Here is a 72,089-nt window from a genome sequence, read left to right as displayed (position 1 = left end):
AATATTCCCAAACTCAGAGTCACCATCCACCAGAGTCACCATCTACTACACCAGGGCTATGATCCAGATAACTAGAGACAACCCTTATGCCCCTGAGCCTGCTGAAATTATTCAAACTACCTAACCCAAAGCCTGCTTACCCTGCCTTACCCATTTCTTCCTGAAGAAACCACAGCAAAGGGTTTGCCCACATTTTCCCCCTGCTCCCTCTGCCTCCCATCCAATCCCGGAGCTTCCTCGTGTGGCCCTGTGTGGCATGCTGTGCCTCCTGTTTCTAGGGATCTGTGAATATTAAACTCCTTTCTTTAGGATAGTCATTCACATGCCTGGGTGTTTTCCAATGCCTGATTAAAATAAATCCCTGGTACATTTTAGAAGAAGAGATGAGAGCGATTATTAAAGAACAACACAAGGCATTGTTGTGATGCTGTAATTGTTCAGTATCTTGACTCTAGTGGTGAATACACGATGCATTTGTATAGAACTTTACATATATGCACTCATAAATGAGTACAAGTAAAACTGAGGAAATGTGAACAGGATTAGAGATTGTATTCATTTCAGTATCCCGGTTGTGATATTACACTATTGTATTAGTCTGTTTTCTCTTGCTTATAACAGAATACTTGAAATTGGGTAATTTATAAGAAAATGGTTTATTTTTTACAGTTTGGAGGCTGGTTAGGGTCTTCTTCTTGGTAGTGATTCTCTGCAGAGTCCTGTGTCAACTAGGATATCACAGGGCAAGAATGACGTGAGCAAGAGAGCTAACCTTCTCACCTGGTCTCCTTATAAAGCCATCAGAACCACACCCATTACAACTCATTACTTCATGAATGGGTTAATCCATTCATGACAGCACAGTCTTTGAGGTCTAATCACCTCTTAAAAACTCCATCTTCCACCACCACATTGGGGGTTACATCCCTCCATGAGCTTGGGGACATTCAAACCTCAGCAACTATAGTTTACAAAATGCTACTATTGAGAGAAACTGAGAAAAGGTGCAAGGAAACTCTCTATATTATTACTGGCAATAACATGTGAATTTACAATTATATCAACACACAGTTCAGTTAAAAGTATTTTTAAGGCCAAGTTAGAGAGTGTTATAAAATTATATAAGTAGTTTAAAATTTTGGTCTAAATACTGCTTCCTGATTTTAAAATTAGCCTAAAAATAAATAATCATTTGTAGATGGAAGTTGGGTTTAAAAATATTTTGTTTACAAAGTTGTCTAGAAGGTTCATTGTTTGTAATTTACTTAAAAATTATATAAGTTGTCTGTGAATGAACAGCTTGTTGGAGAAATTTGGGGATAACACTTTGGATAGTTGGGCAAAATATAGAAAATGCAAGAAGCAAACATAAACTTCTACAAGTGTAGAAAGAACATAGCCCACCTTTCTATTGAGAGAAAAGAAAGAATCCAAAAATGAGTCAGTCTGGAGGTTACTTCAGAAGTTTCCTATAGTGCAGAGGTGATATAGGCTTGTATTTCCAAAAATAAAATAAAATATGATAAAAGAGCAACAGTACTCCCAAGGAGAAACTTTAGTATCCTTCTCAAAGGGGACATAATATCAGAGGGCTGCTGAGCTACCGAGCTAGGACTCTATCCCAGCTGACTCCTGTCAAATAAAAACAAATCTGGTCTTTGGTAAAAAGAAACTTTATTTGAAAAGGCTATTGAATAGGGGTAGCGGGACTATTGCAATAGAAAGAACACTTCAATCATAGTGTCTCCAAGAGTCCTCAAGATCAGGTTGAAATGGACTTTTAAAAAAATTTTTATTTGTAGGCAGATTAAGCAAGACTAGAAATATCTGGAGTGGGAGAGATGGAGAAGCAAGTGGCAGGATGTGGTAATCCACCATAAAATGTTCTTCCCTAAGGTCAGAGGTCAACCAATTCTGGGGAGATGCCCTAAAAAGGGTTGTTCTGCATTTCAACGCTCAAGTCTGTACCGAAGTTCTAGGGGCTGTGGAAATGACAGAATCCTGCCTAAAGGCTGGTCAGGTTAAGTTAGTGGGCATTTGGTCCAAATTGGTCAGTGGGGACAAAGAGTTCAAATTTATGAGACCAAAAAAAAAAAAAAAAAAAGGTTTGAAGATGCTGTGGGCTGATTGAATTGTGTCCCCCAAAATCCATTTATTAGAAGCTTAATTCTCACTGTAACTGTTGAGGGTGGGAAATCCTATTATGGTAATTGAAAGGTGGGGCCTTAAAGAGGTGATTAGATTGTAGGACTACACCACAGTGAATGGATTAATAATGGTGGTCAGGGGTGCAGTTCTGAGGGCTTTAAAAGGAAAGCACTTGAGAGTCTCTCTCTCTCTGCTTTGCTCTTCTGCCATGTGAGACCCCTGTGTCACTGTTGCCACCAACAAGAAAGACTCTCACCAGATGTGTTCCCTGGACTTCGGACTTCCCAGCCTCATCAACTGTAATCAATTAATTTTGTGCTCGCTTCAGCAGCACATATACTAACTGTAATCAATTAATTTCATTTTCTTACAAATTACCCAGTTCTGGGTATTTTGTTATAAGCAACAGAAATGGACTAATACAGAAGAGTCTGTGTCTTATTCTATTTTTGCTTTATAGTTTAACATTATACCAGACACTGGGTAATTTAAAATTAACAGAAACTTAGTTCTCACAGTTCTGGGGGCTGGGAAGTCCAGGATTGTGGTATTGGCATCTGGGGAGGCTTCCTGCTGTGTCATCCCATGCTGGAAGGCTGATGGCAAGAGAGGGCAAGATGGAGAGGCAAACAAGGGCAGAATTTGTCTGTTTAGGAAGAACCCACTCCTGAGATAACTAACTCACTTCTTAGATAACAGCATTAACCCATTCATGACATTCACGAGGTTAGAGGCCTCATGTCCTGATCACCTCTTGAAGATCCCATCTCTCAAAACTGTTGCATTATATTAGAGATTAAATTTCCAAGAGAATCCTGACTAAAGGTTGAGCAAGTCAAGTCAGTGGGCATCTGGTCCAGATTATTGGTCGAGGACAAACGGTTCAGCTGATAATTTCTGAGACCAAAAAAAAAAAAAAATGACTTTGAGCTTGTCCTAGGTAAAGAAGGGGCCTCCTGAGTCTCATCTATTTCATAGGGAGAAAGTTGGTTCTTTGCTGTTTTCTGAGACACTGGAGAGGGCGTTTCTCAGCTGTCACTGTTTTCTAGGAGCACAGGGCCAGGTAAGGTTGAATGTCATTGTTCCAAAGCCTTGTTCTTAGCTTCTGCAGGTTGGGCTTCTTCTCTGTGCTGCCTCCTTGTTCTGTTTGTCTGCCCTGAGGAAAGGCTCTGTTCTACTGATAAGAGTGGCAGATGGAAAAGGGATTAGAAAACATAATAAAATCACAAAATAAGAGAACAAAAAGAGGGATAGATTCCAACCAGTGTGACTGAGAGCAAGGGAGCTTAGGACAGACATCAAAGCTTGTTTAGCATTGGAAGCAGAGGGAGAATTAAATGGGCAAGAGCCAAAGCACATGAGGATTTCTTTAGTGGGCACTGAGGTTAAATGCATACTGCTGCTGACAGTGGTTTCTTCCCATGTTGAGCTGGTGTGTTTCCCTGGACATTATGCTTCTATGGTGAGGCAATTTCTGTCTATCAGTCATGGGGTCCCACCCCTCCACCCATACAAACACACCCTGCCCTGCAGGTCAGAGACCCCCACCACAGAGAACAATTACTGGAGGCTAAACTGGCTCGTGTCACAGTTAACCCAGGATTTCCCCATGTCGTTGGTAAAACGCAGCAAAGCAAACCTCAGATTCTCAGGGCTGTACTTTCACAGCATGATATTCCAGGTGGAGAACCATTTCCTAATAAAAGTGATGAAAACTCAGTCACTTTGACATTTAAAGCTACACTGTACCAAGCTCTAGAATTGTGATAAAGGAAATTCTTGTCTTGGCAGGAAAGAAGGATTAAATCAACAAACTATAAGGGTACAGGAGAAAAGCAGTAATTCTCTTTGATGCTTTCTTAGGCTATTCCCTCACTAACAAGGGTGTGCACTATTTGCAAAAGTTCTGGTTGTTTAATTTTTTTTTAACATAAGTGACACATTTTGTACAGAAAAAAGAGACTAACTTTCTAAGCTAAGCAAGTTTTTATATCAGGGTGATTCAACATTTCAGGGGCTGTGGATCATCTAATCAAAGATGAACACACAAACATACAGAAACGTGAGTACAATGTGAGCAGTCACTCAATCAGCTGGAAATATTGTACACAAAACCAGGATAAAATCCCTCTTTCTATCACATTTTAAATCTCGACTTTAATTGCTCATCTAGAAGTTTCTCTTAAATGGTTAGGATTTTTAACATTTTTGAAAAAGTTACTTTATTATGGTATAACCAGAGTTTTTCTTTCAGTTACTTGGATCTTTTCACAAAATTACCATCGCCTTATGAAACCTGCCAGATTTCTAATCTGCCTTTGAGAAGCGCTATAGTCTGGTGACCAACATATTGATATGGAATGTGGCTTTGGACGGATCTCCCTTTTTCCAAGCCTCATTTCCTTGTGTAGAAATTCTCATCCTCACACATCCAAGGCTATTAGGAGGCCCAATGAGGTCATAAGCACAAATGCAAGGTTTGAGTGTGCAGGATCATACAAATGTTAGTCATTATACACAGTACTTAATAAAATGCTTAACACATTGTAAGAACTCAAAAGAGGCTTATTGAGTCAATGTGGGAAAATAACTCTCTTCTTTGGGTCTCAATTTCCTCACCTGTAAAATAAAGGGATTGTGTTTGATATCTTGGGATTTTTGTCTCATTTAAAATAATAACAATGTATAACATTTTAATGCTTATAAACAGGCCTAAATTCATTATTTTGTTGGCTGCCACAATAAAGGTCACTTTGGTTACATTAATTCACATCTCCATGTCTGCAGTGACACATGAACATGAACGACTTCCAAATCTCTTTGTTAGTGAAATTGAACCAAATCAATAATAATAGCTAATATTTGTATAAACGCTTTTAATTTAAATGGTGTTTTCCCATATGATATTTATTATACTCACAAAATGACCTGAGCAGTGGACGGGACAGGTATTATTGTCATAGTCATGATAAAGCTAAAAAAATTCAAGCGGAGTGGGATTCAATGACTTTCCAAAATCCTCACATCTTGTCGGTAGATACCAGTGACTTGGACCCAGATATCTGCTGGAATCCAAGTTCATTTTCTTCCTTCTACCTCTCTTTGACACCAGCTCTACCCAACTGCAGGCTGAAGCCAACAAGTTCTGGGTTTAGCTCCTTGTTCTGGAGTTTCCACCACATGTTCAGATGAAAATAGTGCACCCACTCAGCTGCTTTTTCCATGAAGAAGCTATTTTATCGAAATGATCCTATCCTCTTTTCTTCACCTTAATTTCTAAAAAAAAGAAAACCAAAAAACCCTCAGAATTGAATTCGCCTAATGTTTGTGAAATCTGTAAAAGACACTGTCCTTCTCCTAACAAGGCAGATAAAGCAGTCAGGTATTTGTAACTCACAGAATCCTGAAAACACATAGTCGTGTATATATGTGTGTGTGTGCTTGTGTTTGTGCATGTGTACATGTATGTGTAATTGTATACTTTTTCTCCTTGAATCTACCAGAAAAGAATTAGATTTCACTATCTAGGAGTCCATATTTACACAAACACTCACACTTGTTATGGCTAGGAACAGATTCCTAAAAATTCAAGCAACTTAGTGGGCTTGGCTCTAAACAGAGCCCCTGACTAAACTGAGGGAAACTTCTCACTAATGATAAGGCTATCGTCTACTTAGTTTCTCTCTCCAAGGAGTGTAGGGGTTGTGATATTGGGGACCAGGGTCTTATTGGCATCAACTGCAGTACCCACAAATGAACTTCTGCCTCACTTTTAATCCCACTCTTCAGTTAGTTTTCTGAGAGCAGAAAAGTCTAAGGTCCTCTCTTTCATCTTCTGAATTAGCTTCACATCTATAGTGTAGCTCGATATACTTTAAAAGGTATGTGGAAGTTTCTCTCTTTGCTGTTGGTACGATTATGAAGCTACATGCTACAAATTCCAGCTGCCATTCCCATTTAAGAATTGTCAAGTAGAGACCTTTTTTCACAGAGACAGAGGCATTTGCAGCTTTGAGATAACACACAGTTACTGCGTTTGGCTCTGCATAGTGCTGGATGTCTAACTACTCAGACAAAGGGCGTTCCACTCGCCACCATGTCGCAGACTTCAAAGCTGCCTCCACAAGCGCGAGTTCAAGCGCAACCAAACTTGTACTTTCCAGAACTTTCTAGTTTCTGGCACTGCATACTGCATAGCCTTCAGTGGTGGTTCAAATGCTTACAGTCTTCTAGAACAGGCCAGGCTCTGAGGAGTTGTACCGCATGCCGTACACACTGACCTGTTTTTCACAGGATCTCTTTTTGCTCCCAGGAAAGTTTCTTTAAGGGGCTGTGTATTGTTGTGTGTGGACTTGGCATTACCTCCAGGTTAGTGTTGGTTTGTTCTCAGCCCTGACTGCCCTAGTAAGCTTAGCACATGCTACTAATGCCCTGCGCTGTCTGAGAGGTCCAGTTGCTGACCACAAGTCATTGCAAAGGTTGAAATTCAACAACCTCGGTGATATGGGAAGGTCTTTAAGGACTTGTCCTCTAAGTGAAGGGCCATTCTCTGTCTCTGTCACCTGATTAACTGGTTTATGCAACCATGAGAATAGACCCTCATCCGAGACTGAGTGTGATGATATAGTCCAAGGTGAGACTGAACACTGTAACTTAATTTAAAGATTCCATACAAATGCTCCAAAGACTCTGAGACATTTTGCTTGGCCCTCTGCCTTTCCACAGTACAAGGCAGTGTCCTCTAGCCTGTATGTGTAAGAAAAAGGTTTGGTCGCACCCTGGTCTAGGTTCTGTTCCCTGGAGAGTAGGAAGCGCTCACTTCTACCATGCAGCAGTCCTGGCTGTGCAGATCTAGCTTGTTATTGTCTTCCACTCTCAGAAATTCAATCTCTCTCTGCAGTATGTTTAGTCTGGGATCTGAACTGACAGCTTTGTATGGATGAGGAACGAGAGGCAACATTGTGACCACACAGACTCCCACTGTCTTATGGCCCCAGACCCCCACCCCACTTGCTCCAGTGCCTCCTGAAGGCTCAGAAGCTGGAAGCTCAACAATAAACAAATCCCTGGGATGTTCCCCACTTTGGCTCCTTCTGAGACTTCTGAAGAAAATGTTCCCCATCTCATTATGACTTAACTTAAAGCATAACCTGCTTAAAAAGAAGTGGATCTTAACATCCCAGAGCGTAGTTTTAGAGATGGAAAATACCTCCAGCAGGCACAGAGGACCCCTGAGTTTCTTTGGGTAGATAAGGTACAGTTAGTTCATCTCACAAATAAGGCAATTTAGGACAAAAAAATGTAAAGTGATTTGGAGAGATGAAATAATGTTCCTTGGTTGTCACTTTTCCATATGGTGTAGGAGCTTGTCAACTTCTTACTAACAAAGATTTTGATAGGAAGATGGGAAGCGTGTTACTGATAAGAGGAGGGGCTATTAAGAGGGGTTGTGGTGGCCTATGTGGAGGGACAGTTGGAATTGTGTCACTGACTGTGACGCACCCCCCGTTACTTGCTCTCTCCTCTGACACAGCACAATTTGGGTGACGTGCCATATAATCAAATGGTATCTGTTCAGTAAATGCCAACTCAGGGTTAGCAAACCCAGGTCCAAGATTTAAAAAGATTTTTAACCAGTCTTCTCACCAGATATGGATTTGTTTGAGAATCCTACACGTCTGTTTTCCCTCTTCACCTAGAGCACTCTTTCTCCTTTCAGCCCATATTTTATTTTCATCTCTCCTTGAGACTCACCCAAGGTCTTGACATGTCAGATACGCTTCAGTAGAGTCCCCAGAGGCAGCAGGATATTATAAACAAATGCTGGACCTTGGACTGCAGTTTCCATTCTGTTTATGATGATCACTTTTGAGACCCAGGACACACGAAACTTTCAGAATCTAAGTTTATGCATAAGCACGTACCTGACACATGGTAGGTATGTTATTAGTGTACATTCCGTCTTCTATTGAGGGGAAAACCTTGCCTCACACCTTCCTATCAAGGCATGAATTGCAGAATCCCACACATTTCAGAGCTCACTGTAAGCTACGGAATTGCCCTTGCTGTCGACGACAGTAGCGATCACCCACTATTTTCACTCTGACTGCAGCTCTACTCCACAAGCAAAAGGGATAACCATATATGAACTGAGTGTTTTGCCGTGATTCAAAGGATAACTTACGTTTTTAGGAAACTTCTCCAGTAGGAAAGATTTCACATACACAATTTCAGGAAATATTTTAAAGGATCTTACTTTCATCAGTAAGAAAGAAGTGATAATTCTTCAGGAGAAAAAAATCAAAAAGACATTTAAACTCACAGGTAAAGCTAAAAAGAATGGAGAGAAAGGGAGCTAGCCTTTGCTTCTTTTTATTTCCAAATTCAGTATTTTCCATATATCGTCTCAATTACTTCAATTAATGCTCACAACAATCTTATGAGTTAAAACATAGTCTTTTAGAGACTGGACAATCATTTGTTGCAATTGGGACGAAGCCACCCAGCTAGGAAATGGAGGAATTTGGACATTAGCTCAGGTTAGTGAGAATCCACATTTTATCCACAGGAGGGATTTATCCATATATGGGATGTTGACAAGGGTAGGCAGAAATAGGGCCTGCAAGGTAAGTGCAACTGTGGCAGTGTTTTCAGTCCTCTTTGCCCAGTCTGCTGTTCCTCAGGGACCTCACTTTCTCATGGGATGTCCAGTCGTATTAGGGGATTTGACCATCACAAGTCAAACCCCGACAAGCATCTACAATGCACAGGGTGCTCTCAAACACTGAAAATCCTCCAAGACTCAGAGGACAAGACTGCACTAGTAAAATTTCAGACATACTGATATTCAAAGAGATTTGAAGACTTGAAACATATAATATATAGACAATCACGTGATTCGCCTAACTTTAAGGTCAACTTTAACTCAAGAGAGAAATGGGCAAGGAAAGAGGGAAAGAATTCACTTGTGTAGGGATGAAGAAAAAGATTCTCAGGAAGTCTCACTCTCTTTCATGAGAAGCCCTTTGCCAAACCCTTCCTGCCTCCCCTGTCCCAGGCCCTCCATACACACTGCCCTGAGAACCCCTCTGCTGAGTTTCTGTTCTCAAAATCCTTGGAAGGGAGAATGTGAGAAAGAAGACTCCGCATGTTCCACTTCTGTTCCCCCTCGACACTCTCCATGGGACCCCTCTGTAGTGTGTGGAGCCAGGTAGAACCAAGAGCGGGCGCACACAGCCACGGTGGTGCTGTGCCACACCACCTTAGGTGAGAATGAATGCCAGCAGTGTTGGGACGCCAGTTTCCAAGTGAAAGTATGGCTGTCTCCGTGTATTTTAAAAGTGGAAGAAGAAAAACACCAGTTATACATTTTCTCAATCTATGGCAATTATCGAGAGGGAGAAAGCACAACCAATGACAGGGAATTGATACCGCACAAAGAGTGACGTCACCGTCTCCTTTTGATATCTGAATTTTAGACACTCGTGGGTGGAATGATTATTTTTATTTTGTGATTAATGCACAGTTCACTGATTTTTTTAATGAAAAAATATAAAAAGTGAAAACCCGTAGAGTTTACAGATGAAGATCAATGCAATGATTTTTATTCTGAAATTGCTGTGGAGATGGCGTGTGTGCATGTGTGGGCACACGTGTGGGTGTGTGTGTGTTTGTTGTGGCTACTTCACTGCAGACTATTCTGGTAAACATAATTTTTTGTATTTTAGTTTTTATTATCTTTCCTACAGAGAACTCACCAAACTTACACAGAGGCTTGTCAATAGATGGTATTTCATAGTAAGCTGAAGAACAGGAAAATGGTGAAATTGAGGGATTTAAGAAAGGAAAGAACCATAGACTTTTAGATGTAGCATAAGAATTAGACCAAACCCTGTGTTTTGCAGATGAGGAAACTTTTGCAGAAGGGAACTGGTTTATCCAATAGTGGGAGAAGAGTACTGAGCCTAGCCCTTGTGAAATTCAGTCCCATTGGAGAATGGTTATCAGTGGAAGTCCTTGGAAAAAGTCATCAATCTCCTGTATTATTGCAATTAGTAAGGCTAGATAACCACTTATTTGTGTTTTCATGACAATATTTAGTGATAGAGGAATGACTGAGGAGTTTCCCATCCTCTCATGGGTCTACTGACCTGCAGTATTAGACCATGCTGATAGCTATTCAAAGCATCTCTTCCCTGGGTGTTCTCTAGTGCAGGAGGAAAGCATTATTAATGAACATTCAGAATGTCACTATACCTAGTTCCGGATGAGGTTTTCAAGCTTGCTAGTGTTCCAGAAGTCTTGGGAAAGAGCCAGGTGTGAGGCAGTCTTTCAAGCTGATCTTAAAAGTCATAGTCAATAAAACCTTCCACGTTCCCACATGGATTCCTGCTGGATTCACCTTGAGAAAATCTGGGAGATGTTGACTGAATTTGTTTCTTTTCTCTACCAAAATCCAGTTTGCAACTCCTAAAATAAAGATCAGAACAGATGGAAATGCCTTTCTCCATCTGGGTTTCTTCTTTTCTCTTCCTTTTCAGAGATTGACTGAATAGAAAAAATAATAATATTTTTGAGGATTTACTATATATCAGCCTGCATAGCTTGGTTTTTCCAACAGGTTTATGAGGCAGATCTCATTATCCACATTTCAGATGATGAAACTTACACTTAGATTAAGTTTCTCCTTTTTTTTTTTTTTTTCCATTTTTTTTTAAGGTCCCTCATCTAGAAAATGGCAGATATGGGATTCAAAGCAGGTCCTTTGGGCTCCATCAACCCCCTGCACCAGTAGTTCTTTAAGTGTGGTCCCAGGATACATCAGTGTCTCCTTGAAACTTATTAAAAATGTAAATTCTTGGCCCACATCCTAGATACAAGGCATCAGATATCTGGGGCTGAGTTCAGCAGTCTGTGCCTTAGCACGCCTTCCAGATCATTGTGATGCACACGAAAGCCTGTAATTCACTTTGTGCCCCTTTAGTTAGACTACTTAATTGTGAAAGGAGAGAATTCACAATTTTCTCATTCTTCCCAATGGACCATTTATAGTGTGGGTTGTCCCCTTATGCAGCTCTATTTGTCACATTAGTTTGCTACATCCTAATGCCACACATACATATATAAATAAAAAATATATATGTATATGTTAAATGTGTTACTTTATTAGAAAAGCATGAGGAAATGTTCAACATTAGTTACAAATCCAGTCAATATGAATAGTTATAAAAATCGATTTACATGAGTAAATAGTTGCAAAAGGCCATAGGTTACTTTTCCTTAAATATAATTCACACATAATTGCACATATTGGTGGGGTAAAGTGTGATGTGTCAATGCATGTGTACATTGTATAACAGTCAAATCAGGGTAATTACCATATCCATCACTTTACACACATCATTTCTTTGTGGTGATAACATTCAAAATTCTCTCTTCAAGCTGTCTTGAAATACACACTACATTGTTACTATAGCTATAGTCACCCTACTATTTAATAAAACATCAGAACTTATTCTTCTTTCTAATTGACTCACCTGCCTTGGTCTCCCCCTCCTCCTTCCTCCCCTGCCCAGCCTCTGGTAACCACTATTCTATTGGATGTTTCAACATACACAAAGAAATAAAAGTGATAAATTGCATTGAGAGAATAAAGGACAAAAACCATTTGATCATTTCAACAGATCTGAAAAATCATTTGATAAAATTCAACATCCCTTCATGATAGAAATTCTTAACAAATTGGGTCTAGAAGGAACACACCTCAATACAATAAAAGCCATATGTGTCAAACCCATAGCTAACATCATACTAAACAGGGGAATGCTGAAAGCTTTTCTTCTAAGAGCTGGAAGAAGACATGGATGCTGACGTTCACCACTTTTATTCAACTTGATGCTAGAAGTTCTAGCCAGATCAATCAGGCAAGAGAAAGAAGTAAAAGGCACACAAATTGGACAGGAGAAAGTCAAATTCTCCCTGTTTGCAGATGACATTATCATATATACAGAAAACTCTAAAGAATCCACACACACAAAAAAACCTGTTAGAAATAATAAATGAATTAAATAAAGTTTCAGGATACAAAAGCCACATAGAAAAGTAATACCATTTCTATACACCGTTAGCAAACTATCTGAAAAAGAAATTAAGAAAGCCATGCATTTACAATAGTCAGAAAAAATAAAATACCTAGCAATAAACTTAACCAAAGAAGTGAAAGATCTCTGCAATGAAAACTATAAAACATTGATGAAAGACATTGAAGAAGACACAAAGAAATGGAAAGACAGCCCATGGTAATGAGTTAGAATAAGTAATACAGTGAAAATGTTCATACTACCAAAAGTGATCTACACAGTCAACACAATCCCTATCAAAATTCCAGTAACATTCTTCACAGAAATAGAAGAAACAATTTTAAAATTCATATGGAAATGCAAAAGACTTTTGATAGCCAAAACAATCTTGGGCAAGAAAAGAAAAAGAAAAGTTGAAGGCATCAATATCTGACTTCAAATTACACTTCAAAGCTATAGCAACCAAAACAGCATGGTCCTGGCATAAAAACAGACACATAGGTCAATACACAGAATAAAGAACCTAGAAATAAATCAATGCATTTATAGCCAACTGACTTTTAACAAAGGCATCTAGAAAATGACATTCTCATCAATAAATGGGAAAACTGGATGTCCACATGCAGAAGAATGAAACTAGACCTCTATCTCTCACCATATAAAATAACTCTAAATGGATTAAAGACTTAAATGTAAGATCTGAAACTATGAAACTACTAGAAGAAAACACAGGGAAACATTCATGAAATTGAACTGGGCTAGGATTTTTTGAATAATACCTCAAAAGCACAGGCAACAAAAGCGAAAATAGAAAAATAGGATTGCATAAACTAGAAAACTTCTATGAAGAGCAAAGAAACAAGCATTATAGTGAAGAGACAGCCTACAGAATGGGATAAAGTATTTGCAAACTGTGCATCCAACAAAGGCTAATATCCAGAATATGTGAGAGCCAAGAATCCCCCCCTTTTTAAAAATTGTATAGCAGATGGTCTATTTTGGAGACTGTTCTATGTGCAGGAGAAAAGAATGTGTATTCTTCTGTGATTCATGTCTTACTCTGTGTTATTTTATAAAGGAAACACCAGGAGGACAGAGGCCAGTGTTCGTAAGAACCTTGGAAACCAGGTATTTATGCTGTTCCATTATGGAAGGTGTGGTTTTTAAATGTTGATGCAGCAAAAGGCCTGAATGTAATTCACCCTCTGGCCCTCAATAAGATATGACCTCCTATAAATCACTTGGTTTCTCAAAGCCACCATTTCCTCATCATTGGAAGGGGGAGTCACCAAGGCCATCAATGAGGTTATGTACAAAAGGCCTTTGCAAATGACAGGAGATTATTTTGACTTCTGCTTTTATTTCTTATGCTTCCTCATACTTGTTCTCCCAAGATCGGCATTGCATTTTGGGAAACATGAAACATGGAGCCCTAATACTGACCCCTCTATTAAAAAACAATTTCCCCCAATTTTTTAGTTGTCATTAATTTTTTATGTATATGACATTAATCAAGTCAAACAATGTTGGATTTAGCCATCATGGAAACATACTATATTCGCTAATATTTTCACATATGTACAGCTTTTCTAGCTAATTAGCATTCTCATTTGTGCATTTTTAAATTTTCTAATTTTATCTCACCTATCACGTTCACATTTTCTGTCCCCTTCTCAGACAATTTCATTTAAAATACACTCTCCCTCTTCAGTTGTTGCCTTTTGCAGATGTTTATGTTGTCATCTCTCCAACTGAGTCTTAATTTATTTGCTACCTGACTTTAGGAATGTCTTTACTGCCTCTGTGCTTTTCATCATTGTGCTGCTCAACTCCATGGTTGGTCTCCTGTGCCAGTAGTATTTCTAGTGCTGTTTAGCTAGGGTCCTGAGGCTGTGGAGAATGTTATGTGGAGGCAGGGAAGTCCAAACCCAAGTGCAAAAGTGCAATGTTTCAGGCACCACAAGCCAGTGCAGAGGGTAGCCACGGAGCAGTCGGACGTGACATCCCACAGTCCCTCACTCACTCTAATCCTATTTGGCTCACACTGCTCTAAGTAACAGGCACTAGAATTCTGATATAGATCAAGGCTTTCATAATCATCTAAACATCAAAAAGGTGGGAAGCCTGCTCCTGCAGTAGCCTAATAATAGGCTTCATCTACAGGCTCATTACATGAAGGATGCAGGATTGTTCTGGAGGGGATTCAAAGAACAGGTAGGGAACTGCAGATAAGATAAGAAGAAAGACTCAGGTACCGCTGATTTCTCTGCAAACTCCAAACAAGAAAAGCTTGACACTAGATGGCAGCAGTGCCCCATGCTTTTCTTCCAAATTAAAATGGTCTTGAGATCTTGGGGGTTTGGGGTGGGGGGGAGATCGCAATATTAACGATCACAAAATCAGCTTATTTTGTTTGACAGCTGCTTCCTACCCTTTTCATTCCTATGACAAAGAAACAGTTTGTCGTGAATCATTGTAACTCTCCAATGTCAGGTTCTGGCTAAAGAAAATGGCCATATAAACAACAGCAAAAAATGATTATTGGGACCATTATTTCTCAATGATTTGAATCAAATAGATTCTTTGCATTCTGGAGAAAGGAGGTGACATAAAAGGTTTTAAAGCAGAATACAATGATGGGGAAGTTTGGTTGGGATCCCAGAGCCTGGAGCCTGTTACAATGAAATATGAAAGTTTTCAATTTCTGAGGTGACACTTAACATTCCTGATTGTGATTCCTCAATGATCCTAACAAAGTAAAAAATCATCTGTGAGTCCTAGCCCAGGATGGTTAGATTTTGGAAACATTTTTTAATGTCAGGAATCCTTCTTGGTGACAAGAGTCATTAGGAATAGCAAGGGCAAAGACAAGTCACCATTTCTCAAGGAGAAGTCGGCTCTTTAGCTCTGGAAAGAGATCAATTTTTCCTGATGAGGAGCTCAAAATGAACTATTGGAGCACTTAATGGGTCTGAACAAGCATTTTTGTTCACTTGCTGAGTTACAGATACCATCTGGGGTCTGGTTTAAAAATCACAAAGGGGGTGATCCTCTCCTCTACATGCCTAATTCAGCCTAAAGAAAATAGAACTCAGTTTCCACTGGGAATTCCCCTTTGATTGACCCTTTTTGTCTTGTTCTCCCCATCAGGGATAACCAAGGCAAAGTAGGACTCTGCACTGAGGAAAATTCAGATTTTATCTAGTTCTGCAACTCTCAGAGAAGCAAATTTCTCTCTTCATAATTAGAAGCTTATATTTCTACGAGAGAGAAAAGAGTTTTTTGGTGGTGGTTCCAGTTGCTCTTACTGGGCCGCGAGAAGGCTAAGGAAATCATGCTTTGGTGCTATCATAATCTTGAACTTTCTGGATTCACCATCGCATTCTTATGCAGCCTAGAGACCACAGGATGCAAAGGGAATCTAAGAAAATTAAAGGAAGGGTATAAAACATTATGAAACTGTCAACCTAATTAATCTCCAAGACTAACAGCCACAATGCACTGTAATAAAGCAGTGACCATCAACGATGGGCTCTCCATTCCACCACAATCACTCAGTGATGTGGGTGGTACAGCATTTAGTAGAGTTGTTATACTATAAGCTTTCCACGTGTGGAGAATAATCCTCTCTTACTAAGGTGTGGGGTTTCTATGTCCCTCCAGTCCTCTAAAAGAATAACCCTTTTTTGTTAAGAATGGTTAATCCTTTAAAGGTCCTTTTGTGAAAACTAGCACTTACCTGTGGTTTTTCTATTAACTTACTACCTTACAAATGTCTTGCCTTACTTGTTCCCTAGAGATTTTAGGAATACCTCCTCTATTTGGGGACCTGGGTGAAATTCAGTTCATGGTACCTGCTACTGCTGTTCTAGAGCTCTGCTCTTTCTTCCTTTCTCTACACAATCAAGGAGCACTTGTCTCCTCTCTTAAGCTTCTTGCTCAACTCATTGAATTTTATGTATAGTTTCACCAGAAGGTGTGCCAACAGGCCACTTCTCATAACCAGACTGTAATATCAACTCTGGAGACTCTTCCTCATTTTGAATTTCATCTGAACTTGAAGTTTGTGCATGGATAAACCCTAACACAACCTGAAGTCAGGTGACAGAAAAATCTTTATAGCTCCTTGCCAATAGTCATCTTGTTAAAGATAATTTCTGAAAATTTACACACACACACACACACACACACACGCACACGCACACACACACACACACACACACATTTTTCTCTCTTGGAGTTAGAGCTTGTGCCCTTTCTCTTTCCACTTGAATTTCTTTTCTGATTCATGCAGTGGGTTTCTCTATGGTCACCAACGAAAGGGAGATCAATACATGGAGGCCAGCCTCTGCCCCCGCAGAAGTCCTCTAGTTTGTTGGAGTTACCCAACTGCATTGTTTCTCCCCTGTGTGCGCCCTGGGCTTCCCCCACGCTAGCGCCCAACAAGTCTCCTTCCTCCAGCCTGTGCGCTGATGCGCTGGAAGCCGAATGGAGCGCAGTACCGTGAGGGCAGCCCGAGGGCCCCGGGCTGGACTCTGTCTGGGATTGCGCCGTGCCCAGCCTCCTTCCCCTCTCTGTGGGTAGGGATGGTTGAGTCCAGCCGCCACGGCAGCGGCTCCTTGTGCCGCTAGCAGCCTGTCTTCTGCGTTCTCCGCCTTTTTCTCTCTAGGCTGGATCTCTCCTCCCCCCGCGCCCCCCTCCTCGCATCTCCCACTCGCTGGCTCTCGCTCCATCTGCCTCCTCTCCAGGTCTCTCCTGGATGCGCGCGCTCCTCTCCCCGCCTCGCCCCTCCCGCAGCCTCGCCGCCTTGGTGCCTTCCTCCCCGGCTCGGCCGGCGCTCGTCCCCGGCCCCGGCCCCGCCAGCCCGGGTCTCCGCGCTCGCAGCAGCTCAGCCCTGCAGTGGCTCGGGACCTGATGCTATGAGAGGGAAGCGAGTCGGGCGCCCAGACCTGCAGGAGGCGTCGGATGCGCGGCCGGTCTCGGGACCGGGATCTGTCTCCGGCTCGCCTTGCCCTCTGGTGATTATTTGGCTCTGTTCATAGCCCTGCCGTTCCTCGGAGGAGACGGGCACATCTGAGACGAGCCATCGGTGTCGTGTGCGTGTGGAATATCTGCAGACATGACTGCGTGGAGGAAATTCAAGTCCCTGCTCCTGCTTCTGGTGCTGCTGGTTCTGTGCGCGGGGCTTCTCACTGCAGCTAAGGGTAAGAGAGGCTCGCTCGTTACCGGGGGAGATGGTGGAACCCTCGGAGGCCCCGTGTGCGAACGCAAGTGTCTGTTTTGGGGACGGCAAGGCAGCGAGCCGCTGGCGTCTGCCGGGTGGTTCTGCATCACGGACGCTGGCGGAAGGCAGTGCCCGGGAGCGGCGCTTCCACCGCGCTCTTCCCAGCCCTCATCGGCCCGGCCCCACCCCCGCCTTTCCTTCCCCTCACTCGGGCTAAAACGAGCTGTCTCTCTTTTCTCGGTGGTGTGGGTTGTTAGGGAGAAAGGAGCCAAACACGAGTTGGGCTCCAACTGCGCGGTGGCGGGGCGGTGTTGGCTCCTTCGAGTTGTGGGCACGACGCATCGGGGTGGCTGGGGTAGTTCCCGGGACTTTCTCCCCGGACCCGGCGCACCTGGGAAAGTGGCCCTGGAGAAGCCGGCCTTGCAAGTTCAGGCTAAGAAGGTTTAGGTACCAGCAGGCAAAGCTCCCTGCCGGCCGGCCTCCCGCACGCACCCTTACACCCCATTCCTCTGTTCCTTTCCTCCCCCTCCAACGTACTCAGTGAGCGATTAGTAGCCATCTCTATAGGGTCGCCCCCGCTTTCCTCCCCCCTCCCCCGGACTTTGCTCCTTGCAAGTTGTAAGTAGCTGGCGAAGTGCATGAAGCAAGCGGGGAGTTCTGGACGCGCTTTCGCGTCAGGTGTATTCACTGCGGGCGCAGGGTTAGTCCCCTCTCTACTCCTGGTGGAGGAAGGAGTCCCTCTAGGTGTTCCTGGGGCTTGGGCTCTGTGAACTTGGTTGTCTCCTTGAAATGAGTTAGGGAATGTTTCTTCCTACCTAGCCTACAGGCTGCAACCTAGGGACTAGCAATAGCTAGTGCACTTGTCTATCTCCTGGGGGGGGGGGGGGTAGGAAGAGAGGATGAATATTGATTGATTTTCACATTCAAAGTACCTGCCCCCATTTTTTTCATTTTTAGCTTCCTTGGATGCTTCTCCTATCAATCAACACCCATCGTCAGGATCCTGGGAATATACATATTTATCTATATAGAGATAGATAGATATTTTTCTTTTTAAAGGATGGAGTCAAATCTTGTAAATCTTTTTTATTGGTCATTTGCTATTTTTCTCAAATAAAATTCCCCGTTCCTCTCTAGATTCTTCCATCTTCTTTTCCACCCATTTTCTATTCCTCTAGTGATCCAGATTCAAGGGTGATTAACAGGGCGAAAGGAGGACTAGATCGGGTCCATTAGGAAACTCCAGATCGGCTTGGAGAGAGGCAGAGAGAATCGCAGGCTGGGCTTCCCCTCCTGGTCGCTCTTCTCCGCTGGGTGCCTAGGCTGGATGGGAGCTGACTGCTCGGCACCAGGCTCCCCACATAAGCATGCAACCTCACAAAGAGTGTCTGCGGGAATGCACCTCAAGATCCCGGGGAGCGCAGACGCTGGGTCTTATCCCCTAGAGTCACGGTCGCTCGGGATTGGGGAGCTTCCCGCAAACAACGACCTTCCGCCCACCTGAAAAAGAGCAGGTTTCGGACGCCCTTCCTTGGCCGCCACCGCTGTAACCGCCTGCTGCGGAGGCACCGCCGGCTGAGCAGGGCCAGGCTGGCAGGGGCCTCCAGACGCACTGGTCTAGCTGGGAATTAAGAGGCAAAACAGAAACAGTTGAGGGCAAAGAAGGTTGTGCCCTGGGAGGTTTACAGTGTATCGCAGGGGGACAGGGTAGGGCCCAAGGTACAGGACCCGGCTTTGCCCAGAGAAGCCCTTGAGTGGAAAGGAAACACCTGCTACGCAACTCCGCAAAACTTCCCGCTCTTCCCTGCACTCAAAGCCCGTCTGAGCCCCGGGCGTACTCCTTCCTAGGCGGGCAGCTCAGCCTCCGAGCGCACTCTCGGTTCCCCCGAATTCCGCGCGCTCCGAGCTCCCTTCCCCCTCAATTAGCAGAGGTTGCTGCGTGGAGACAGCTGCGGCCCTGGCTCCGCTGCTTAATAATCCGCACACGTGTATGCATAGCGGATTCCGCCCCCACACGGTTGGGCTGCTGAGCGAGGCTGAGCCGAGGAGGGAGGGTGTGGAGAGGCAGGTCGTGGGCGGGGGCCGCTCTGGCTGATCCTGGGGCGAACAAGGCTGAGGCACGAAGTCCTCGGTGCCCCCGGGCCTGGAGAGTCAGCCCCAGAGAGGAGAGCACTTACTGCGCGCTGGGGGCCCCAAATCCGGGCTTTACAAGCCAAGACCTGGAACCCAGGGTCCCAGGCCCCTCGCGTGCACGGTGGTGGAGTGGTGGAGGGGCGTAGGGGGACGCGCGCGGGCGCGCGCGCGTGGAGGGAGACCAGGACTCTCAGACGCCGCGCTCACTGCGCTATTGTCTGGCCCACGCGGCGGTGGGTGCGCGCCGCTTCTTTATTAACCCTAGGGGGGCCGGGGGCTTCTCCTCGCCCGTGGGGTCAAGCGTGAGCGCGTGTGGCCGCGGGGGAGGCAGTTGCAAGCTGGAAGGACGCTGGTGACGCCAGTACCGGAGTCGCTGTTTGTGCACTCCTGTAACTGGGGCGGGGTCGCGTATCCCTTGCTGAGCAAAGCTCAGGTGGCCAAGGTCGGGCCTCTGCCGGGGGGCGTTGACGCTTGGCTCTGGGGCTCGGCAGCCGGCTCCCGGGGCGCCCCGGCGGCGCCTGCGCGCAGTAAGGCTTTCCCGGCGAGGAGCGCTCAGGCGGAGGGCTCCCGGCCACGCCGCGGGCAGCTGCGCCGAGTGCGCCGAGGTGGCGGCTCCCGCTCTGGCAAAAGCACGCGCAGAGGTTTTGATGCGTGGGGCGTAATTCGTAACCTGTTTGCGGAGTCGTGAGAGGCTGGAGGCTGCTGCAGTGGAGGTCATTAGAACCTCTTATCCTTACTTAGCATCAACTTTAGTTGGTTGTGCTGTGCATTCTTGTATGAAACGTTGGGGGTATTCAGGAATTCGCTGTTTATTTCTTTTTGATTATTAATAGTATTGTAAAGGTGGACTCCCAAGTGTGCGTATCTTTTTAAGAGCACCACCACATTTTCACGGACAACTGGAGAAGGAAGAAGGCTTTAAAGCATTTTCATCTCGTGAATGGGTGAACAATTCATTCAGTGAGCGCTGGCTCGGAGCTGCATGCGCCCTTAATCCGAGGTTGATCTGTTGGCTGTTTGAGCAAAGTTTGCTTCTCAGTTGTTTCTTGCATATGTGCAGCGAGGAGACTGCAGGTATTTTGCGGGGATTACTTATCCAGAAAGCATCCTAAAAGAGAGCACATATAATACCAGCCCAGGTCGGTCTCACCTTAGGAAGCCTGGACGAGAAAGGTGGAGTGTTCGTCAAAATAAGTAATTCTAACATTGCTGACCCACCCAGCAAAGAGATTTAAGCATGCATTGTCAGATTTCCACAGAAACCTTATAACTCAACAGAGAGAGAGAGAGAGAGAGAGAGAGAGAGAGAGAGAGAGATGCCCTCCCAAACATGCGTGCTTCTACATGTTACATTTTTAAAAATTCAGATTACCAGGAAGGATGCTGAAATTAATCCCTTAATTTGCCGGTCAAATTCCATTATGCAGGGCCACAGCACATATTCTCTGTCCTGATGAAGCCAGGAAATTCTTGTGAATAAAAGAATTTCCCAGAAAACCTCGAATCCATCATGCACTAAAAAGGTGGACCATTTAAAACAAAGTTAATATCTCTGTATTCGTGATTCGCTTAGCAAATCCTGTCTTTTTTATTGCATCGTCAAGGGTGTTATTTACTTGATTATTTATTTAATTCAGAACTGTTCAGCCAAAAGCCTTCCAGTGTTTCTGGGCACCCATTTAGTTAGTAGTTTGGGATTTTAAGTCCTTGAAAAGGGGAGTCTTTCTTCTGAAGTGACAGGTTTTGTGAACTCGATAGTAGGACAGTGATGTCTCAAACAAGTCCAGAGAAGCAAACACCAGGTAGTAAAGTGGTAATAGAATTCCCCCATCTGTGCTCACAGAGGCCTAGTGAGGAAAGGGAATGGCTATTTTTATACTGGCTTTCAGCTGGCCACTGGTGCTTGATAAGAAGACTGCCACAACTACAATGCTTCAAAGTTCCTGCAAGCAAAACAGTTCCTTCTGGGGGCAATGCTTTCTTAGTCTCCAGTTTATTGTCTCAAAGAAACACCAACGCAGTTTTGAAAATGTCAAGAAATGGTTCTGCTTCCTTTAAGAATTAGATAAACAAAGACTCTGTGGCCAGTTAGTGCTCATTGCAGAAGATAAGTAAATCCAGTGTAGACATTTCTAAGCTGTCAAAATGCAAATGATGTATTAAATACTCTTTGCTCTACAGAATTCTAAATGTGGCTTTACTGGTTTTTCTACTGAGCTCACAGTGAAAATTAGTCACTACAGCTTGCATACATGCAATTCAAGCTACACTTTACTTTTGACCTTTTGTATTTCTTTTGGTTTTATTCATTTTCCTAGAAGATAATTAAGAAGTTGCATGCATAGTGCTTGCACATAGTAGATGCCAAAGATATATCTTATTTATTTTAATTTTATTTGGTTAACAATAAATCAGAAGAAGATATCTGAGTAAAGGTATAGATATTCTACAGTCTATAGCGTTTGTACCTTTGGGTTGCATGCGCATGTTAAAAGTCTGTTGGCACCTATGCTCGTATGGTAGAAACTTGGACTGCCAGAACAGAAGTGGTAGTGATAGCGTCAAATCAGTTCGACTTTGTGGTCCAGCTACTATAGTGACCAGACGCAAATATTTTTTGAAACAGAAGGACTGGCTTGGATGTGCGACTTGAGGCAAAGAAGTAGATGTTTGTCTATGTGGAAATGGAATTAGTCCTAAAGTGAATCAGCCCTCTGACGCTGCCTTCAACTTCACAGCTGCAACACCCAGCTCACTGATGTCCATTCAGAACAACCTATAAGTGTAACGATCAAATAATTGTGTTTAAGTTTTTATGCCTAAATGCATGGAAATAAGTCTTTTCTACAGTGACTTTAAGATGACCTTACATGACCTCTGCTTAATCGTTATGTCTGTATTTAGAGTGGGATTTAGTCCCTAGTTCTGAGGTTAATAAGTAACAATTAAAATTCCCTTTCCACACACACACACACACACACACACACACACACACACACACACACACACACACACACACACTCACACACACACACCACAAAGAGAAAGAAAAAAGAAGGAAATTATATAATTGAGCTAGTTAGAATTGACTGATTGTAGGCGCTTCATGGAAAAGGTGCACACGTTGTTTTTTTTCCCCAGAAGACCAACCTCTTTGGATGCAGACAGAGTGTGAAACACTTCACTTTTTTAGCTCAGCTGCAATTTTCTTTAAACCATTTGTATCAACCAGTCATTTCTGGGAGAAGAAAATGCCATCAGTGCTTTACAGAAGTTGTCTCATCTTTCTTTATCCTCCAACATCTTTGTTCTAGCTGGATGACAGATGCCATCATCCACTAGGCATCTCGTGTCATTTAACAAAAGCTACTCTGAATGTGCCATGAACATTCCACTGAAGAATAACATGTCAATAAATTAACTTGAGTTAGAATCAGTGTTACTTTGACCTACAGTGGCAACATGTATCTCTATCGGAAACTTCTTTGGTGAAGGAAAAGAAAAAAAAATGCAGGTGTAGGTACCTGTTAAAAATAATTACTCTATGTTTTAATGTCACTAATACATTTTGCAATTTTTATTGTTTGAAGTATTCCTGATTTATCCAGTACTAGCTTTAGCTTGGGAAATGTTTTAAAAGGGAAACAAATATTTCAACATTGTCATTTCATCCACATACATGTAGAATAAAAGGGATGCTTCCATCTTAATGCTCAACATCTTAATGTAATTTTGCCCTGTCATTTGTAATATACTCATGAAGATAATGCTACATGATTTAAAAACTACTGTTATTGACCTGAGATAAAGGAAAATAAAAACATGGAGGAATCACATTTTTGGTGCCACTTCCCAGTTTTTTCACCAGTGAGTCACTTTTAGAGTACTATTACAACTTGAGATTTAAATTATATAGAATATTGGTTCGATTCTAAGTGACTTTTACTTTTTACTTTTTGGCTTTACGTATTTTGAAGACCTTCATCTTCAATAAATTTCAAGAAACACTGATATGACACGTGGATATTATAGAGAGGAGTATAAGTTTTTGTCTGAATTATCTAGATAATTATAACCCACATGAGCCCTGATGGAATTGGACTAGCTTTTGAAGGCATCAAGCCTTGTTCCAAGCGTTACAACAATACTTGCCTTCTGTGCTTAATATGTGTACACCCTTATCATTGTAGGTGTCAAGGTTATGTGATGATCATGGTGTAGTTTTTGAACATTCATGCATACTTTGTGTGCATAAAAATCACTTATTTCAATCTTGTTTCAATGCAGATCCCACGGCCTCTCCTGCAAGAGAGTCTCAATAAGTGGGTTTTGGATGGTGGCAGAAATCTGCATTTTTATTTAGCACCCCCTGCCTCTCCCACCTCCAGATAATTCTCATACAGAGAATACAGATAATCTCACACTTAGAGGAACACTAGACAGCATATTAGGTAGTGTGATAAAATATGATTTCTAACTTTGAGATAGTTAAAATGCAGTAAATACATGTATATAATATATATCACTATATAGAATATTGATGTTGTATATATTATATTTTTTATCTTGTATATATAGATAGATTCTATCTATCATATAGCTCTACCTCACTTTAATAAAAGACATCAAAATCTAATAACCTATTCCTTAATCCTACACAGACTAATTAGCCCACATTGATTTCATAATGAATATACCATATTTTGAAATTGTGCAATTGATTCAGATTTCTTTTTTATCATCAGTGCCTCCATTATCAGTGTTCATCATTCTATGCTGTTTAATCTTTTAAAAAATGGTTTTACAACAAAGCTGAAGTTCAGGCTCCTTGTCCATAATGTTTATATTATGGGAAAACATCAAGGGATAATTATAGTCTTTCATATAAAAAATGCTGTTCTGTTTAATTTTATTTTTTTCTTTTACTATTTAGTGCACTATGATATGATTGGTGTTATGTAAGAAAGAGCTAAATGTTAGATTAAAATTTGAATTATTTGAGGAATGATCTCTAAGGAATTAAAAGCATTTGAAATTAATTGTGAATTCCAAGCAGTAATTTTCCAGATGCCTGGAGAATCCCTATGCTTTTATAAAGAGAAACTTGTTTCTCCTCTTATTTTAATAGAAAATGTCTTCATTGATATTTTACAAGTGAGTAATTTTCTCCATGAAGTTGGTATTTGTGTAAAGTATGTGGAATACTCTCACTGTTTACCTTCCTGCAAAATACACATCCTTTACAATCAGTTACATAACTGTGGTCAGTAAAACCTTGCCTGGTGCCTCTCAGTGATTTTTCACTTCCGTTTTCTGTCAGTAAACTGATTGTCAATACAGCAAACCTTTAACTCTTGTACAAATAGATAATATTCAAGGTTAGAGAAAGCTAAAAATAGCTCCTTCTTATGAAAATGATGGGTTCTTCTGAAGTTAGATATTCATTTCTTTTTGGAATGGGCCATAAGAGTGTGTTCGAAGGCCAACAACTCTTTTGTCACCATGTTTCAAGCTATCTTTTTAAAAAAATTATTTCTTGGTTAAGAAAGTGGTGTACTTCGATGAATAATACAGCTGTAGATAGTTAAGACATGCAGGGTATGACTGGCATACAAAAAAGAAGAGGAACCTCGACAATCTAAGAAGGGTCACATTTTTACAAAAAAAGAAATGAACCAAATTGAAAAGATACTTTCTGTAAACTAGAAATGTAAATTTCTTCATCATCTATCTTGCATTTCTTGTTCTGTCTCATTCTTTTTTTCCTTTCTTTATAAAACATAATTACTGTGGAAATATCCAGTGTGAGGGTATCTTTTTGTCTCATGGTGTCAGGTATATGCATGAGGTTGCAGGTCACATGCTTAGCATGCATGCTCCATTTTATATGGAAACAATGTGAATTTTAAAAATATAATTTCCAATATTTTTTGTTTAAAGTGTAGATAATATCAAGGGAAAGTCAAGTGAGAAAAGTCATCTTGTTATTGTTAGGTGAAATTATTTTTATTGATTGATGTGTTTAAGTATCTACGTAAAACTACTACTGATTGGGGGGATACACATATTTTTAATCTTATCTTCCTTAACGACAGAGACCTGGGGGACAAAGAAGAGATATGGGCAGTCTAGACTCTTAAAGCATGTTTATAGCAGTCATTTTGCTCACTTGAGAATTATGAGATGCACTAACTAGAATCACTAAATTAGTATAACTGGAGTACCTGAGAACTTACTACTCATCTATGCCACATTTTTAACAAAGAAAAAGTTGAATCTCTGATTGCCTTCAAGGAGCTTTTATTCTTACTTCAGAAACAAAACAAAACAAAACAAAAATCACTTGATATAAATTAGTACTTATTCAAATATTAGTCTATGTGATAGAGACATCAAATGTCATGCATATATTCGAAGTTCTATTGGAAGTGGAAAGTTGGTAGAGCCTGGAAGAACAGAGGAGAAAGAAAACAGGAAACAGGAAAACAGGAACAAAGTCAGTGAACTGGGGATGAAGATGGGGAGGAGAATTGGCCTGAGGGCAGCCAAAAGCCTTTTTTTTTTTTTCCGTAGCATAGTGAGGGCCAGTTTAAATGTCAAACTTGTAAATTAGCCTATAAATATTGATGCTCAGTGAATAACAGGGTCATCCTTCTCCTCAGAAATTTATCTACAGTGCCTTAAAACTAAAAAGCCAGATGTGAAGGAGAATTACTGTTGTGGGACTATTTCCTGAAATATGCAGATATGTAACTTATTTTAGGCCTTCCTCATACAGCCACTGGGTCAAACAAACCCTTGTTTGAATGTCAACTATTTCTTGGAAACTAAATTTTTTTCCATTTAAAAATTTTTTCCGAAGTTCTGGGATTTTTGCTCTTACTGTCCTGCAGTTTTTTGTAATGACCTCCAGGATGTACTTCTAACAGAACACTAAGTGTAGGAAGAAAACACACTTTGTGGTTTACTGGCAATAAGTATTGGCTCCTTACGTACTATATATGCTTCTTCTGCAGAATCCATTGTGCTTCCCCCAAACCAACTTTCAAAGTGCTACATAATCTGACTTCGATCTGTCTTTCCAGCTCTATTCTTGTGTTTCCTGCTAGTGACCTCCACTTCAACCAAATCCATTAAGGCACATCCTAAATGTGCTGTAAGATTTCTCTCCATTTAGGAGTTTTTCCATTCCACCTCATTGACTGTGACCTTCACTTTGTTTCCTTTTATCCCAAACCCACCCATCTCTGAGTCCACTTTTATTTATCTCTCTCATGAATTGGCCACTTGATCTTCCCTTCATCTAAATTTCTTTGTCACTCGTGTTTAACAATCATTAGTCTTATGACCCATAAATTTAGGATCTTTAAAAAGAATTCTTGCTCTTGTTTGATGGTTCTATTTTTGTTTGTTTGTATCATTTTTACTCCATAGATCGTTAAGTCCAGTTAAGTCCAGTAGAACTGAAAGACCCACTTGCAACTATCACACTATCATCCTGCTTTCTTACACATTCACTATTTCTTTAATTAATAAACAAATGTTTTCAGTCTGTGTAATATACTTGATTCTGTCCATTATTTTTAGCGTGTCAAATTAATGTGTTGTAAACATTTTGTGAAAACACTCATAGAAGAGAGATGACTATGGAAGGTATCAGTAAAGATTTCAAGTCACTTTGTGTGACCTATTTTCTCACATACTGAGACTAGAACGTGTCACAATAAGTAGCTTTGAAACCATATATCCAAGTTACTATTTTGCCATGCTTTTTTGATTCACTTATGTTTCTTTTTCATGACTTTTTCTCTTTGTATATCTGAGGTGTTTGCATTTTTTTTCTTCTAGTGACAATAATTTAATGATATTTCAGCTTGTTCTGTAGATATGTCAACCTTCAATAGTCATTTTGATCTTCATGACTATTTTATCTCTCGGCTTTTTAATTTAAAAGAATTACATAAGAGGATTATGGAACAAAGAATAACTAATCAGTCTCTTTCTTTTACAACTGCAATTACAAAATTCCTTTCCAGTATTCTTTAGTTGCAACAAGAGAAATGGAAGGGACATGTTGTCAGAGTATTGAAAAGATGAGGTATCTTCTGACCTGAAAGTTTAAGAAGATAGCTGAGCTGAACTTTGGGATATGATTTATATCTCCTAGCAAATGTGTTCTTCTTTAAGTTTATGATGGATGGACAATAAGAGGCCTTTTAAAAAGAGTTGGTATAAAAATACTATAAACTGTTACATGGCAAGGTGAAACAACTACCACTTTTTCTTACCTTTTGTATTTTAAGAACAGAACCTATAAGAAGAAAAAAAGAGTACACAAGTCAGAGGTTTATTATTGCCTATTGCAGTCTTAAAGTCAGAATAAGAGATTTAAGCCACTTTTTTTATGCCCTTTAATGACAATGATCATTCTTTGACCCAAATTAGGAGGGATAGAGAAAAAAGCCAAAGGCATTTGTAGCAAGATAATTTTGGTTATTGTTCTCTGTTCCCTATGTTTATCCTCTCTGCAGGACCAGATGCCACCAGGAAAAATAAATAGAAAACAGAGTTATATAGAAGGACAGATTGAAGAGGCAATCTTCAATTGAAGTCTTAAGTATTATAATACTGCAGTATTATAGTAGTATACTGTACTAGTTATTGCTAGATAACATTATTGCCACAAACTTAGCAGCTTAAAATAGCATGCATTTATTATCTTACAGTTGCTGTGGGTCAGGGGTCTGTGTGTGGCTTAGCTGGATCTCTGCTTAGGGTCTCACAAAGCTGCAATCACATGTTGGCTAGGATTTCAGTCTCATCTGAGGCTCAACTGCGGAAGGATCATCTTCTAAGATTACTAGGTAGTGGGCAGAGTTCAGTTCCATTCGGTTGTAGGACTGAAGGCCTAAGCTTTTTGCTGGCTCTTGGCCATGGTTAATTCTCAGTTTCTAGTGGCCATCCACAGTTCATTGCCCTGTGGAGCTCTCAAAATGGCTGAAAGCAAGGAAAGGAAAGGAAGAGGGAGAGAGAGAGAGAAAGAGAGAGAGAGAGAGAGAGACCCACTCGGCATATCAGTTGCTACAGTCATATGCAATCACATAATCCTGGACACATAACTATGTTCCACCTAAAAAGCAAGCCCCCCAAAGTACAGACTAACAGTAAGGTCAAGTGCTAGTAAACTCAAGTTCATCATTTGATCTTGTGCATCAAATTCGGCTGAATAACATTAATGATCTTTCCCACACTCCAGGGGAGAGCAATCACACCAGGGCATAAACATAACAGGTGGGGAGGCCACCTTAAGAGTGTTCACCACACTATTTTAGAAAAATAATATCAAAAGAACATCTCATGATCTACAAGCAAAGAGCCTAGGACCTGACTAAAAATGTCAATAAATATAAGTAGGCATTTTTTGTAAAGAACAGACATGAATAATAAATGAAAAAATAATAGATTCTAAAATTTATTATTAATCGAAAAAAATATAAGCTAAACAATGTTAATTTTTCCCAATGCATTTGTGAAACAGCAAGTCTTGGCAAATACCTAGGAGAGAACACTCCCATAACTATTGTTGCATACAGATCTAGAACAGTTGGAGTGGTGGTGGTAGATGAGATGATTTGGCCATATCAATCAAAACCAAGTCATCGGATGTTTTGTCCCAGAAATGTGATACATCCTGTAGCAACATGTGTTTATTTGTTTTAACCCTCTCACTAGTAGTGAAAAATTGGGCAAAGCTTAAATGTCCATCTAAAATGGCAAAATGAGTTGTTGTATAACACACTGTGTTGCCTACATGAAAGTGTTTCCATGGCAAAGTGTTGAATTGAAAATTCAAAATAGTATGTATATTTCGATCCCATTTTCAAGTAGGGTAAAAGCAGGCTACTTCTATACGCATGTAAAAATATCTGAAAATATGCACACATTACAGTATTGATGTTTAAATATTGTGTTATTTTTTTTTCAATAATTGTCAAACTTCTCAATGAAATAGTATTTTTTTAAATTAAAAAAGATTATCTGGGAAAAAAAAGGATGAGTAGCTCTTACTAGACCATATTAATGGGCAGAGACCAGTTATAAGCTTTTTATCTTAAAATGACCTTTAAGGTTATATGTCTAAGTCTCTCATTTTATTTGTATCCAGAGAAGTTAAGTATCTTGCACGAATTCATAGGGGAAACTAAAGTAGAGCTCCGGGTAAGGAATGCTCCTTTCATTTCACAGCACTGCTCTCAAGAGAGCCCACATGCCTCCTGACTCCACCTCCCACCCACCAGACCAGTCCTGCCATCCACCTCCTGCCCTCCTCTCCTCTCCCCTCACACCACTGCTTTGCCTCCATTGCTTTGTCTCTGGCATGAGTACAGCTGAACCACCGACTCTCTCCTGATGTAATGCATAGACGGGCCTTGTGCTTACTCTCTGTGAAGAGCAGTATGGCTAGGAACATTCTGGGCTTAACTGTGAAACCTAAGATCATCTTTGCAGCAGGAGAAGCATGGTACTCAGCCTTGAAGCTTGGAAGACAGTCCAGAGCCACTGCTGGCACCATGGGAACCCTCTATAGGGTGGAAATGTGTTAAAGGATTTTGACACTTTGTTAAACACTTAACTAAAGTAATTTCTTTTAGGCCATGGAAAAACATGTTGCCATGATCCCATTATGTTAACAAGTTGATGTATTTTATATCAATATAATTTGAATTATATATTTGTCCCTCTAGAATATTTAATTCTGAAGAACTCAATATATTAAGTTTTACCATGCTGAAGTATTTTATTTGTTAGGATGGCTTGAATTAGCACAATTAGACAATTGAATTTTTAAGTTTCTTAATGATTAAAATAAATTGAACAATGAAATGACTTCAGAGAAATGAAAACGAGCTCATTATTCAGGTTGGCCGTTAATGTCTGATGACAGAAATAGTTTGTCTCCGTTTCATGTGCTCAAGGGTTCCATTTTGGAGAGGATAGCTAGGCAAAAAGTGTGACAGCACCTGCTACGTGGCTAAACAGCCTCACTTCCTGCATCTGACATGCACAGCGTGTGCCCTTGGAAAATACTAAACTCTCTGACACACCGTTTTCTTATCTTTGCAAGAGTGATGTCAACTTTACTCAATATTGTAAGAATTAGATGAATAAGCACATGTAAAAAATATAGAACAGTGCCTGGCACTTACTAAACTTAAGTAAATGTTAACAACTATTTTTATTACAGCAACTGAAAAATTAGACTCTCAGTTCTATGAGATGTGGCCTCAGAAACAATATGGTAAACCCTATTTTTCTAGGGAAGAATTATTTGTATGTGGGGATTAATAATTATAATTGTATATAATGAATACTGAAGTGTTTATAAGAACAATCCAAATATCAGCTTCTAGAATTTTTTGAAGTGTACAAAATGCCTTAGATGTCTTCATTTACAGACAAAAAAAATACAGATTATCCGTAAGGTCTAGTGATAGTAAGGTCAAGTTTATCTTTTGAACTTGTGTATCGAATTCTACTTGAATAAAATTAAAGGCTCACTAAGGCCACTTTTAAAAAGATGTGTTTTAAATATCATTTAAGATCAGGAAAGTCTGGAATTCTGAAGTGACTGTGAGGGGAATAGTGAAAGAAATAGTAGAAAACTTTAAAAATTTACTCTGAAGAGTAAATTTGTCTAAAGATCCTGAAGTGTTGGTTGTGAGTGTTCCCAACAGAAACAGGATGCTTTGTGGCAAATTCATATATTTTTCTAATGGCTTAGTTTGCCCAAGAAAAGTATCTGAGACAACTTTAAAAAAGAATGTTTTAAATGGTGTGACTTTCCAATTATGCTATTTTGAAAAGCACAGTGATATTAGTTACTTGGTAGGCAATATAGTAAATCTATTACCTTTCTGAAGGTGAAAAATAATCAGTGAAATTGGAGACCGCAGGGTTATGAAAAACTTTAAAATGACTTAAACATTCCCTCTTCCCAGCCTGCCCCCCACCCCGAACTAAACATGGAGAAATCAATAGTGTTAAGACAGCCCATATGATCTGGCCTTTTCCTTCTGGCTTACTCTTTCCAGTTAAACGTGTCTTGCCTCAATTTGGACTGACCCTTGGGTTGAAAAAGCTGCCTCTATCTGGCCTGTGTGCTCTGCGTTTAAATACTTGAGTTGAAATGTCAGAAGGTAGGGTCCCTATGTATGAGATCAGAGTTATAATGACAAAAATAAATACCAAATTGCGACATCAGAATTAGATGTCCCTTCCGGGGCTATGTGGTAGGGAAATTTAGAATAGGTGACTTCGAACTCCTGTGGCTATGATCAACATACACACTTCTCCAAGTCAGGTATGCCAGGTTTGATTGCCAAAGCGAATGTCTGTCTCTCTCACACCTATTGTGGCCAAGTGCACATCAACACTGAAACCCTCTGAACATTGTAACTGTGCAGGGCTTGCAGAAATGAATGACTTCTGAGGTCTTGAGTATTGGACACTCCATGAACATGCCAATGAATGAGTTGATTAGGTATTTAATGGATGGCTCCCCTCCTTTAATTTTACTGAGTCTATTCCTAGCAGACCAACCCTATATTTACTCAATTAAGATCCTGCTTTAGGCCCTGCTGCTTTCACTGTCAATACATTCTGTGTAGCAAATGCCAACTTGGCAGCCACCTAATTTGTGGTTCTGTAACTTAGTTTTCCAATGGGGTCTCCTTAAGGGATGCTCATTCAACATAACTTCAACAAGTGTGTAGCTCAAACTCAGGTCTGCACGTCGAGTAAGGCAATACCTTTGAATGGAGAGTGATTTTAGTGAGAGCAACCCAGAGCCGGCTTACATAGAACCCTTTTTTCCTTGTTTCAGGGAATGAATTTTAAATTCTAATTTTATCTTTGCAGAATGGTTCTTACTCTCATTCAGTTCTTCTTGAAGGAGCTATGGAATTAATTACATATAATTGTAAATAAAAATTTATATTAATATATATAAAATAGTTAAATAGAAATATAGAAGTAATAATCAGTGTTATATAAAAAGTTTTAGGCCTAGTAATTGATGAACACATGCTCCACCTTGAGAAGAACACCAACATAGCTGTTGATACTAAAAGTTGGTTAAAAATGAGAACTTTGCCAACAGTTACTATGGTCAATTCACAGACATATGGAGGCATTTGACAGGTTGCAGTATAAGGAGAAAAAGACAACAGCATATGCCCACTTTCCACCACTTCAGAAAGCACTAGATGCTCTAGTGGATTTTCTTTATGTTTATACCTGATGAGCAACGTATCTCCGTGTAGCTTTAAGAATAGTTGCCCTAAAGTGGCACTTATATAAGTGAATATTTAATAAAGAAAGAGACCCGTAGAAGGAAGTGATGTATCATATACCTAACATATCGAATTTACTTCTAAAGTGAAACCCATTTCCGACAAGGACACGCCGGACATGGGGGTGGCATTCATTAAAACAAATAAAAACATCATCTCATGGATGGGGTAGTTGCTGATGAGTTTCAACACATGATGCATTTATTTTTAAGCTATTTTTGAATTGTTGTACTCTTTCGGACATCAAAAAATTAGTCTGAAACGTTTTGTATATATTGGAACTTTATGCTAACAACAAAACAATATGTACTATTACGGAAGCGTCATGAAATCATTATTATATATTTTTATTAAAATTCTATTTAATGACAAACTTTTGTTACATCTTGTTAAGATTCCTTCACTAATTTACTGTAATATGTAAATAGAAGAAATAAATATTTTAAAACAAAAGAAACTAAGACAAGGGATAGGTGCAACTTTTGAGGCAGCTACCCCATATATTTGTAAATAAATTTTATGAAAAAAAAATTATGATTTGTGACAGCTCCATCATAATAATCAACCAATTATTGACCCTTATATCTGGGAAGTTATTACCTTTAACTGAACAGAAGCTTTATTCAAACCAGAAAGACATATGTGTTTATTGTACAACTTTTCCTTTTTCAAGTGGGTTTCTTCATATTAAATAAAATTATTTTGTCAGATATGGCCAATCTGAGCAACACAGGAAACAATATTTAATTCTTGCCAGATTGGCTCATCTCAGACTACTCTGAGCTTCATAAGGAGTATCTGCTCTGTTTTTTTTTTTTTTTTTTTTCATTCCTGTTGCATATACTGTACACACAGTTTGTGTCATAGACATTACAACCCAGTGACTTGTTTACAGGGTATATCAGATGAAGCCACAGAGAGCTGCCGGTGGGTAAATGCACTTTGGCCTACCTTTCAAATTACCTTTACCTCACTTCAGAGTAAGACCTGCATTGTTCAGATGCAGTAATAGTTCCTGGAGCCTACAGGATGGGGTTTCTAGTCCAAGCTTTGTTATACTTTAGTTTAGGGGAACCTCCTGGGCTTCAGTTTCTCCATCTGAAAAAGAACTGGTTTGGCCATTTCTCTTTCAGCCCTGACACTCTTTAACTTCAAAGTGGAGTGGGCAATTAGACTAATCAATACATCCTTAGAGAGTTATAGCAAAGTAGCTTTAATTCAATAAGGCCACTTGCAGCCAGAAGGTAGAAGAGATCTGTGCGTGTGTGTGTGTGTGTGTGTGTGTGTGTGTGTGTGTGTGTGTGTGGTGTTTCATTTTTCTTTTTCCTTTCTTATTTCTAATACATTTACCTCAGCAATCTACAGTCTCTCTCCTCAAATGACATGCAGATATTTTCTTAAATTAATGTAAATTGAAATTAATTACTCTTTGGGGTATTTTCTGATATTTACCCAACACTTTTGGAAAATAAAGCCACGTTGGTACATTAAAAGCTCCGGGGTCTTGGTTCCATTTTAATTCATGGGGACCACTAGGCCACACTGATTGTCTTTATTATGTGGACCCTGCCCTTTTAGGAAGATGCTTTAGACTGGATGCCCTGCCCAACCTCACTGAGGCTTAATCCCCACTGTAACTGTTGAGGGTGGGAAATCCTATTATGGTAGTTGAAAGGTGGGGCCTGGAAGAGGTGATTAGATTGTAGGACCTTGGCTAGTGAGTGGATTAATAATGGTGGTCAGGGGTGTGCTTCTGAGGGCCTTAAAAGTGGAGCACAAAGAGTCTCTTGCTCTTTCTGCTCCAGCATTTTCTGCCACGCAAGACCCCTGCATTGTTGTAAAGCCACCACCAAAGAAAACCCTCACCAGATGTGTTCCCTGGACTTTGGAATTCCCAGCCTCAGAAACTGTAAGCAATAAACTTTGTTTTCTTTGTAAGTTACCCAGTTTCAGGTATTTTGTTATAAGCAACAGAAACAGACTAATGCAGAAGATAAATGTTTATTGCAAATTCAGAGTAGAATCCTCCTTTCCCAGCTTGTGGTTAGATGTGAATGCCTTCTAGCAGAGCTGTAGGCAAAAATATCTGTTTTCTCAGACTCTGCTAATGTATGTATTTGCAACATAGTTATAATACTTAATAGCAAATAGCATCTTTGGGAGACAGCTCAATACAATGTTTTATCATCTCATATTTTCCTGACAAAGAATTTGAAGCCAAAAAGTCACCTTCTCCTAGCGGTATGTTCTGGGTTGCAGAGCAAAGACCATGAGCATTGTCCTTCAATCTCTGTCTCACTCTTTGGTCTCTGGGTCTGTTCATTATTTCTCCTTGTCTTCCAACTGTGCAGTCCTGCTACAATATAAAGATTTTTTAAAAATTTATAATGATGTTTATTTGTTATAATGATGTTTGTTTGTTATAACATTTGTTGTAAATGTCGACTACTTTTTTTTCTGAGAAATTGTACATACTGAAATGACTATCAGGTGATTTTCTTGAGATAAATTTTCTGTGATGATCCTTCTCTTTCAACACCTAATGATGTATAAAGGGTATATGTAGAATCTTACAACATTCTTCCAAAAAATTTAAATATATCTCGATTCCAAAAATACATATTGGAAATAATCAAGGGAATCCTTTTAACACTGAAGCTAAGTGTTAACTGGCATGCTAAACACTGTGAGACTGTGAAATAATCTCTGTGAGAATAAAACCATGTCTAGAAAGGATTGACTAAAAGTTCTCCTTGCTTTGGACTGCTTCATTTTAAATCATGTTCTTTTTTAAAAATTACTTTTCCCTTTTATTCCAAGAAACAGACTCTGAAGAAAAACACTTTCAGCCAGGTGACTGTGGTGGACTTGCTCTGTTGACATTAACTAAATGTCTTTGTCATACTCATTTCAGAAGTTTTTATTCTAAATCTCTGGGAGAATAAGAAATAAAAAAATGCACATCAGCAAGCCTTCTACCATAACGTGGGCCTTAAAGAGTCATGGGGTAGCATAAAGAATTGGTATCACGGTATTCTTGGACACAGTGTACTTAATGGCATTTGGAAGAGCTGGAGAGATAGAAAATTAGAGAAAACTTGAGTCATTCTTATGTCTGGTTGCAGAGGTATTTTGAGTGCTCACTACATTGGACAGGAGTAAACTCTAGATTTTCATGGAAGTCAACAAAGTTCTATGTTTTTATATCGGTTTTATTTTTTTAATTTTTTTATTTTTTTGTCTTTTTTGTGATCGGTAAGGGGATCGCAACCCTTGGCTTGGTGTCGCCCACCGGCCATTCCTACACAGGATCCGAACCCGCGGCGGGAGTGCCACTGCGCTCCCAAGTGCTGCACTCTCCCGAGTGCGCCACGGGGCCGGCCCTTATATCAGTTTTAAAAGGAACACGTATAATTTAAGTGCAGAAAGAATTATAGAACCAAAACCTGGAAAAGTCATGTTTTAGTACAAGCATATAGTATTTACAAGTAAAATTCATGTTTATTACTGAAATTATTTCAAATGTTTATTCAATTAACTTTACTGAGCATCACCTACAAGTCAAGTCTTCTGCTAGTTACTATGGACCTATAGTGAATGAGATAAAGTCCCTGCCCACTGGCATTTTACATTTCAGTAAGGATAATTTTTCTCAATGATGTGATTAGAGTGATTGAAAAAATACTAAAAAATAATAAAGTGTTTTGCAAGGTATTGGATCATCAAAGAAATAACACACAGTTCTTGGAATGCTATTACATTTAATAAAAATATGATAGCATGAGGTTTCTTTGAGCATCTGGTTAGTGAGATTTTATGCACTGGTTTGCCTTCCTTTCTTTGAAAATATATAACATGGAAGGATAGGGTCAAATCACACATAAAATACACATAGTTTTTAATTTTGAAACACAGCTACACTGGTGAGCTAACCTACAGTGCTTTTTTTTTTGGTGGCTGTCTGGTTCTGGAATCCAAAGTTATGATCTTGGCTGTGCTTTAACCAGCTGAGCTAACAGGCCAGCCACCTACAGCATTTATAAGAGTACCACCCAAAAAGTAGGTGGAAGTACCTTTATTCACTGCAGTTTCACTTTTGTTCCAGATGTGGGCAACATTCAGGAGACAGAAAGAGTAATAAGGCATAGCTCCTGACTTAACAGTGCTGATAACTTAGACAGCTAGAAAATGTGTTTGTAATCATGCAATCTCAGAGACAAAAGTCCTTACTTAAAGCAGAACTTCTTTATTCAGGATTCTTAAAAGAAAATCAACAATTTCTCTGTGAATATCATTTAGTGTCCTATTCCAAAGTTTTATGATTCCCTTAGGGGGGAAAAATCTACATCTATATACTAAACCAAAGTCTACATTGCTGTAACTTCTATATGTGTGGTCTTATTTCTGCCTGCAGAAGCATCATATAATTGTTTTACTCCTTTCATCAGACAGTCCTGAAAATACTTGGAAAACATATTATATCTTTTGCATCCTCTCCTTAGCCTTTTTTTTCTGGTTCCTTAAGAGTCTTTTCAACTGTTGGCTGCTACTTTGGAGATAAGTGTTGATCACTAATAGCCATTTATTATACCTAAATTGTGTGATGTCAGCTCTCAATAAATTGATTTTATGGAAAATATGTTATAAATCATCACATGCTAATATATTTGAGCTAATAAGGGCTTACATTGTTCTTCTTGAATAAGAATCAATCAGACAAGTCAACTTATCTTTGAATTCTGCGTTTCTACTTATAATAATGGAAATCATATTATTTTTGAGGAGATATGGCATAAAATTGGTAACACCTGTACGAAGAATGTGATCATAGAAAACAAATTATATTTTTTCAAAGTACTTTTTTTCAGTCATAAGTATGCAAGAAAGTAAGAAAAATACTGTAAATTTGTTATGCATGCATTTGCAATTAGAAATTATAGTCCTTGAATGTGTGATAAACATATACTGCTAAATACATTTCTCACTTAAAACTCAAGAAATTATGTCAGATAAAAATAAATCTTCATTCCTTTCCTGCTTTCATTTTGTGATAATTATGGAAAATAGAACCTATGTGTGAATTTTCATTGCAAAAGATTAGGATTATTGAAATTTGAGTTATTGTAGTATTAGAGACGAGAGTTCCTTCTAAACATTCCTTCATAAACTGATTTCTGTTTTACAATAGGGTTGCTGAGATTGATTATTTTGTAAGAACTGAGTTAATTTACCATTCAAGAATGAATGTAAAGAAAATCCATATTGAAACTCTTTACAAGAGATTTATGTAAAAATAATATTTAACCACTTTATCAACCTATAGGTGTTTAAATCTCATTTTTCAAAGATGCTATTTTTATGTCAACATATTCTTGGGTTTTGAACTCAATAGCCATAGATTATAAGGTCTGGAAGAGACCTTAGGTTTCAGTTTGAAGTCTGAATTTGGTATAAAAAAGAAATAAGATCCAGAAAAAACATTACAAACACAGTTGAGACTAAAGTAAAGACTAAAGATAAAGCTCAGGTGTTCTAAGTCAGTACCTACCCAGTGAAACCAGACACTTCCCTGCAAGGAACCGCACATGAAGTTCCTATTATTGTTTTTGAGCATACATATGACAGGTGAACATAAAAAATGTAAAGTAAATCAAGCTTCATTACATAATAGTGCATTTTGTTACTTTCTTTTGTTAGTAAAATTTAAAATAACTTTCTAAAACATATAATACTTTTATTTTGGTGACCAGAACTAGGGTGTTATCTTCCTTTGAGATTCTGTAATTAGAAAATTAAGACTCTTTAGTTCTATTTTACTTTTTTTAAAGCAGGGACATTTGCTCTGTGAGAGCCAGTGTTGTGAGTTTAAATGGCTTTTGTCAGGCTATTTACTCATAACTTTTATTTTGATATATATTTTTTAATAAAATCTTTTGTTTTGGGCCGACCCTGTGGCTCACTCGGGAGAGTGCGGTGCTGGGAGCACAGCGGCGCTCCGCCGCAGGTTGGGATCCTATATAGGGATGGCCGGTGCGCTCACTGGCTGAGCGCGGTGCAGACAACACCAAGCCAAGGGTTGCGATCCCCTTACTGGTCACAAAAAAAGAAAAAAATAAAATAAAATAAAATCTTTTTATTTTATTTTATTTTATTTATTTATTTGTTTGTTTGTTTATTTATTTTTAGTTTTATTTTATTTTGTCAATATACAATGTGGTCGATTATTGTAAATGGCATAGTCGTACAAGTTTTTTTATTATTTCACATAGAAGAGATATTTCTAGTAAAATAAACAATCAAGATCATTAGTATTAATCGTTCATATTGTAATGTTTTCCAAAGTTACCGTAATAGACTCTAGAGTGTTAAAAAAAAATATTTCTCACATGAGAATAGAATGATAATAGAGCTCATAAATGACTTGTTATCACTTGTTCACATAGAACATCTTTTAAGAATTATGCTTGTAAAGTTGATGAAGATAAAAATAATGATAACATCAGCAATGAGTTGATATCACTTTGTGAATCTTTTTGCTCTGGATGCTTTAATACCCATTCTCCTGCAATGTTTACTTATCTCCATTTTACAGTCAAATGATCTGTCATTTTACAGGCAGTTCCAAAAGATTCACAACTTTCCCTGTTCCCAAAGTGAATGGACGGCAGAATAAAGAATAAGATTCAAGTCTGAGGCCAAGTTCTCCCACGGAACTATGCCTCAAGTAATAAAGTAGAACGCTCCTCAACTTTTATAGCATTTTTACATATAATTATTTTCTATATTAACTTTATATGAATCTGAGTAATATTGTCATTTCTGTGTTCTATAATTGAGCATTAAATTTCATTTAGAGTTTTAGGTATTGAAGAAGAATTAATGTATGGACCATGAAAAACATTGTAAATGTCTAAAAATACACCAATGCTTTATGTTTGTATCCAATTTTGACCATAATATACTTAAAAAGAAAACCTTCAGTCAGGTAGCTGTGTCAGCTGTCTTCCTCTCAGCACATTCATAGTAATACTATGTCCTACTTGTTTAAGTGAAGGGAGATAAAATGCCCTCCTACCTGAGAAAGATTTTTAAATTAGACTATGTTAAAATTCCAGTCAAAAATTCCCACTTTCTTCTCAGAAAACCGAAACAGTGGATTTTAGTTCCATAGCATGCAAAAGAAAGAGTACCAAGATGCACATTAGGCATCCCTGGGTTCAGAATAAACAGCTCATCTGATAACATAATCCTATGGTCACTTTAATAAATCCAGGCTTCTTAAGATGAAAGAATATCATGTAGAAAATGGCCATAGGGGAAAAAGGCAGGGTGAAAATAATCGTTTATTCTCTTTATAAATAATTGGAACAATTCGGATCACATTTATATTAATCAGTTTACAGGAGTGCAGGGAAAATTAATTTTTGAATTTTGCATTTTGTTGTATCACAATCTATGCAATAAAGATCTTTGCATTTAGATAATCCTATTTCAGAAATATGGCATGGACTCTTGTGAGAGAAAAATAGCATAATTTCCTAGAGGCTGGCTCTCTTCTTACCTGATTGGATAGGTAGATGGATGGATGGATGGATGCATAGATATATTTTTCTATAATTTAGCTTCTAAATATGATGTGTGCTAACCTTCTCCCATTGAATCTAGGTGTGAGCACCTCTATCTCATCTTTCTTGGGATACAATGAAGAGAGAAGTCATTATCTAAAGAAACACCAATATTCTGATATTTAGTAATTCCTATTTAAAATGGTTTTCATTAGCAAATTAAAAATCCTAAGTATCACTTATAGAACATTAACTTATTGAGCATTAGTTTTGTTGTCCAAGTCCTTGGTACAGAGGTGCCTTGGAAGACCTACACACACACACAAAATCTCATGACAAAGGACATAATAGGATGTGTACTGAGTGATCTGGGGAATCAGAAAATGAACTAGCAGGTTAGTGAGCTGGGCAAAATTTCATGTGCACATGTATATGGTGGTATTTAAGAAGAATTTTGGAGAAAAGATAATGGTCCAGAGAAATGATATCCTTGGTTTCAGAGGACACTGCAGAAATGCACAGAGGCATGAACATTCATGAAATGATGGAGAGAATGGCAAGGTGGTTGTGCATGGGAGCAGGTGATGGAGATCTCAGAGATGGACTGGGGCTGGGGTGTGGCCCTAATAGTGTGGAATCAATCCTCCCCAACTGGATGGGAAATGGAGAGAGGTGGAGCTGCCAGATGTTTCTAAGCAAGGGAGAAGCATGATCAGATCTGTTAAATAAATAAGAAAACACATGCCTGCTTTACTCAGGATTGGTGTGTATTTGGACAGCTAAGTTTTTTGAACTGGACCAGTTTTTGAGGGAATGTTTAGAATCAGCATGCAGAGAGGTATGGAGAAGTTGGTTTGATTAAGGATAGTCTCCGTGGGTTTGGGCAGGAGAGGTCATGCCTTAAGTAGCCTTCTAAAATCCCTGAGACTATTTTTGGTGTGATAGATAACAGAGATTCAGATGCTGAAGTTTACTCTCGAGCTTTTGGCAAGGTACCACACTGGAGATCAATGGGCAATGGAAAGATTTGTGGAGGGAAAACAAATACTGTGTAGAAAATGGGATTGGGGAAAAATGAAGGGTGAAGTCAATAGTTCATTCTCTTTATAAATAATTGGACCAATTTGGATCACGTTCATATTAATGAGTGTGTAGGAGAGCAGGGGAAAATAATTTTTGAATTTTATATTTTATTATATCACAATCTATGCAATAGGTATCTTTCTACTTATGTAATCTCATTTCAGAAATATGGGATGTGTATTTTTCCTGCTTAATAAAAATCACTTCTCTTTTATATTTGAATGGAAATCTATCATGAAACAAATTATAGTTCTCAGCTAACCTATGAACTCTAATTTGACTGACTTGGTTTATTTGTCAGATTCAGTTATAAAAAATGATGCCACTTTGCAACTCTGACCATGTTATACCTTTCTATCATCTTTATGTAAGAAAAAATACATCATTTTAATTATTTTGGAAAGTTTAGGTGTTCTTTCACACCTACAGTGAAGTACTGCAGGCATATGCATGTCTTTTGAGGTGTGATGTTGTTCTTTCAATTGTTAGATCTTCCTTTTGTACTTTGGGCTCTTGCCACCTTCCTAATTCTAACAGTTCCGTAGCTATGTGAACCATGTGACAAGAGAAGTCTAATTATTGATATACTAATGAAATGTACACACACTAACTAACATTTGAGTAAGAAAAGTATCTGAGACTCATGCTCAGTAAAACTGGATAATAAAATCATTTAAGGCCTGAATACAGATCGGAGGTACATGTACTGGTTTATACACACACACACACACACACACACACACACACACACACATATGTACATTTATATACACATACACATAAAACACTTAAAATTAGAATATGTAATAGGAATTTTCAAATCGATATGAGGAAAAAGCATTGTCTTAAGGTTTAGATACAATAATGGAATAATCATTTCAAGAGGGAATGTATGCAATGGACCTACTATATTCCCTGGCATGACTATAATGAAGCATATCTATTATTTTAGTAGTACTTGTTCATAATGTAATTATTTATAAATATGTGTTACAGGCACAATGGCTTTATCATGGCAGAGACTATTATTTTGTTCAATTAGAATGCTTGAATATCTTAGAAGTAATTGTTTAGTGGAGGAAGATTTAAAGATGATTGAAAAGTTTAAGGAGACAGAAGAATTGATATAAATTCAATCTAAGTATTTTTTAGCTTTGATTCTTTCCTTACCACTGTGTTGTCTCTCTGCAAACAAATGACAAGTAACAGCGCTTCCTCTTTAAAATCACTCTTTGGATGCTAGGAGTCTCTTCCTTTGATTAATTCCTGACACTTTTTTAGAAGAGAAATTCATCTGCTCAACATTTCAAATCAATGACGAATTGAACTAGCCATTTCCCTCTGGAGAACACGGTGATGTCTGGTCAATTTCCCTCCATGCAATAACATCAGAAGTACAAAACGACATAAAGTAAAATGACAATTTGTAAAAAGCAAACATTCTCTAAGGAATTTGCAACATTCGATTGCCAATGCTTCAGTCACTTTAGTTGATATTTTTAACTGTGCTTGTGAATAAGGGAAGGATGCTGTTATATAATCAACTTCAGTAATTTGAAGAATACGTTGACAGCATACCATAAATTCCTTGGATTTTCACAGTTTAAGTATATCTGAGTTATTTTTAATCAAGGCACATGTTAAATCCAATTCTATAGTTATTTCTAGTTTTTTTTTCCCAAATAAAAATTATTAGAAGGATAATTTGTACAACCTTAATTGTGGGTTTTAGCTTATATTTGTTTTTCCACCTTTTTTATGTTTCTACAGAGTGAACATAAGACTCGATCTCAAGCACAAATATATTTAACATGTCAGTGTGGCCTCCTCATCAGTTACTATAGGATGGGTACTAAGAATTAGGTTTCTGATGTCCACAGCTCCTGTGAGAGCCGAAGAAGTGTCCCAATGGGGTCTGGAAATGGCAGTTGCCATTATCTTAATAAGTGAACTTGATTGAAATACCAGGAAATAGATTGAGATTCTTCCAGCATTAGTTTTGGTAAATTAAAATTGGAAGACTTCATCTGAACAATAATATTCAGTTAAAATATTTGCAGCAATATAATGCAGTTAAAATATTTGCTTTATTATAACATGTTCATTAGACTGCTTTCATGCCAAAATATGATGATCATGGCGTAAATATGAGTTATGTTCACAAGTGCTAAGGGATCATTCTCAGATTGCATGTAGATCCCACTTCAAATTCTCTTTCACTGCATCTCTATACATATATCCTCTCTTTTTTGACATTTGCCCTCTAGTCAATGTGAGGATGCATTTATTTTGTCTTCAACATCCCTGGAATCCCATAAAATTAGATTTAATTCCAGACAATGTTTACTTCCTAAATAGCCATTATTATTTCACTTAAAAAATAAAAAGTACATTCACTTTAATTATGTTATTTGAACATCCAAACAACCTTATGGGAGAAACTGCAGCATGTTCTTTCATTCCATTTATACAGATAGAGAACGTGAAATTTAGCAAACTTTAGAGATAAGTTCAATTATTTCATTTGGAAAGAAAAAATTTTAAAAAATTGGTCTTAAATAGGTTAGATTCTTTGGCAAGGTCACGTGCCTAGTGCATAGTACAGCAGGGACTTCCACATTCTTCTGACTCTGCCTGCCTGCTTTTTCACTCAAAGAAGTCATCTCTCTGTATAATTGACACAATCAGTCAGTTGGGTAGATAACAAAAATAATTAAATAGGTGGGTAGAACTGCTTTAAATAAATAGAGCTGCTTTAAATAAATACTTTCGGCTTTGATTGAAGTAATACATGTGAGATATTTGTAATTCATTGAATGTTAGCTAATTATTATTGATGGTCACTTCAGTTAATTTGAAATATTTTACATATCCTTATTTCAGCAACCCCTATTTTTTTCTGTTAGATACATAGCTCATGATTTTCTGTATGCTATGCAAAATTATTTACTTGTACTTCCAAAGCAGGAATATACATTCATATTATTTAATTTGCCTACAATAGATATTTTTGAGACTTTTGAAATATATTCCTTCTTTAAAGTAAAGCAGAACGTATATTGTGGATGATAGTTTTTGAAGTGAAGAAATGACCCAAGGCAAACTAAACCCTTGGATAGCAAGTGTCACAGTGCAAAGAGAGACTGAGATTAGTTCATCAAGGGCTGATGCGCTGAAAATCCCTGGTCCCCAAATGCCACCCTATATTGACTAAATACAGTTGGAGCAATCAAATCAGACAACCCTGGTATGAAAATTGTTGTGGGTGCATAGCAGGTGTAAGGGTATGATCAAAATAATAACTTTGTTCGCTAGATGGATCTTTATCTGACTGAATGACAAAGAATTTTTCATTGTTTTAACTCGGCTCAGGGACCACAATTGAGTTTCACGAACCTGGAGAATGGAATATCTCTGAGAAGGTATACAGTGTCAGAAAAATGTCTTTCTGTAAGATCCTACACACCTAAGAGTAATTAATTAAGTAATGTCAGTCCTTCTTTGTGCTATGGAAATTGCTATCTATTGATTCATTTTGTTTTCAATACATTTTTTCCTTTTCTGGAGTCTGCATCTTGGCCCTCATCTCTTTGGAGAAAATGAGAGGATGGGAAGGAGACTGTGCCACTTGAGGAAGTGAAGAGCAAGACAGAATAAGCCCAGAAAGAAAGAAATGTCTTGCCAGGTCTACTGAGCTATCGAGATTATAGTAAATCATATGTTCTTCAGATCTGCCAGAACTTTAACTTCTAAGATTCAGCTGTCTACAAGTTACAGAGTATTCAGTGTGAATCCACCTCATTCTCTTATTCTAGTAAGTTAAGAGTATAAGCATAGTGAACTGAGGAGACACTGGAGGGTTTTGAACAGAGGCAGACAAGATGGCTGCTGTGTAGAGAATACAGTTTTAGGGGACCAGGGTAAAATCAAGACAGCCTGCTAGAAGACTATCATGGTTAGATAAATGAGTGATGATAATGCCTTGATAAGGTTAGGCACAATGGAGCAGCTGAAAATTGGTTAGATTCTGGATATGTTTGACCATAGAACAAACAGGACATTCGGAGGGCACTGTACCCTGTACATGTTGAGTAACATGGTCCTGAGAAATCCTGCAGTCACATGCTTACTACATTTTCACTTACCAAAACACATAACCTCAGAATCCTTTTTAAAAACACATAACAACAGTTATTTTGTGGCACTAATATTGAACATAGCATACTTGCAAGTGCTGTCATAGAAACCAAGAAAATTTGCAATTTCTTTCCAAATTGTCATACAGTATTTAAAAATCTATATTAAAAGTAATCATAGCCTGAACTATTCTCCTCCAGGTAAAATCATCTTCCATTTAATGTGATATGTGCTATATAACATAGCTTGATAGTTTCAGCTAAAGCATGCAATTAAGATTTTAAATTTCACAAGTTTCTTATTTTTAATTTTGTAATTTTCACAAGACCTAGAGAAGCAAAGGGCAGCTCCTTATATTTTTCCCAGAAATTATCTTTTCTCTTTGTTGAATAAATGAGAAGTCAATAAATTATCTACTTTCTTTGACTAAAGGACATGCATTTTTCAGACATTTGTCAAGAGCATAGGATATATTTTCTGCTTGAAAGCTCTTCTTTTTTTTTTCACTTTAGCTTAAAACGGGAAAATCACTGATGGCTTAGAAAAAAGTTTAATTTATTTATTGAGTCACTAAATCTAATTAGGTCTATTATTCTTAAAAACTCCATGGTAACTCACAAAACCAGCAAGACTGATTCACACAGATTCCATACTTGAATAGCTTATTATTATTGCAGCAGAACTCAGAGCACTGCCTTGCTTAAGAAGCTGTCAGAATTTCTATTCATTTCAAGAGTTTATAAATTAACTATGGGAATATTTCTGGCTGTTCTATGGTGTGCTTGATTCTGTATGCCTTGGTATCTTCAGTATCTATTGTATTTTTCCCTTAATGCTTTTAATATACCTTTACTATAGATTCTCATTTAAAAAAAAAATCTATTGATCACAAAATTCACTAATTTTGGTTTAAAATAGGTGGATGAGGACCAACCATGTTCACCTTTAAGTTGATTTTGACAATCGGAAATGTTTCCAGAAATTAAAACAATGTCATTGCTATGTCAAATTTGTGGTCTTTTGTCGAACCTGTTTTTCTAATCTCATATTAAATATATTGACTATTCATGAGCAATATGAAGACCATAATATGAAAATAGAGAGTATTGAAGATAATAGATCAAAAAGAAATTTTGTTTTTTAGGAACATAGGTTCTAAGTGCACAAAAGACCTCATAGAACTCCTGAGATCTCTTCTATGGATTATGAACTACAAAGTACTCGCAGCTACGTAATATCAAATGAATGCTAAAGATTATTTTTCTCCAGCTTCGTGACTTACACCATCTGTTGACATCACACAATTATGGAAAAAATAGCATCTTACTGAGGAAAGAGTAGCAGAAGGAGTACTTCAAGTAAATGACTAAAATACTTCTCCTTATAGACACCAGCTTTATCAATTCACACTTCCATGTTGTAAGGGTGGGCACGGTCCTACGCTTGAGCCACGTGTTCTCCAATTGTGCTGTTCATTCACTCAGCATGTGCTTTGTCCTATTCAGTTTGCTTGCAAGTTTTAAATTAAGCATCATGAGTCCTTACAGCGAAGGGGAAGGAGGCATAATAAGCAGAGAAAAGAACCTCACATATCAATTATTTTTCCTATGTTTTTGTTAATTTTAACTCTGGAAAAGTAAATATCATTCATCTCTTTAGTGCATTTTTTTCTTTCATATGAGAATCTTTTACTAAATTATTTTTAATCTTCTACAAAGACACTGATGATACAACCAAATTTTACAATAAAATACTTTAGAAAAGTTGAGAAAAAATAGTTATTTCTACTCTAATATGTTTTTCCTTTCTGAAATTATTTAGGGAGCTCAAGCAAAAACCAGAAGGTATCTGTTATATGAGATTTCTGACCATGGTGACTACAGATTTGTGTTTAATTCTTTTTTAAATGTTAATTTTTAACAACCCCCCCCCCAAATTTACTCTTTTGTGACAATGTTTTTTTCCTTGTTTAAGAATTGTTAGGGTCTTTGCACCTGGTTTGGGGTAAAAATTTTAAGCCCGACTCCAGGATTCCTGAAGACAGCATGAAAATAGGAGACATGCCAAGAAAAACACCTTGCTGTAGATTTAGGTCCACAGATCAGCGTTTTTCCAGTTGTCACATGGAACTTTTTTACATAATTACCACATTATATTCACTTTTATTGTTCTTAATGATCTATTATATTTTAAAATTTATATTTCTAGCATATCTGGCAACCGTTCCAATTTAATGTATGTTTCTCCTCCTCCAAATTAGGAGAATTTTTACCCTGCATTTCTTCTTAAATCCTAGCTAGACTCGGGACTTAGCTTTGGCTGAGACAACAATCAGGAGTGTGATTCTCCACCCAAGTAGTTGCTTCCCTCCCTTGAGTAAAGTGCCATGTTACCAGTAGAGGCTGCCTCTGGTTCTGTGGACTCCTGCTCATGTGAGCAATTCAACAGGAGAAGAGAGTGTCTGAGTGGAAGGTGACTCTTAGCCCTTGTCTTCATTCTCCAGGACATTTTACTCTTACTGTTTACATATCTTTGTTGCAACATTAGTTTCCTTATGCTGTAGGCAATTGCATGTACATTGTTTTATTCAACTCTCATTTTTACTTCCATAATTTTCTGAATTTATTCTATAATGACTTAGTTAATATATATATACATATGTTACATCATCATATTTTGGTAAACATCTATATATGTAAAGTTGAATTTCTTTATATTTATATGTGTTTTCTTGATTATGGGACTATATAAAGGTTTGTCTTTTTAAATTAAAAAAATGTGTTTATATCAGAGGTGAATGAGGGATGTAAATGTGCCAAACAACTTATTGAAAAAAAAAAAAAACAACTCTAGGGAAATGTTTTATACATGGTCAGGGAGGAAGTAGTTAGCTGTGTACAGGCTGATAACCACAGCACTCTCTCCTGATTGGGCAAAGGTTGACCCTGGTTTTATATCACTCCAGGATAAATCACATAGCAAGCTGTCTCAGAACCACACAGCCCATAGCAGTCTGACAGTAATAGTCTGCAACCCTTTAGGTACTACAAAGTAGATCACAGAAAGTGTGTTTCTCAAACTTGAGCACTCATCAGAATTACCTGGAGGGCTTCTTAAAGATAAATTGACCTATGCAATTCTGATAGATGTTTAACAACCACTTTCATGTGGGATAGAGGAGAAATCCCTGATTTGCAGTGTTTGCCGATTTCTTTGGTGTAAACACTCCCGTGTTGGTCCATTTCAAACTACTAGTATGCCACAACTGAACATGGAGTTTGGGAGAGGCACAGAAGCAGAGCATTATGTAGTGCATCTAACCAAACAGATACACTAGGGCCAATAACCTCCAGCTATCCATGACATAAGTAATGGTAAAAAGTCATAAAATGCACAAGTGGTAAGTGTTGAATATTTATAACCTCAGTTTTAAAAATAAAATGTATTTCATTATAACTTTATAAACTTTTTTTTAGTGGTTACTGTGTTTCACAAATGAGTTGCAGAATTTCTGGAAACTTCTGTTCTTGTGAGCAAATAGAAGTCAACCTGAGCACACCACAGGGTTTCTGGTGTAGTGAACCTGTGTGGTGCCGAAGATTCCCATATCTGGCAATTCTCTGTGATGCTGATGCTACTGGTTCTGAGACCCATTTTGAGAGCCATTGATGTAGAACAATGGAAGCCCAGGAAAATAAGCTGCTTTTCTCTTTTGAAAAAAGACAGGAAAAACCCAGACAAATTAGACAAGATGATTCTAAAAAATAAGATTGTTAAGGACAAAGAGAAGCACTGTTTCAATGATAATTTCAATCAGGCATTTTGAAATAAAGATTCTCTGAATTCTTGAAGTGATTAGTTAGTGTGTATAATTCGGTCAACACCAAGAGCAAAAGTATGAGAATATACGAATTTTCTCCTTAAAGTCAACAATGGAAAACTAGAGTTCTGTGTAGCAGTAATTATTATTAACAGTGCTATTATCCTCTAGTTTCTCTACATAGTTCCATAATGTTTTCCATTGTTCATTGTAGTTTATAAAGAATGTTCACGCACATTAATTCATGAGTGCAAATTAAGTATTTGCTTTTGTTAGAATTTTGTTCGTTAGTGTATTCTTTCAAAAGTATGAAAATTCTAAGTAGATAAAAATGTGTTTATCACTTAAAATATTCTTTTATTAAAAATTGACTATGGATGAGTTGAAGGTTGATTTACAAATAGATTTTGTTGCACCAGGTGATTGAACTCAATCATTGTTCAAGTCAACAAATGATGTCAGGTATCCAATTTGTGTACATTGCATGCAGTGCTAACCTAGAATCCAACAGCTTCAATCAGAAAAACAACAATTGTAACTTTAGAATTACAAGTGGAAATATCACCTTTTTTTTAATAACAAGCTTCTTTTATTTAAAACCTGTTATTTGCACTTCTATTATAACACTTATCACACCATATTGTAATTGGTAATTGCTGTTTAAAAATAATTCCTTAAACCATGAGCTCCTTGAGGTTAGGAAACACATAATATGTTTTCTGTTTATTTTATTTCCAATGCCAAATAGTAGGTTCTTAGTTGTCATTTATTGAACTAGGACACCTAGGAATACATGGAAGAAACATGCTTATTAAATCTGAGAAAGGAAAAAAAAAAAGTGCTCAATTCTTTTTGGTTGAGTGGTGGGAGGGGTAAAAATCTTCATTTATGACATGTTTCTCCTAATCTTGTCAGCTTTTCTTAACTTTAGTGTGCATGAGACGCATCAGGGGAGCTTTTTAAATATCAAAATCCTTTATCCCTACTTCTGGGCAGTTTGATTCTCTAAGCCCACGGTTATAACCTAGAGTCTGCAATTTAACAAAAATCCCAGATAATTCTTTCTAAATCAGGTGGATCATAAACCACACTTTGGGAAAATTATTGAAAACAGAGAGACAGAGAAATAGACTTGCAGACAGACAGATATTGATCTCTATCCAGATCTGGGCATAGATATAGAAAAATTTAGCATAATGTAAAAATAGTATATTGCTAATCCTTTTTTAAAGCAAGATTAACATTTCATTCTGACTATTTCTGTGTATTTCTCTGTTTTATTTTGTTTTTTTTTTTTTTTTGGTAAATTTCATGACTAGTTAAAAATTATTTGTCATTAATCACTAACAAATTGAGATAAAGCTTTGTAAGGGCACAGTTCAAGTTACGTAACTTGTCACCATGAATAATATTTGGTGCATCAAATAATGCTTCTTATTTAGTATTTAAAGAAATAGCATTAATCATAATGCTTTCAATTGTCATTCATACTGATGACACGTATTGATGACACAGGCCTTCCATAAAGGGTGCTTCAAGATTTAGTATATATTAATGGATACTTACAGCAAATTCAATTTTGAATAGGCACTGAACTTTCCAAAAGAATGATTTAGTTAGGCAATTTAGAGATACATATTCAAAACATAGGGCTGCAGACTATTCTGCAAAACTCATTAAGAAACAAAAGATTTTCCTCCCACAGTGCTATTTCATACGTTGAGAATATCTTCTGCCTTGAGAATTGAATCCAATCAATTCGAGACAATAATCTTTCAATTCCATTTGAATGATATTTATGTTAAGGATTATCATGTTTTTAGCCTTAGTATCTGCTGATAATTAATGGTCACTCTTACCTTCTTGTAGGAAAGCCTATATATAAATGTGAATGCATAGGTTTGTAATAAAAAGCCCCTCTATTTTGTGCATTAATGATTATAATGTCTAGCAGTATGTGGCAATGAATCAGAGTTCATATATATTTCACTCCTAAAACATATTTTGTTACATCAGAAGCAGCATCAAACAACCTTAATTGCATATACTCAGAGTTATTGAAAACACTGATTATAGCTATTTTGCAGTTTCTTTAACATGTAAGCTATACGAGGGTAGATCAAAAAGTTCATGGAAAAATAGAATTAAAAGATAACACAAAGCTTTCCACTAACTCTTTGAAGTACCCTCTTGCATTTAAATGATCTGAAATTTCAAAGAGAAATATAAGAATCTCTCAATATGTGCCATCACTCAGTGAATACTTATTTGAATTTATTCTACCTGTTTTGCTTCTAATATGTCTTATTTTTTGCATTTAAAAAAAATTTAATTGGTACATAATTGTACACATTTCTGGTAAAATTCATATTTGAACCTCTGCCAGATTCTCGATACAGTATTAACTATGTTCATGTGTAAATCAAATACAGACCCATATTGCAGAATATTTTTAAATTAAAATTTCAAAATCATATTAAAGAAAATATTGAAGAAAAAAAGAATTTCAATTATTCAGGAAAAAGTAAACTCTGATGTCCTTTAAAATCTTTTTTTCTTAGATATAGGTAATTGAAATCAGTAAGTATGAGTCATTAATACAGATTCTTCCATTCTATCATTTTTAAATGTGAAAATGTATGGACATTTTAATCAATGCATAAGTTATTCAGTTGTCATGTTTCACTAAGAGAGTTTGCTTTCATTCCCCAAAAAGATTAAGCTAATTACCTTTCTTAGAAATTATGTGATTGTTGCTTTATCTTTGGTACTTTATTTTTGTATATTTGTTATTACATGTGTTTCATTTTATTACCTATAATAATCTACTTGTACCTTATAGAAAATAAACCATGCAAAGTAAAGCACCACAGAACAAACACCATTTTATTCACATTGTGATAAAATTATTTTTTCCTATGTAATAGAGGTATATATGCTAATCACAAGACATTAGTGTATAGAGGACATTTAATGAAATTAAAACTATCCAAATCTATTTGGGATGTGTTAATGTTACAGCAACTTATTTGCCCACAATATTGTGTAAAATATATTTTGCATGTGTATATTTTCTTTATATTGTATATAATTAAAACATTCCAAGATATACAGTGTTCAGGAGTTGGGCTTTCAGGATGTTGCTAATTTCAGGTCGGGGGGGGGGGGGGGGAGACCCTGCGTGTTGTATATTCAGGGTCCTTTAAGTACTTTATTAACTGTTGATTATGGTAAACAGCATGTGAGAAGGATAAAGCTCTGAAATACCTTGCACCAGAAGTTTTAAGAAAAGGTCAAGAGGGTAGGGTTAGAAGGGTCTACAAATAACCTTCCAGTAAATGACATAATCAAGGATTGCTCAATTTCTACTAAAAGTAAGAAAAACAAATAAAACAGACACTTCACAGCCCCACAAGTCATTCATGGATATTTACAGGCATTTCTCAGCAGGCTTTGTTTTTCTTTTCTTTTCTTTTTTTTTTTTGCAGAACAGTTGGAGGGAGAGTCACACCTCCAGCACTAGTCTGGCTGGAACAATTAGCAATTAAGAGCAGAAATAGCTCAAGTGATAGGGTTTATAAAGTCTGAACTTCAAAGACTGAACTCTTAGTAATTTCAGATGTAATCTAAAAGTCATTATCAATAATAATACAAGAAAGAGACAATATCTATCTAGATTAATGTGGGCAACTATGGAATGTTGTTGTCTACCATGAAACCAAGACTTAGGACAATGAGTGATATAGAAATTGCAGAACTATGGAAGAGGAGGGTTTGCATCAGAAAATTGGACATGTTTTCAAAAGGCATTTCCAGTTAATTCAAAATATCTTAGAAGGAAGAGACAAGTGTCCATTAAAACTCATCCAAAATAGTTACTCTTAAAATTATTTATATTTGTCAGAGCCATTATTTAGGTTAAACTATTTATAGGCTTGTTCTCTATTAATGTTCTTGTTTTACCAGAAATTTCAAGTTTAGTAACCATTCCAGTTATTTATCAGGAGTGGTACTTGAAATAGTTACATTTGATTGCAAAATCAGATAGGGTAGACCAGGTGTGTTGAATGGTGCCATCATAGGTATTGTCCGATTTGAGCGAGCTGCCCTTACAAATGATACTGCATTGTTTGAAATGCATGGCACTGGATGGCCAGCTGTTTTCATTGTTGATTGTCAAAGCAGTCTCTACATTCTCTCTGCTTCTGAAGTTCTTAGCCATTTTTAAAATGACAAACATTACCGCAAAAGTTACTTGCTTTTTGTCCTTAAATCGTGTAATGTGTTTTATAGTAACAGGAATTTTACTAAAATCAACCACACTTTAATAAATAAAACAGCACATATTTATTAGACTGAGTCTGATATAACACTGCGCTGTAATCAACTGAGCTAACCAGCCAACCCTGTTTTACTTAAAAAAATTTTTTTTGATTTTATCATTTTTATACATCTAAAATGATAGAATCTTAAAACTTATTTTTATAGTTGACATTGCCCTTTGAATTAACCATCTTTTTGCCTAATTTTTTAAAAAAATCTTTTTTGTAAAGACCAATGTAAATGTCATTGAAAAAACCATTCATTCACTAATCAGAATTAACCATAAAATAATGAAAATATTTGCTTGTATTTTTAATTGATTCGGATAATCATCCCATACTTTTCAGTATACATTTGTACAAAGGATTGTGATAACACAATCTTAGTCAAAAGTAGCTTACATTCTAGCAACACAGACATATAAAAATATTGTAATATTTTTGAATTGTGAATCTTTAGCTCTAGGTGCTTCTCTCTTTTATTATGTTATTCTTTAAGCTGTTTTGTTTTAATTCCAATCTATAGTCATGATGAATTAGATCAAAACAATTTCCACTAACTCTTAAAATACTATTGTGATATGGATAGGATATATATATATATATTCATATATATCTCTCTATTTACACATATATATGCCTCCTATTCTCCAGGTTTGCTCCATATTGCTTAACATACAAGTTTTGAGAATACCATGAATACTTTATATCTATTTATTTGAAAATTAAGATAAAATTGACAAATTTATAGGGATCGGAACTGAGGCCACCAGGGGAGGGAAAAGAGGAGGGGAACAAGAGGGTTCATGAGAAATTGGTACAGGGCCACAAAAAATGATTACATTGTGTAATGAAAAATACAGTAATTATCCTGATTTGAGCATCACATATTGCACACAGGCATTGATATTCAATGCCGTACCCCACAGATATGTACAATTGATTATATTTCAATAAAAATAAATGAATTAAAAAAGGAATCTATGACTTAAAATGATTCAATTAAAATTATCTCCTACTGGCTAATGAAGGATTCTCAACATTGGCAGAATCCTTGACATTTTAGGCCAGATATATCTTGGTTGGGGGTCTGCAGGGGCAATTAACTGGGCATTTTAGAATGTTTGGTGACATCACTAGATACCAGTTGTGTCATATGGCAACTAAAACTTTCTGCAGATATGGTCGGTCACATGTCTCCTGGAAGGCAAAATTGCCCTTGGTTGATAACCACTGAATTAGAAGAAGCAGCAGTTGAGGGTTTTCCCACAAAGAATAGAACATACACAGTTTACAAGGAAAATTCCACCAAATCTTGAAGGTACAGAAGAGTGCAATTTTATACAAACATATCCAAAAAACTGAAAAAAAAGAAATATCTATTTATGAGGCCAAGATAATTTTGATACACAAACAGACATAGATAGAATGGGAAAAAAAGAATCTCAGACATCTCTCACAGATATAGGTGCAAGAATCCCCCCCAAAATGATTTACAAACCAAATGCAATTGTATATAAGAATATTATAACATGATAAAATTTAGTTTATTTCAAGAATACAAGAAGGTTTTAACATTAGAAAACCTTTATCATTTGCTGCATTCACAGATTAAAGTCACAAAGAAAGTCATATGATTATCCCAATAGAATCAGAAAAGGCATTTGATAAAATTTTACACTCATTTAGAATAAAGACATTTAGCAGACTAAGAACAGAAGGAAGCTTCCTTAAACTGGAATTATATCAGCCTTGCTATATAAAGTGTATCTAAAATTACATCTACCAAAAACCTACAGGAAACATTATTCTTAATGGAAAAAACATGGTATTTTCTTTAAAATCAGAATTTTTAAAAAATCTCTTCCATTACCTTTTCTAAAATATCTTATACTGGAGCTTCATTCTAGGCAAAGAAGATGCAAAAACACGTTAAAGGAAGAAACCAAACAAGCATTATTCTTAAATGGTATACATACCTATATAGAAAAATCCAAAAGATTATACACACAAATTATTAAAAACATGAGAGGCATCAGCAGCCTAGGAACATTATATATTTGTAATTCTGTATTAAGCAATAATTTTTAAAATGTAATTTTAAAAGGCACCATTTTAAAAGGCATGGAACATAAAGTTACTAGATATAAATCTTATTAGATTTGCAAGACCAGTCAAAAGATTATAAAACTTTAATGAGTCATTAAACAATCTAAATAAATGGAGACATTGTTTTATATATATGAATGCCCAGTATTAAAAATATGTTAATTCTCCCAGATAATTCTGTAGATTCAATGTCATTCCAACCAAAGTAACAACAGGAGTTTTTATTGAATCTTGACAAGCTAATTAAAAGGAATTTTTTGAGATAGTAATGTGTCAAGAATACCCTAGATACCCCTGAGGAAGAACAACAAAATGAGAAGATGTAGATAAAAATATTTCTTAGAAAATTATAGTAATTAAGACACCATATTATTGGGCCCAGGATAAACATTTAGACCTTTGGGACATGTAGAGAGCCCACACATATACTGTTGCAGTGTATGAACTCACGTGGTGAGGCAGGACACACCCAGGCGTAAGACAGGAAGCAAAGTTTATTGATGTGCGGGTATGGCTCAGCAGAGGCTTGTCCCAAAGGCTGAGCCCCAAATGCAGCAGGGCTGTTATTTTTATATCATAGCATTTACGGGTTCTTGCAAAAGGGCAAAAGAGTTGATCTTATGATCTTATGTGGTTATGACTCTATCTCAGGGTAGAAAATTACAGCAGGGGAGAAGCAGAAGCAGGGTGGTAAGATTCTGTTACAGCAGTGTGTGGCAACCGCAGTGTGAGACAAGGCTGGGGTGCAGCTGCAGCTGGGTCTGTATGATATCCAGGCGGGGGTCTTGGTTACAGCACAGTGTGGCACAGCATGGGTGCCTAAGAGCCACAGCCGGGCAGGACACAGCCGGGTAAGTACAAGTGCCTCAATACGGCTTTACAGATCAATGAAAAAAGGAGGGACCTTTCCATAAATGGTATAGGGATACTGGTATTCAGAGTAAAAAAAAAAAAAAAAAAGAAAAGAAAAGAAAGAAAGAAAGAAATTAGCCTCCCATTTCAAAGCATTCACAAATAATAATTCCAGATAAATTAAATACTTAAATATGAAAAGTAAGCCTTAAAACCTTTAGAATAAAATAAATAATATGTGACTATACTTGGCATAAGAATTTCTTAAATAAAACACAATCATCAACAGGACTAAGCATAGCAGAAGAAATACAATTAATAAATTATAATTAAGAAGTTCTGTTCATCAAAATATAACAAAGAAATATAAAGCCAGGACAAACCGGTAGTAGATATTCCCAACAAATGTAAATGACAAGTGATTAGTACAGAATATATAAATAATAATTCTAATAAAAATAAAAACTCAATAGAAAAATGTGCAATCACTTTGAATTGGCACATCAAAAAAGAAAAAATCGAAACAGCTGTTAACTATTTCTAATTTTGTAAAAATATTCGACCTCATTAATGGTCAGTACAATGAAAATTAAAATCTTAGATACTGTTTGACATCCACTAAATTGGCAAATGTTATGACCTGTAGCAATAGCAAGTGTTCAAAAAATGTTGATCATTGGAAAATCTTGTAACATGCTGATGGGAGTATATAAATTGACACAACCATTTGGAAAACAGTTAACTTTTTAGAAAATTCAATGTCCTTGCAGTTCCACTAGTAGTACATACATATTCCTAAATAAACTCTTGCATATGTCACACCAGATGACATGGAGAAGAAAGTTCACTGCGGCAGATTTCTTTATAGATAACAAATAAACAAACCAACAAGAATAAATATACCAAAAAGTTTGGAAATAACCAAAATGTATAGCAGGAAAATGGACACATAAACTGTGATATGCCTACAAAATGGCATTTTATATAGCAGTGAAAATTAATAAAATACAGCTCCATGCAACAACACAAATGAATTTTGGAAACATATTGATTTTAAAAAATAAATCTGATTTAGATACTAATTTTAAAAACAACAAAGCAAGCAAAACTGAACGACATATTTTAGAGAAAAAATTTTTATGATGAAATACTTTAAAAAGACAAAACAAGAATGATAAACCCAAATCCATGATAGTGGTTATCTCTCACTATGGGTGGGGAGGTGGAAGGATGGCTTTACCTGCAGATGGGGAAAAAAACACTTAAAATTTTTATACAAATTAATTTATAATCAGAGAATTGTCATGTCATTTCTTTGACCACATGCGTGATTGATGTTCTCAGCACAGATTTCTCATTCTTCCAGTGTCTACATTCTGGGCAGACAGGAAGTCAAAACTGTGCTATTTTAGTTGTCTAAGCGGAAAAACAATTTTAAGATTTATTAAGTTATTTCTAGGGAATTTCCCATTACATAATGTTGAAAATTTAGATACTTGTCCAAATTTTATCTGGAAAAAGAAGTGGTCGTTTCATAAATAATATATTGTTTTATAGGTTTTCTGAGTGTATCATTGTAAAGATGATTAATATGATTTTAAACATTTCATAGTTTGAATATATAAAAACAGGAGAAAATGTAGATAACTTCAATAATTTATTCTATTGAAGTTTTTTCTCCTATTTTATTTTCTTCTGCATTTGTATCGTAGAGATATATGCACAAAAGAGGAAAAATGATCATAGATCAGTACAGTACTATGAATAAATTACCTTGTAACAAATTTTGTAGTATTCACAAAAATACTATTGGTAAACCAAAGCTTTTATTTTTCTGACTGACTTATTAGCAGTTATATTCCAAAGGTATCAATTATGAGTTTCTCATAATGATTCGTATAGGTGAAGAAAGTAAAATACTAAAATATGTATGTACATAGAATCTGTCATTTTTAAAGACACAATCATGTTCTCTAATTATTAAATAAACCGTGGCTTTGTTTCAAAATACATATCAAAATAAATGTGTAATTGAATGTATGTTTTATTTGAATAGGATCATCATCTAATTGAATGACATACAGCGAACATAATAACACGGGCATGACAATAACTGAACATTCTCATGTTTAACTGTATTCCACCCACACATACAAAGGCTTCAGAATGAGTAATAGTACGATGGCTACCACAATGCTTTGGTTTTAACATGGGAATCAGAATCTAAGAATGGGATAAATTTGGTACATCGTTCCTTAGACATGTGTCTAAAATTTAGCATGGTATCCAGTCATACAGATTCAGTAATCCTTCAGGACAGACTTCCTGTCTGACTGAGGAAAGCTCGGGGTTGGCCACCATATTGCATCTGGATGAGGTAGACTCCATGCAGGGTCACAGGGGAGTAGACCAGCCCATCAGGCTCAACAAGCTGTCCAAAGCTGTCCTAATAGATGGTGGCTGATGACCTAGTTTATTTGTCGCTATGGAAATATTTCTAAAATGGTGATTACAGGATCATCCAAATCTGTTCCAAGGTTTCGACCTGTCAGATTATCTGACTGAGGCTAGCAGTTTTGGGAAAATCTTTCCTCAGCTCGCAGGGACATGGCTTTATAGGCATCAGTCTCTGAGAACTCACCAACATGGGGATTTAGATCCATAAATGGAGGATGTTGAGCTAGACTGACAGAATGCTGGGTATCAGAGTTTTGGCCTAAAGCCAGTTAAGTTTTGTCTTTAAACCAATTGAATTCAGAGCCACATGGAGAAAGCTGGGCACCCAAATAGGCATATGTTCCCAGCAGCGGTGTGGAAGGAGGACAGCAACAAGAAGAGGCTGATATTGACAAGCATCCAGAGAGTTTGCTACTAGTCTGCTCCACACCTTCAGGGACCTCTCTACCTGTCCTTTCTTGCACATACCTCCCAGGAGATTTTCCTAAAATTCTATTTTCTCTGAGAGCATGCTCTTGTCCAGGAGTCTATGGGATTCCATGCCAAATATTCCTTCAGGTTTGAGTTTCAATGTCTGACCTTAGGCTCTCCAAAATTAGGTTCTATTTTCCTACCTATTTAACCTCATCTAGCATGGTCCTTCATGGTTCGTCTTCCACTCCAGGTAGCATCATCTTCTCATTATACCATCCAAAAACGGTAACTACTTTCCCTTCTGTGTCTTTGTTAATGGGAACAATTTATCTTGAAAAAATTCCCTCTCCCCAAACTCATTTGAGTATTCAAATTTTACCACCTTGAATTCATCACGTAAAATTTCTTATCCAGAGATTCGATCTGGTTATTCTTGTCTTAATTTTTCATTCTCACTTTTATTCGGTATCATTTTTTCCTTCCGTTTTGTTTTGTTTTGCTTTTCTTTAATGACTCTGACATTTTTTTAATTGTGGTAAAATATACATAACATGAAATTTGCCATCTTAACCATTTTTAATCATGTAGTTCAGTAGTTCTAAATACATTCACATTTTTGTGCAATGATCACCATCATCCATCTCCAGAACTTTTTCATTTTGCAAAACTGAAACTCTGATTCCATTAAACAATAATTCCCCATGTCACTCTCCCCAGCTCCTGGCAACCACCATTCTATGAATTTGACTACTCTAGATACCAGTGGAATCATAGAGTATTTATCTTTTTTTGAGGGATTTATTTCATTTAGCATAATGTCTTCAAGGTTCACCTATGTCGTAGTGTATGCCAGGGTTTCCTTTTTACTTAAGGATGAATAATATTTCATTGCGTGTATGTTCCACATTTTGCTTTTCCATTCATCTGTCGTAGGACACTTGAGCTGCTTCTACCTCTTGGCTATTGTGCTATGAACATGGATGTGTGAATATCTCTTTGAGACTCTGCTTTGAATTCTTTTGAATATATACCCAGAAGTGGAATTGCTGTATCATGTGGTAATTCCATTTTTATTTTTTTGAGTAATTGCCATACCATTTTCCACAGTGACTGCACCATTATAGTCCATTCCCATCAAGAGTGCTCAAAGGTCCCGATTTCTTCACATCCTTGTCAACGCTTGTTATTTCTGTTTTTTGTTTGTTTGTTTTTGTTTCATCATGGGTGTGAGGTGATATCTCATTATGGCTTTGATTTGCATTTCCCTAATGATTAGTGACGTTAACCATCTTTTCTTATGCTTGTTGTCCAGTATTACCTATATTCTATTTGAACTAATTTTTCTATTATTTCTTGTGTGTTAGTTTTGTCTCTTTGGGTTGATTGTAAACAGCTTTAAGTAGCCTCCTCTAATTCTGAATCTCTAATATATTATTTCAGTTTTTCCAAGCTCTTCAAGGTATCTGGTTTTGTCAAATGACAATGTCAAGAAAGAGTGAAAATTATATTTTAAAAAGTGTGATTAGGAGAACTCCTATAACTATTTGATTGGGGTGTTGAGCATTTTCTGGTAGTCCTCATAATTCATCTCCAAAGTCACTAACAACTAACTATCTCTTGGTCCCCTTTGCAAATTTTGCATTTACTTCTAAAATTCTCACAGTGCAGAACTCTCAAAGTCCTGTGAGGGCACCTCTTCTGTCTACAATTTTTGGTCTTTTCTTTAACTATCACGTGTACTAGGGATTTCCAAATCTAAGTTTCTGGATTTGTCTCTTTTATGTCTTGTTCATGAGACTTTCCAGAAATTCAGATGCCTACAACTCAACACAATTCAGACTGGAATGCGCCTACCCTCCCACGCCACACTTCATTAGGTTTGTTAAACATCTACATCACTCCTAATTTCTCCAGGCTTCTTACCTTATTTTGACTCCTCATATTTATTTCCCAATTACAATAGCCAACGACTCTCGTCAGTTTTCTCCTTACTGCATTTTTCTCTCTTTACACAATCAATATCCTAGTCCAGCCCTCCATAATCTCAACTCTGTATGACTTTAAGTGTCTCTGGCTGTTTCACCTATTTCTGGTTATATCTTGGCTTGGATTTGTTCTGAATCCTGATGATGCCGAATCTCTCTTCAGAAGGGATTGATTTGATTTTATCGTGTAATTTTCTTGAAAACAACATGCAGAAATTCTTCGCCTATCATACCAAGATAAATATCTTTAAATATTTCAAGAAATGGTATTTGGAACAGGCATGGGATTTAGTCTGCAAAATTCTAAAGAGGATAACTTGGATAACATAGTAGAAATCACAGAGGCAATTTTTACTTGATATATGGAAAATATATTTTAAATTATTAGATGTATTTATAAATGTGATTGATTACAGAAAAGTGGTAATTTTCAAACAAAAGATAAATGGGCTTTGAAAAAAGTGTACAAAATGAAGAACTTACTCTCCGGCTAACAGTGAAATTAACCCTCTAATGTTCCTCCAGATTATGAAATCTATGGAGTCATCCAAAGTCTACACTTATTCTAAACAATTACTTGCATGTTTCATTACTTCTTGGCTTGGCCTTCCTCAAAGAAAGATGAGCTTTGCAGAGTCTTGAAAACGCTTCACTTTTTTTGAAGCTGCCTACGCTACCCTCACTCTGAATGTACGTGCATAATCTACCTGCTCATCCAAACTGTTCTTCCAATGTTCAGATTTTCCAAAGAGCTTTCATAGAATTACTTGGACATATACAAATGTTTCGCTATCTTGGAATTCTTTAACACATTATCACAACTTTATTTAAGCTGCTGGTTATAATTCCCTAGCTATATCACCTATGTACGGCATTTTTCTCTGGCTATGTTTATTGAGGTCAGTAAGGGGATTCTCTGCTAATTTTATGTTTGCCATCTCACCTATCACAGTGTGACATGTAGTGCCCCAAATGTGGTATTTGATGAATAGATGGTGAAATGTAGCAAAATACATATTTTAACATTAGTTCTTGATTTATTCATTAGAGTGTAGTCACACTTTTACATATTTGAGCATTACTAATCCATGCATTACTTTAATAGCCAGGGGAAAACATTTTTAAAACAATGAATTTAACAAATGGAACTTAAAATACGTAAAATATGTGAAAGCTGTCTATGTCCTGCCGATCTGATGGGGACAGTAGGGATCCATATGAATTGATCTGGTAGACCATGATGAGAATAATTCTAGCAAATAAGCAATGAATTATGAGGGCACCAAGAAAGCAACAGGTCATTTTATCTGTCAGAGTCAGGCAAGGATCAACAGAGGAGTAAGGTTGAATCTTAAAGAGTGTCATCAAGGTGGAGGAGGACAGAAGTGATTTCAGAAAAAAAGAAAAATGGGGGTGAAACGCACTGGGCGTGTGTGATGAAAATAAGTGACTTGAAAAAATAAATAGGGTTTACATTATAATTTGATTGGAATAGAATACCTAGGAAGTTTGGGATGTTATCCGTGAAAATAGGGAAGCAAAGACATGTTTTAAAAGTAGATGGATGACACAATCCTGTTTTCTCAATAATTTTGAGGAGTATAAGGGTTTGAATTCTGTTTAATTTGGTAGTTAAAAATAATAAAAAGCACATACAGACACACGCACTCCCTCAGACAAGCAGATTATATACTCTTCTGTTTGCAGATTTAGTATCATCAAACTTCTGATAGTTTCCATTAAGACTGACAAAGATTGAAAAAAAAAAATCCCAAATATGTGGACAACTGATTTTTGAAGAATATCAGTTCTGAAGCTCAATTCGTTTTTTTTTTTTTTGAAATTGTCGAAAATTTGTTGCACAACATGACTTTTAACATGGTAGAGATTGTCAGAAATATCTTAGATCATCACAAGAAAATTTTAGTTTTTACATATCTCGGTATTGAAAAAGTAAAACATTTTTCCTGAAGTCCATGCTTTCCAAGAACAAAGTACATTACATCAAAATAAATTGTTGAAAAAACAAAAGAACATAACATTTCCAATAAATATTTTTGTTTTTATATTAATATTTATTGGATGATATAATTCAGTAGATCATAAAACTAATTAATCAAAAGCGGAGGAAAAAGACAAACTTTAAATTTCAATATAATAATGCTTGATACAGTTTATCTGTCAGATTATCAAAGAAATAAAAGAGCGAAAATGAAAATATGTTTTGTTTTCTCAAAAATGACTTTTCTTCTACTTTTGGGAGACGAATGCCTCATTTAAACCCAGATGTATCTAAGAGGTGTTAAAGATATGTTGCCAAACTGCTTCCCATCTCCGAGAACAAGTAATGGTGGCAAAAGTGCTCAACAGAAAACCAATTTTAAACCATGACCCCTCAGCTGTAAACTTGGAGCTGATATGTGCTATTTAAAATTTTTGTTACCCCTGATTTTGTGGCATGCATTGAACTAATACAACCTCTACTCCTTCCCTGGAAATTTTATTAGCAAAACGTGTGTATTTTGGTTGGTTGGTTTGACTTGCAAAGTGTTGTTTTAATGTGTTAAAGAACACAAATACCTTTAAAGTGTAAGTAAGAGTTTATCCCTGAAAAAAACAGGGTCAAAATACCAATCTGCCTCTCTAAATTTCAGGAGGCTACTTGATGTTTTCTAGATGCATTTTCAGTTTGATTTCTGCAAATTCAATTCAAGCAGCCAGATTAGCAGATGAAGTGGAGACGTAGATCATGTCCTTCCCAACTCTTGGGGTGTGTGTGCCATTAATTTACAAGCTAAATGAATGAAATGTACATTTTTTCACATCATTGAGTTTTCTTAACCCATGTAATATGGCTGTATATTTCCACTTAATTTGCATACTTAAAATGTGAAATTACATCTAAGCAGATTAGAAAATTACTCAGAAGAGAGAGGGATCCCTTTAGTCTACATTTTCTACTTAATGGCTTCTTAAATGCTCACTCTGTTTCTACTCTTGTGTCCTTCTCTAATACACTCTGAATAGTATGGCCAAGATAATCTTCTTAAAGTACAAATAGATCCTTAATATCTTAGTTCAAACACTCCTATGACCTTCTGTTGCTCTCACAGTCGGATCTAAATCCTCCGCCGTGGCCCACTAAAGCTCACGTGGGGTGTTATCTACGTGGTTCTCCTATCTCACTTCTTGCCACCGTTCCCATCCCTCCCTAGGATGTAGCCACACCAGTCTTTCAGTTTTCCAAAACTTTCAAACACATCGATTCCAAAAGTTTTTAGAGTTTTTCCCTTATTCTTTTCCTTTTAAATTATTTATTTTTTAAATTGACAAATATTGTATATGTTTATGGTAAACAACATGATGCTTTGAAATATGTATATATTGTAGAATGGGTAAACCAAGCTAATTAATGTATGCATAATATCATAAGCTTATCATATTTTTGTGGTAAGAACACTTAAAATTTACTCTCAGTAATTTTCAAGAATGCAACACATTGTTATTAACTATAGTCACCGTGTGTACAATAGATCTCTTGAACTTATTTCTCCTAGCTTTAATTTTGTATCCTTTGACCAACATCTCCCCAGTGCTTTCTCCCCCTGCCCCAAGCCCCTGATAACCACATTGCACTCTCTATTTCAGTGAGTTCAACTTTTTTTTTTATTTCACATGTAAGTTAGATCATGTGGTATTTGCCTTTCTGTGTCAGGCTAATTTCACTTAACATAATGTCCTTCAGGTTCATCCATGTTGTCACAAATGGCAAGATGTCTTTCTTTTTAAGGCTGAATAATATTCCAGTGTGTATATATTTATCACATTTTATTTATTCATTTACTCTGTGATGGGCACTTTGGTCGATGCCATATCTTGGTGGATCTGAAGAATGCTGCAGTAAACATGGGAATGCAGACATTTCTTTGAGATACAGATTTTAATACCTTTGAACATCTACAGAGTAGTGGGGTTGCTGGATTATATAGTAGTTCTATTTATAATATTTTCAAGGAAATTCCATAGTGTTTTCCACAATGGCTGTGCCAATTTACATTTCTACCAACAGTGTACAAGGGTTCTTTTTACTCCAAATAGCAAAAATGGACAAACGAGATTACATCATACTAAAAATGTTTTGCACAACAAAGGAAACAATTGACAGAGTGAAGAGACAATCCATAGGTTGTGAGAAAATATTTGCAAACAATACATCTTACAAGGGGTTCTTACCCGAGATATACAAGGAAGTCCGACAACTCAATAGCAAAAATAAATAAATAAATAAATAAGAAAGAAAGAACCCGATTGAAAAATGAGCAAAGGACCTGAATAGACACTCCTCAAAAGAAGACATACAAATGGCCAATAGGTGTATGAAAAAATGCTCATCCTTGCTAATCATCATGGAAATGCAAGTCAAACTACAATTAGATGTCACCTCACAGCTGTTAACAATGACTGTTATCAAAAGGATGAAAGATAATAAATGCTGCTTTTTGACACTCATCCTACCCACTTGTCACCCTTTTGCTAGTTCAACTTTCAGCTCAAATATCCCCTGAACATGACCTATGTTCTTCTCCACCCAGTCTTCATGAGTCTTGATCCTGGAGTCCCAGCAAGGGTTACGGCTATGTGTTCACATAAACATCCGTTAGTAAAAACGTTTCTGTAAATATGTGTGTTTCCCACAAGACTCAAAACACTATGAAGGCAGGAAATATTCATATCTTGTTTAACACAGTGCCTGGGTCCTGAATTAATGATTTTTATGAAAAAATCTAAGAAAACATTTGTCTCTTTTACCATAAGACAACTCAGTTTGTACATGTCACTTGTTCATAGGAAGTCAATGTGATGTCACGTAAAATACATAATAACCACATGACAATTGTATTAGAAAGCATTTTGGAGTTTTTGAAATTTCTAACACGTGAACCCATTGCACTTACACCTTTTTTCCCCCAAATCTCTAACTCTTCAAAATTCAATAAAAATAGTCTTCAAAATCATTGAACACTATTTTCTAGCCTACGAGTTAATTATGTTTTGAGGCTAACGTGCAAATGGGTATTTTTAATTATTAACCTAAAAATCTTTGTTGCCACTTAAAGTGGTAAAATTTTAATTATTTAAAAATTCATATTTTCTTGATCCACTATTATTCTGAGTATTTTTGAATACAAAGTTATCTCTGGGGAATATGAATCACACAAGCCAATAGAACTACTTTCAAAAACACAATAAATACAACACGTGCATACAATACAATAAATGAAAACACCATTTAGAAAGTAAAGTGCTGACATTTGAGAAAGAAGAAAAATAAATAAGGTGGCAACTGTACTGTTATTATGTTTTTCTGTTTTGAATGTGGATTTTCTCATGATTCATGTTCTGAGATTTTGCAGTTGTGCATGTGTGCGTGTTTGTGTGGCTCTGCATGCCTGCACACTGTGTGAGCATCTTCCTTCTAAGTCAAATTATACTTAACTCTGCTCAGGCTAAAAAGTCAAGACATCATTTGTATGGCTAAAGAAACCACTGTTGTATTTTAAATGGGGTGAAATAATTCACGTGCTTTGATTTTAAGCTTCCTTCAGATGCTCTGACACTGCTGAGGTATTTAGAGGACTGTTCCTCTCTTTGTTCTTTATCATGCTGACAGAAATAGGAATTTCGTACAGTGGGTTACTAACCATCACTTTTGTCACCACTACGTATTTAGTAAATCTCTTTTTATCCGACACATAAGAACATATCTTTTTTCAGTTCTACTCATCACAGAAAAAATAAAAACTTTTATATAAACATTTCAACCTGTAAAATTTCCCTGTAAGAATTCACTAATTCACTGTATCACATGCTAACAGTGATTTTTTAAAAATATTTTACAAAAACAAACAATGGAAAGTAACTTTAGATTCCACAAGTATATCTCACAGTAAAGACAGAAGTATACCACCTTTTTTTCTTATATTGAAATAAAATTGTTTTTATTTAGAAAGCACAAGAGAAAAGATTAATTTGGGCACACAAAAAAAATCAAAATTCTGAATTTGTATGCAATTTTGTTATTTTTTAGTAGAAATTTTGTTATAAAAAACAATTTAATCTGTTGCATTTTACTGTGTTATGGAGGGCAACCCATACAGATAGTTATAGCGTGGGTTTTATAGTTCTTCCTATTAACAATGACATTTAAAGAATTACCATAAAAGGTTTAATAGTCATAAGTAATATTTAATAACACCAATAATCTACTCCTGAATTAAAATCCATCTACTAATACTGTGGGTAATTTAGTGCTGACATATATATTAAATTAGGTGTTTCACAGTTGGAATTATTTAAAATTCTTAAGAATTTTACTTCCAAACATTCATTTGAAAAGGTACAATCTATGAAACTGAAACATGACTGGAAAAGTGAGCAAAGTTTAAAAGTCTTGTGATGGCAATATGTTCTGGACAAAATTTCTTCTCCTTGATTTCTTCTATTTACATCAATTTGAACACATCTTCAATTTTTATCCGTCATATTGCTGCCCACTCCAAAATCCTTGAACAGGCTGATTTGTTATTTCAATTTTTCCGTGTCCATATTCATTTATTCACAATCCCATGCACACATTTTAAAAATTGAAATCCCCAAAATAAAAAAAATCTGTTATCTGATATCATATCTATGAACACATTTTAACTAATCCTTATCATATGGAAACATAATAGATTTCTGCTCCTCAACTAAAGTGATCTCTGGGATCTGGATATAGCAAGAAAGATTGTATAGAATGGGACAGAAACCGTTTTTATAACAGTAATTACCTCTACTGTCTGCCTATGAGTATTTCAATTTCCCTTTGCTGTTTCTTTGATCAAGTCTTTACTCCCTAATGCATTTTACTTTGGGTTCCTATTATTCCTGGCTGTGTTGCTGATTCCTCTGTAAAGCTGCTGAAAAAGCAGTGTAAGTACTAACTGTTCCAGGAGACAGTGTGACATCCATGAGAATCCTGTTGGCAATGGAAGATGGCACATAAGTCACAAGGGCTGCACCCAAGTGATGACGTGTCAATCTACTTTTGGTAAAGGGTAAACCAAGCACTCATTCTAGTCACAATTCCTATTTGTGTATTAGTCTTCCTTATTACTAATCACAGAACTTCTTAGATTTTTATTTTCTTCTATCTAATTACCTACAGACTATTTCTCAATCTTATTTTACCAAGACATAAAAACCTGTAAGACTACTTCTCTAATTTTAATGGTGATACTGTCTGGAGAGACTGAGTCTACTGTGTGAGCATGAGCATGAACAAGAACAGGCTTACAGACTTATTGCTTAAAATATTGAGATTAAAAAATGTACAACCATATATAGTTACATTCATTCATTCATTCACTCATTCATCAATCACATATTTAGCTACCTAATAGAAAACAGATGTGGTTTGGCTGCTTGGCGTAGTAGATTCAGGCTAAGAGGAGAGCTCCTTGTTTCTGTAGTCTATGTAGCATTTGAAATGAACCAACGACTACAACACAGAGTGATGAGGCTTTAGAGTTGCGTTTACGGGGAGCAGGGTCTATAAACAGGAGCATGTCTCCATCCAGAGGTCACAGGAACATTTTATAATGGAAGTTCTGCCTGGGTCCAGTCATAGAGAACAATTATGCCTTGAGAATAGCACAACAAAGAAGAAAAGTGTGGGATGGGAAGCATTCTGGGTCCACAAAACACATGTAGAAAGGCAGAGGTGTAAAGGAGCATTGCGTCTTCAGGGGACTTATGATCCTTTTATGTGATCAATACATATATTGAAACAGGAGCTGTAAGTCATGAATTTGGGCATAAAGGCAAAATACAGGGTTTAGACAATTTAACTGCATATGTGTGTATACAGAGATCCTTAAATTCTAGATAGATAGATGATCAATAGATAGATTGATAGATAAATGATAAATATAGATAGGTATATGATAGGTGATAGATGATAGATTAGCTACATAGGTGGAGATGATGGGTACAGGACAGATAGTAGATAGATCAATTGATGATTAGTTAATCAGTACACCTTGATAGCTAGACAGGTAGGTGGGTAGATAGATTGATAGATGAAAAATGAAAAGATAGGCTTTATGTTGAGGATGTGATCCTCTGTGTCTTGTGTTGTAGTATCCATCTTGTTGCGAGTAGCAATTCAGGCCTATTCAAAGCCCCTACCGGCACTCTCGCATAGCTCTTCCTAGTTCGTCTAACTCGGCAGAGTGTCTATGTGAACACAGGCTGGAGATTTTCAAAACCAATTTAAAAACATGGAACATCTTCATGGATTATTACTTTTACTTGATGACACCATAAAGTAATATATTTACATTAAGACAATTTTAAATTAAAGTATTCTTAAATTCTTCAAACAAATAATTATAAAATAAGGTTATAATGATGTGGACAACTGTGTGTTGGACTATTCAAAACCATCCCTCGGGGAAATATTTATTCATCAAACATTTATTTGGGTGAAAGTGTTGGAGAAGTACTGCTTATAAGCATAGGCAGCCTCTCTTTCTTGTTACTGTGGCCTCTTCTCATGGTTACTGGCCCCCTAAGGTGGAAGAGAGGAGGGTAGGACTGAGAATAAAGTGTAAGTTAACATGCCTTTCTGCCACCAACCCACCATCCATCCATGCACCCGTCATTTCCCAGGTACTCTGTGTCTATGAATGCAGGGCCTGCTCGGTGCTGGGGAGGTACTCTGCTTGCTGCAAAACCTCCTGTCCTACCTGTGTCAAAGTACAATTTTCCCAAAGTATTTTTCTTTCTGTGAAGTTACAGAGCAACCACTGGCATTTCCTCACCTTCTGCACCAACAGTCCTCTCCTTGTTGGTTTTGAAATTAGTTTTTGTTATCTTGAAATAAAAACCCAAAATATGACTTTTTCCCCATAGGAACAGACGGTGAGGAGGCAGCAGCACTTACAATTTACCAAAAGAGAGATACTATATTTGCATAGCATATTAATGCATGACTCTACAGCTGGACAGACTGTGTTCCTCTGCGAGAACGTTGCTGTTGCTTTTCTAAAATTTACTAGTGCTATCAAGACCGAGTTAGTGCAAAACGTAGCTAAGAGGGAAAGAGGGAGGAAGAAGGAAGGAAGGAAGGAAGGGAGAGACGTAGGGCGGAAGAGGAAAAAAGCAAGAAAGGGAAAATAAAAACCCATACTAGATTCAGAACAAATCCAGTCAAGGATTTAAAGTGATTACATACTTCAAGCTGCCAAGGAAAGCACTATTAATTGCCCAATTCCTTCGAGTAAAAAAGAAAAGAGAAGAAAATCTTTTAACTCATCAGCAAAGGAAAGTATTTATATTTAGGTTTTTTTTCTTTAATTCTGCCTTCAGTTCCTGCATTTTGTCTAGATACATACAATGCACTACAATTCTGAGCCATAGCAAAAATTGATATTACTATGTTTTATAGGGATACAAGAGACCTGTGGTTGAATATTTGAACTACTGAGCAAAAAGGAAGGAGTAAAAACTCTTTTAAATATTTTAAAATTTCTTTTAAAATCTACTTGTATTATTTTAAGGATGACACTTAAAACTGTTCCTTTCTGGGTTAGCCTCATTGTGTATTGCTGAAATTTGCTGTGTTAAAATTATTCCTGTAGCCTTTACCAACTCTTTCTTAAAATGAAGAAAAACATGTGAACTGGTAACACTTTTGATTCTATTTGCCAAAATGATGGACTATCGGGTTTCTAAGACAGGGGTGTACCTAGCAAGCTGAGAGTGTTGTTTTCAATTAGCTTTTAGCTAAATTCTTTCATTTATATTTCATTTTAATTGAACTAGGCCTTAATGAGGTAGTAGATTATTTCTGTTTAAGACAAACTGCCAGAGAGATTTTGGAAGCAGTTCTGTCTTCAACTCACAGAAGGAACAAACTCTGCATGCAGATATTCTAGTACCTGAAATCAGACATTGGGTAGTATTTTTTTTTTCTAGAAATATGTCAGGCGTGGTTACTTCATACCAAATGTTATTTTTTAATACAATTTTATGTAAAAGTCACTTTTTTAACAAGGGACAAGTTATATTTAAAGGCTTCCCAATGAAATGAATGGAATAAATTCAAAGTTTATAATTTTAATTATGGCAAAGCTACCTACATTGATTTAATTCATCCACGTGGAAGCAACAGAAATGTGTCTGAAAGTTGTAAAATTCCAAATGAAAATTGCTTTAATAAATGTGACCATGCTGTTGTTTAGTATGTAGCATAGGAATATTAGCAATATGCACTTTATTTATTAATACCTAATACTTACCTCTCAAATTAGTTGTAGTTTTGAATTTTTACTCTAAATTTGAATAACTTGTTATATAAGCACCTC

Source organism: Cynocephalus volans, chromosome 1 (genome assembly GCF_027409185.1).
Source record: "Cynocephalus volans isolate mCynVol1 chromosome 1, mCynVol1.pri, whole genome shotgun sequence".
In the NCBI taxonomy this organism is placed as follows: Eukaryota; Metazoa; Chordata; class Mammalia; order Dermoptera; family Cynocephalidae; genus Cynocephalus; species Cynocephalus volans.
This window is presented reverse-complemented; position numbering follows the sequence as displayed.